Source organism: Diadema antillarum, unplaced genomic scaffold (assembly GCF_040938485.1).
Source record: "Diadema antillarum isolate AM-2024a unplaced genomic scaffold, OU_Dant_1.0 scf00000175, whole genome shotgun sequence".
In the NCBI taxonomy this organism is placed as follows: domain Eukaryota; kingdom Metazoa; phylum Echinodermata; class Echinoidea; order Diadematoida; family Diadematidae; genus Diadema; species Diadema antillarum.
Genome location: NW_027271064.1, coordinates 2,141 through 63,088, shown reverse-complemented (window position 1 = coordinate 63,088; position 60,948 = coordinate 2,141). Strand labels below are relative to the sequence as shown.

Genomic DNA, 60,948 nt, shown 5'->3' with positions numbered 1-60,948 from the left:
TTGTTTTACATATTTCAGTCGAAAAACTGTTGATTTAAATGAGGTTAAAGGTTAATAGAAATACTGAACATGTCACTTAGGCTATATATTTTTTTTTTTCTAAACTGAATACTGCAATAAGGAATTGGACTGCAAGAGGCGCGAAATGGGCCGGGAAAACCTACACGAACATATTATTATTACAAAATATACGTGGATGATGGATCAGTCAGACGGTATAGGATATTTGGTTCAGATCAAATCTTAAAATTCTTGGAAGTGGGCATTATCGTCGCAATGAAGCAAATTCAAATTGGAAAGTCTCCCACGATAAAAACATTCTTTTGATTTAGGGATGGCACTACCAACGAATCTGAAAATGTGAAAAAAACAAACATCCTGGAAATTGGAACAGGGTGGTTAAGAAATTTCACCAACTACTATATTCTTTTGTTTCGGCATTCAATTTCGATAAAGATACTTTCCAGACTATCACACATTACATTTAAATCCTTCAGTGTTTTAATGTTGAAATTATCTGTGACGGATTCAAAAAGCAAAAAAAAAAAAAAAAAAAAAAAAAAAACCTACGCCACCGCCTTTCCTGCTAAGTCTATTATTGAAAAGAAAGTTATATCCTTGAATATTTTAAAAACAAAGATAAGGGCGGCAGATTGTTTATCCAAGTCTCTGAGACACCAATAACAGAAAATCAGATTTCCTCTGATTTAAAAATATTTGCAACTTGTCAAATGTCTTATTAACACTTCTTATATCATAATTCAAAAGAAGGCTCACAGAATCCTTTTACGTTTTCTGAGTCATTTTATTGGTTTACAGGATAAACATTGTTGGTAATTTTGCAGACTAACTGATCACTGGAATCAAAATCAAATCGCAACTCAGGTGTGGCCCTGTAGAATGACTGTAAAATGACTGTAAAAACCAAGGTTGTCAGCCCATTCTGTAATCTCAGTCATAGACTATAGCGTTTACATTAACATCATCAGCCATCAGGAATTAGGTAACAACTAATGAGGGAGGAAGAGTTGACAGTAAGGAATGTATCACTTTCGGGCAGGACGGGAAAACAGATGAGACATGGTTTCCAGAATCGGGAACTACATAACAAGTACTACCTGTTGGGAGATTTCGATGTGTATCAAGTAGCATACTGACACTGCAGATGCAAGAAATGCGTAACATTACCATTAGACAAGGAGGCAATATGACAATGTTTGCCGGAAACGAAAACACCGTGAGAATAAGAATAAGAGATTTCGTTGCCGAGTACTAGTAGCCTATTTCAACAGAGAGCAAGAAATACTTAATATTGCCATTACGAAAAGAGACAATCAAGACAAGTTGGTCGAAAACGTAAACAACGAAACTACCAATTGAGAGATTTCGATACCGAGCAACATGTTTACGTCAAAAATATAAATTACCATTACGGAAGCGGATGACTCATGCATTAAATCACACGATTGCATGTGTAAACAAGAGGAAATGTATAGAATGACTCTGTGTCATGATACACAAGAATATTCTGCCAATAAACAAGGTGAGAGGCGAACGATTTCTTGATCTTGTTGGTTGCAGAAGCGAACAAAAGTACATGGGTGCAGCAAGTAGGCCTATGTTGTGTGAAAGGAAATTGCTCATAAGTTCTCCGCAAGAAATACATAGATACAAACGAAATTCCGCAGGGGAGACCCCGGAAAAAAAGACAGAACAAAAACAAAGAAAAACCTCAAATGTCGTTATGGAGACTGGCATGCCTCCGCCATAATGCATGGTTCTCCCAGATCTTGACAATGCGAAACGACAGTCTCACATAATAGCCAAAGAGTCAAAATGACGCGTTGTCACTAAATGTATTGAGTGTTTACTTTTTACTAAGAAATATTTGAAGTACATTTGTACATGACTGTATGTGCTAAACTGGAGCTGCCTAACAGATAGGAAGACAATTGATTCATGTGGCATTGCATCATGACTCGTCACTCTCAAAGGAAGATATGTCTTTATGATGGTAATTGCTTTTCGCCGTCCCTTCTTAGAAAACAAACGGCACATTAATATACAGGCACGGGGATGTGCGAATAAAGATTGTACAAAAATTGATGAAATGAAAACCAAAATTACTCGTTTTTACATAACTTTACACTAATCTAACATATAAACGAATAAAGAACTATACTCGAAAATTATACAATATTAATTTCATTTGTCGGAAGCGATCGGAAAGATGATAAAATCGGCTTTGTAGTGAGAGTACAGTTTCAAATATTTTCACGACATACAGCTTAGGTTTACATCTTTGCACATAATCTTGGACGGGATTTACTTTTGTTTCATATGCTTTATCATTAAGAGAACATTCATTCTATCTGACAAATCAAACAAGCAGAATATGGACGATATAATGTTAGAGTTTAAAATGAATCTTCAGATTGCTCAACAAGACGGCGGCATGGAACCCTGATCATCAAAGGCACAAGTGCACCTGTGGAATTCTTTTGTGCATCAATAGAAAAATGGCAGCTGTTTGAATAATTTACAGCCAGTTGGAACTCCATCTCTTAAACCTCCTTGGTTCGACACTGAGCTAACAAGGCCCACGAGAATAGTCCCATGTTGTATCTGTCGAACTCGTATGGGCTGAGTGACTCTTGGGTGTCGGTCTAGTGGGCTCTGCACACGCACCGTTCTCATCGCTTCTGCTACACTAAACTTGGCAACATTTTGAGTTTATTTGACGAAGCGGTAGAATCCAGGCGAGGTCGCGAAGCCACCGAGCGAGGGAGAGTCTGGAAAGGAGCTTACCCCCTCCCAGAGCAGGGAAAATGTGAAATTCGGGAGCAGATGGTTACTAAGAGGTCCTATTAAAGATCAATTGATGAAACTGCTAGATGATTTGGACATCGCAGTCAATTCCAACAATGTAAGACAAGAAATGAATTAACATGTGCTCGTAGGACGTAGGACAGCATGAGTTACAATGTGAATATGTCACACAAATAGCCATATTATGCAGGAATATTTGTCTAGGGGACTTAAAAGATTGTATTCAATACGGCTTCTTTTTTCTTTTTCCTTTTTTTTTTGAGGGGTGTGGGAGAGATAGGAGGGAGATTTTGCGTTTTTGGGACTGAAAGTCAAATATCTGGTCCATAATTACTATCGGAGGAAGGTTTATAAAAAATTTCAATAAAAATGTAAGTAATGCGAATATTCAAGGCCAGTTGCAAATGGCTATTGTAGTTTCTGTCACCTCTTTTTCCGCGTTTGCGTCTTCACAGTGTACAATGTGAAATGGAGATGGGGGTGTGAATTTTTTTCTCCATTTTTAGAACTGAAATGCAACGATATGGTGTACACTTTTTTATTTTGGGGGATATTAGGAACATTTTAAATCAAAACATAGAGAATAATAATATACAAGGAAATGTGAATACATGTAGCTATTATTGTATCTGTCACCTCCTTTTTTCCACATCTTTTTTTCGTAACTGCGTACTAAGTCTATGGAGATGGGGAGATGGACAGAAGGGGGAGGGTGTGGGAGGGGTACCCCACACGAGGCAGCTTTTGCATTTTTAGAAGTGAAAGCTTGTGGTGGACACATTTGGTGGAATCTTGAAAACATTTTCAGTCAAAAAATTAAGAAGAATAAATATTAAATCTCCAGTTTCCGGCATCTGCTTTACTGCATCGGTATCTACACTGTACTAAGTCTACGGAGATGGACAGGATGGGAGGAGAGGGAGGAGTTCCCCCCCCCCCCCCTCTTACCTTAAACCAAGGAACTTTTACATATCAGAAATGAGTGAAAGTCAATGATCTGTTACACACTTTTGATGGAATTTGAAGAAACGCTTATAAATAAGAAAGCAAAAAAAAAAAGACAATTGAATGGCTAAATCGTGGAATCTGGCACATTTATTCAACATGTGTGTCTTTACTGTGTAGCCTATGGGGGTGAGCGCTCACTAGCTATGAAAAATTTACAAACGACAGTAAATGACTGTTGACAGGGTTCCTTAACTCGTTCCTCCACTCGGAACGCAGCCCCAACAGGAATTGGGCCTCCGTTTCAACCTTTCACATGCCTGGGATCGGGCGATCCGAAAGATTCCGAGCCGTCTATCAGTGCGTGAAATTCTTGCACGACTTCACGCATAATAGCGAGCATTCTTCCACTGGAAGAACGCCAGAAGAAGCTGATAGTTAATCGACGAAACGTCGCACGACGTAAGTTCCCATTCCAATTTTGTAAGTTATAACAATTTCGGAGTTATACATTCATGTGATATTTAGTAGATATGAGTTGGTCGCGCTTCAGTGAGCATACTGTACAGGCAAAATGGTCACTTTTTCAAGTTCAATTCAATTCAAATTTACAAGCTGTATTTATTGTCATTTTTTTTCACAAGTTCAATATCATAACTTCAATTTAATGATATTGGAACAAATTTCAAATTTCCAGCACAACAAGGCAGGCAAAATACAACTTATGTGCCTCCTATCGTTCCACATGACCTGTGGGCAAAATGTCACGGTTGAGTGACCACGAGGTAAAAATTGCCAATACACATTGTAATGCAGTTTTGACATGGTTCCTTTTGAAAAGCTAACAATGTTTGCACACAATAATGTGTCAATTCACGGTTGAGTGAACACGTTCTAAACAAAAATTACCACGTCGAATTTGTGCAGTACATGTATATGTATTGCTTTAATTTAGTGCACTGAAAATCAACTGAATAGCATGTTATCCTATCATTGTGTTTATAGCATAGTGTATCAGTATTCCTATGGTATTTTTTTCAAAATTTTACGCCTCAATGAGCATGTGGATCTGGAAAACCACTTTTATGCTAATGGATTAGAATTCAATAGCTACTTTTGGTTAAGTATTGAAGCATTCTTCTATTCTGATCTTATTTGGATAAAATCCCACTATGTTACGCTTCAGCGAGCACAGAGATGAGCAATTATACAAATGAAATCCTTGGGACCTTGCTGTTGGACATTGATTTGGCGTTAGGATCTTGATTCTTGGTGACGTCCTGAAGTCAAGCATTAACTCGTGGTAAAAATGAGAATAATCAAACAATGAAAAGGTGCCAAATTTTGATGGCTAGTACCTGATCAGTGGGAATCAGTGGGAATGCTGGGGGATGATTGTTCCAATCCTTGTGGATTCATTTAAGAGTACATAATATATCTATTGTTGTGTGAAAATTATCTGCTTCAGAATGGTCTCATATTCAAGTAATGTGCAGTTCATTGTTTCCAGGTTAGCATGCCTGTACAGTGTCGGGCAATCGTTAACAGCCCGTTAACGATCGCCCCGTTCCGTGATGCAGGATGATGCGAGGTGATACGAGGTGATGTGGAATGATGCGGGATGATGCGGAGTGATGGGAGGTGATGCAGGGTGGCGCTGGGCGGAGTGATGGGAGGTGATGCAGGGTGATGCTGGGCGATGGGAGGTGATGTGGCATGATGGGAGGTGATTCAGGGTGATGTAGGGTGATGTAGGGTTATGTGGGGTAATGAGGGTTGATGTGGGATGATTCACGATGGGAGGTGATGCGGGGTGATGCAGGGTTATGCGAGCTGATGCGGGGTGATGCAGGGTGATGTGGCATGATGGGAGGTGATGTGGGATGATGCAGGGTGATGTGGCATGATGGGAGGTGATGCACGGCGATGTGGGGTTATGTAGGGTTATGTGGGGAAATGCGGGTTGATGCAGGATGATGAAGGGAGGTAATGCAGGATGATACAGGGTGATGTGGCATGATGCGAGGTGAGATGATGCGGGGTGATGTGACGGGAGGTAATGTAGAGTGTATGGTATGCAGGATGATGGGAGGTGATGCGACTGATGCAGCCGATGCGGGTGATGATGGAGATGCGTGATGTAGAGTTGATGATGTGTGAGGCGGCGACTGATGCATATACTGGATGATGAGAGGTGATGCGTGGTGATGAGGGATGATGCGGTGTGATGCTGGGTGAAGGGGAGATGTTCAGACACATTGCTGACACAGTAGAAGCTTGGTTATGTTCATGCCATGTGCGTTGAGTATTGTCCAAGATCCGGGTATATATTATCAGACCATATTTTCAACAACGAAGGATGTTAACATTGAACAGAAGGGAAAGTTGGCACCTTTTAATTGTCCGGAAGACTAGCCCGGTCTGTGGGGAGTAGAAAGAGAATCAAACATGTTCATTTTTTTTTCTCCCAGTTTCCATCAGCTGGTGTCGGAAACGACTCTGCGTATGTTGGTTGATCAGCATGTGCGCGCCTGTATAAATGGCTGCGACTGGCTGGAATGCTCCCCAGGGAGTGGAGACTGAGCACTGTTAGTGCTGTTTGGAAATAATGTATCCAGTGACCGGGGTAACAATAAGTCTGTGAAGCACATTGAGATACTTAACAAGTGTGAAATGCGCTATATATAAACCAGCTACATTAAGTTACCCTCGAATCGCGCACTCCTTGGTGAGAGCTATAGTGCATCGATTCGCACGAGTTGCAACATCCAGTCGCGGCCACGTCTCCTCCAGTGAGATGGGCTCTTTCACATCCTTCAGTGTCGGAGGCGGAAGGTGCCTTCCGGCTTGGCACAAAACACATTCTTTGTGAGAGAAAATACACGTATACTGCAATGCATATACATGTACTTAGAAAACCTGAATATCGGAGTACTACACAATTCCTTGGTGACGCATGGGATGGGAAAAATCACAGAGTAACACAAGAGACATAATGCTATTTTGTAAGAGTTCAAACTTCAATAGCATGGAACATGGGGAAAAATGCAAACAAGAAACATGTACGTGCATGTTTGTTTTCCTAGAGACTCGAACTGAACTCTACTGAAATAAACTAGAAATGTTGCTATGGTGACTGGTATGCCTCCACCATAATGCATGGTTCTCACAATAGGTCTACACCCACACAAGGTGTGTCAACAATTTCGCATACCTGGTACCAGTGTAATTGGCAAAGTATCAAAATGGCAAATGTTTGTCACAAATGTGTTGAGTGTTCACTTTCCTTGAACCAGGTTTATTTGGATGAATGGCTATATTGTTTAAGAAAGCAGGTTATTGGGGGATTTGAGGATTTTTACTTGACCTTTGTCCCCATTTTGTGTATGCATTGAAAAATTTTCAAGGTATGGAGTAAAAGTGTAATTTCAGCATTAAAAATGTAGCATTTTAACCTGGCCTTTGACCCTATGACATTAAACTTCCCAAGAGAATCACTGTCAGGCAGTACATGCATAAATGTGTACTAAGTTTCATAATAATGTACCTTGAGCCACTTCAGAGATATAGAGGGAGAAGTGAATTTTAGCATTTTCACTTGACCTTTGGGCTAAAAAACTTTCGTGGAGAATCTCTACTGGGTAATACATGTATAGTTTCAAGAAAATAACTTCAGGTAGGTCGTCCCCATTGCATAGATATGAGGGAAATTGTTACATTTTGAAGAGTTGACCTTGACCCTTGACGTTTGACCCATGACCCTAAAATTCCCATGATAATCACTGTCAGGCAGTACATGCATCTGTATGACGTTCCATAAAGATACTTTGAAACATTGCCAATATGGAGAAGAAATTAAGGTGGGATTTTAGCATGCATTTTCACTTGACCTTTGACCTCGGGGCCTAAAACACTCTCTAGAGAATCTTTGTTGGGTAATACATGTATCTAGTAAGTATCAAGAAAATACCTTTAGATATTGCATAAATATGGGGGAAATAGTGAAATTTCAAGCATTTGACCTTGATTTCTTACCTTGAGCATGTGCATCCAAAAGTTGATATGCACAATTTCACCCACTGATACATGCCAAGTTTCATTAGGGCACCTCAAACAGTTTTTTAGTCCATAAAATTGATTATGGACAGACAAAAGGACAGACGGAAGGATGGACAACCTGAAAACATGCCTTCAGCAACACTTCGTTGCGGAGGCATAATAAAAATAAAAGCATAACAAGGAAAAGTAGAAATTACGCAGTGCGTAACATATGTCCCCGCCGGAAGTAGCATTTTGTAACAAAATGTGCAATATAGGTAAAAAATCAAGGTCAAAGGTCAAAGAAGTCAAAGGTCAAAATTCTGTGTAGAAGTTTTGAAGCCCTCACCTAGTGCCATCACATAAAGCAAATGGAATCGAAATTGGGTTAGAAATGGCGAAGGAGTAGCATTTTGTAGCCAATGTACAATATAGGTCAAAAATCAAGGTCAAAGGTCAAAGAAGACAAAGGTCAAAATTCTGTGTAGAAGTTTTGAAGCCCTCACCTAGTGCTATCACATAAAGCAAACGGAATCGAAATCGGGTTAGAAATGGCGAAGGAGTAGCATTCTGTAGCAAAATGCACAATATAGGTCAAAAATCAAGGTCAAAGGTCAAAGAAGTCAAAGGTCAAAATTCTGTGTAGAAGTTTTGAAGCCCTCAACTAGTGCCATCATATAAAGCAAACGGAATCGAAATCGGGTTAAAAATGGCGAAGGAGTAGCATTTCGTAGCAAAATGTACAATATAGGTCAAAAATCAAGGTCAAAGGTCAAAGAAGTCAAAGGTCAAAATTCTGTGTAGAAGTTTTGAAGCCCTCACCTTGTGCCATCACATAAAGCAAACGGAATCGAAATCGGGTTAGAAATGGCGAAGGAGTAGCATTTTGTAGCAAAATGTACAATATAGGTCAAAAAATCAAGGTCAAAGGTCAAAGAAGTCAAAGGTCAAAATTCTGTGTAGAAGTTTTGAAGCCCTCACCTAGCGCCATCACATAAAGCAAACGGAATCGAAATCGGGTTAGAAATGGCGAAGGAGTAGCATTTTGTAGCAAAATGTACAATATAGGTCAAAGGTCAAGGTCAAAGGTCACGACTGAAATTCTGTGTAGAAGTTTCAAAGCTCCCATGTAGTGCTATCATATAAAGCAAACAGAATCAAAATTGGCTCATAAATGACAGAGAAGTAGCAAATTGAAGATTTTGATCACACACGGACGCACACACGGACACACGGACACACGGACACACGGACGGACGGACGGACAGACGGACGGACACACGGACACACACACGTACGGAGCCCGTTTCATAGTCCCCTGCTCGAACTCGTTCGGCGGGGACAATTATATATGCAGCTCTGCACTACTATTTAAGTTTGCTAAAATTTTGTATTTTATATAGCCCATCGACAAGTATCCTGACAAAGTCTTGTCAACAGCAACCAAAAATTTGCTCACTTACCAAAAAGTTTATCCCAACCAAGAATCACCCACTACATGACGTGAAGTATCAGTAGCCTATCCTGATCCTGACTATCAATTTAGTTTTGTGTGAAGGGGATTGCACAAGACACTTACAAAGAGCACTCATTAATCTTTGACACATTCATGAACAAACACATGAAGTGCCAAACAACACATTTTTTTTTTTTCAAACACTCATAAACATACTACATGTACAGACACAGTTCTAATACATGTATACACACACACGGTAGATCTAGAAACTGATGTAAACATGGTGCTACACCTACGGAACCCACAAGCTTAATGTCATGAATCGTCTTCGTTCTGAAGTCCTTGATTGTAAAACTGTATCCCAAACATATTTACGTACACACACACACACACACATACATACTCAAACAAAAACAAAAAAGGGACACACATACACACAAAATGATGAATATGTTTCCTCTATATCATTTGTTTATTCATGCCTTTCTTCAGGGTGAATGGACTCAAAAAGCGTGATGCATCTGTTGTAAAGTTTTGTTCTAAAGCCCTGCCAATTTCCTTTGCAAATAATGAACTTAAAGTGCAGCAAGTGAACAAGAACCAAAACCTTGGAACTCACAATTAATTATATATCTGGAGAAATTTCTACATTGTACTGTATAGCAATGTTCTTGGGTTACTGCTTTTTTAAGAAGTTCTTTGTGTTGATCTATACACAAGATTTAAGCCGTTAAACTGCCCTCATTCTTACAGTACTGCTTTTAAATTGTATTAAAATGTATGTCACATTCTCTCTTGAAAGACCTGGATTTGCCAGCAACATGTGTACTATGAAATGTAGATTACTAGTAGTCAATAGGAGAGGAGTTACTCTAAATCAAGGAACAGTTGAACTAGCATAGTACACTTTTCAAATCGAGTTGAATTGAGAGTTCTCAGAAGGGCTCAAAATTCATCTTTTACCATTTGGAATTTGCTTGCAATACATCAAAAAGGTCTACCATGAAACTTATCTGGCTGACATGATTTGCCAGGATGAGAAGTTGTTTTGGAGTATTTTGCGATAAAAAATGTAGAATTTTTATTGTAGTACACAACTTTCATTCCAGAAGAGCCCTTCCCGTTCAGCATTGTGCACAGGTACAGTGTTACGTGATGACCGACTATGCCCTCGCAATCTTATTTTCCAACAAGCTGCATGCAAGTCATTCTAACGCGGAAGATGGATGGATATTGCTGTGGTCCGATTTGTCAATTATTGATAATCGATTATGAAAAATTATGCACAAACAAAGCAACCACTATCAGGTAAGCTCTGAGATTGAGGACTACGGGTGAACCTTTTTGGCTAATATTTTGCATTTTCATTGTTACCAAACTGAAATTGTGTATTACAGCATTATTCCACACTTTTCTTATGCACAGGTACATTTTGGAGCAATAATCGACAGTTCTGCAGGCATCTGAGAACTTTTAGCTTTAGGTTTAAACATCAATGACAAAAATGTCTGTTACGATGAGAAGTAGAAGTATTAATATTAGTTTGCCGAATTTTACTAGATAATTCTTTCATAATGTGATTTTTGACTGGCACTCACTGCACCTCAACCAAACATTCTGGCAAAGTGGGAAGGTTGATAAAATGACTCTCAATACTGTGCACATCCAGATTAAGATAAACATTAGTCTATAATAAGTCTACTTTTCCACCCCCCCCCCCAAATGACACAATTTTCAGCTAATTGGAATAGTATACATTTACTCACAGTCAATACTACATGTATAATGTAGTCCTGTTTCTGTGGTAACCCATGCTATAAGTTCAGGGACAGCATTGCTTCCAGTACAAACAAACCCTTTTAAATCAAACACTCATAAAACAGGATTACAATGTCGCATGATTTTTTTCAGTACAGATTCTTTAACACAAGCTAATTTCGGAAACACCCAACCAGATTTCCTCTTTGTCCATTACAATGAAATTTAAAAAAAAAAAGGGGGGGGGGATGCTTGACTTCCAAATACACTCTTTGAGGATTCACAGCCAGGCGCATATCTAGTACAAAATACATGGCAGACACAAAGATGCATGTTGCACACATGAAGCAGTGAGGCAACAATCACTTTCCAGTGAATGAAAGTTACACATCTGTAGCATCCAGACCAGTCAAGCGTACTACCAACCAATTTATGCATGTTGTTGTAAGAAAGCTGCAACTAATTCTTTGGCTGATATTGACTGGTACTTTGATTCCCATACGTATGGTAGGAGTCAACAGGCATTCTATTATTGTAATGTAGTGGAATGTTCTTCTATCTCCCCCCCCCCCCTTCTATATTTCTACACAAAATGTTTACATTTGCACACCCACAGAAAAACTGAATATATGTACTAAATAGTCAAATGGGTTCATTATTGGCTTAGAAATACATATGTTCACTTTAACTGGATTTCATTGTGTCAAGAAAATTCTTGCATTTGTAGACTACATGTACCTCGCTTTAATGGGCCTACAAGCACATGATGATACTCGGGAGTTGGTCTTATGCTTCAATGTTATTGTCTCTACCTATCACATAGGCGTGTGGAAATTCAGAGATACCTGTACATGTATTTCCAAAGTTGGCAATATTTAAAGCTTCTCGGCACATAAAAGCTGCACATAGTACAAGATTTACTGCCAGCAAAATCAAAGTCTGTGTGTCTCACAGGTGATAACCATGTAGGAAACGCACAAGCATAAGTTTTTTACTCTTTCCCTTTGAAAGCATTTCACTCCTTGGGAAGGAATTTGTTGAGGTATTGCAGTGGTTTTTTGTGCGGCCATTTCACTTGCGGTGCCTTATACTGTTTTGGGTGATCATATTCAAAGACTGGTTCCCTCATATCTGTAAAGAACAGAAACATAAAATGGGTGATTACATTTCAGGTCAATGAAAGCATTTTGCAATTCAGGTAACAAAATAATACACAAAATGACATCACACAAAGTTAAATAAAGGAAAAAGAAATAATACTGATGGGAAAACAGCACTTATCTACAATATAAGATTAAGAAAAAAATACAAATATTGTTATGGCAATTAACATAAAAAACCTTGAATGTGCATTCACTACTTTATCTACTCTGAGTATTTCCAGTTTTTACAATTAATTTTCATTATCATTTTATTTTTTGTTTTAATTAAAAGGTTCTGTCGCCCTTGTGACAACCTGCTGGGTTTGGTGACAAACTTGTCCATGTGTTTTCAAGAAGGAGAAGAAAATGTGTTGCTCCCAATCCCTCCCACCCTCCACCTCCCCCTCTCCTCCTCCCCCCCCCCCCCCCCCCCCCCCATCCCAGCCCATCCCTGATCTGCCATGCACAAACTAGAAACTACAGTCACCAATCTACTTACTCATAGCCTTTACTCTTCTGGTTCTACATAGAAGACTTGTAAAGATTCCTTAAATTTGTGGGCTTTGCCTACCCCCCAACACACACGTGAGAATGGTGGTCATTTGCACAGATACATATTCTATCACCCTGGCAATAATGCCTGCCAAATTTGGTAAAAATCTGACCATGTAATGTCAAAAAGATGAAGATATGAAGATTTGTCCCTGGTCTCCCTATTTCCTTCCCTCCCCTCCCCCCCCCCCCCCCAACTCCTGCTCATTCCCCTGACCTGATCAAAAACAAGCTCAAAAACTACGGTCACTAATCTACATTGCACATAAAACTACCGTTAGCTTATCACTTATGGTTAGAGATATTTGTAAAGATTCCATAATTTGGGGGTTTTGTCTGACTCCTTCCCCCCCCCCCCCCAACGTAAATCCACGTGTGCTCCAGAGGACCTCCAGGTGGGGGAATGGTGCCCATTTGTACAAATGTGTATTCAATCGACAGAGATAATACCAGCCAAGTTTGGTTAAAGTTTGACCATGTATTCTTAAGGAGATGAAATGTAAAATTTAGGTCCCAATTTTGAATTTTCTCCCTAGGGAAGGTAAGGTGTCCATTTGAATGATTTTAGATCCTATCCCCCAGGGATGTCACCTGCCAAGATTGGTGAAAATCCATCATGGGGTTTTCAAAAAGAAGATGAAATGTACAATTTAGGTCCCAAGCGGTGGGGGGGGGGGGGGGGGGGGGGAGGGGCACCCATTGATCCACCATGAACAAACTAGAAACTACAGTCATGAATGTACTTAGTCATAGTATTAACTTAGCTCTATCACTTTTGGTTCTAGAAGAAGATTTTTAAAGATTCTTTAATGTGGAGGGGTTTGGGCCCCCTTGGGGACCCAAGGGAAAGTATGGTGCCCATTTGAATAATTTGAAATCCTACCCCCCTAGGAATGCCACCTGCCAAGTTTGGTGAAAATCCGTCCTGGGATTTTCTAGAATAAGATGAAAATGTACAATTTAGGTTACAAGGGGTGGGGGGGGGGGGGGAGGGGGGCACCCCTGGATTTGCCATGAATAAACTTGAAACTACAGTCATAACTGTACTAACTCATAGTATTAACTTAACTATATCACTCCTGATTCTAGAGAAAAAGATTTTTAAAGATTCCTTAGATTTGGAGGTTGAGGCTCCCCTTGGGCCCCCAGGAAGGCATAGTGCAACAAATTGAGATCATATCTTCATCGGGAAGCTAACTGCCAAGTTTGGTGAAAAATCCGTCATGGGGTTTTCAAGAACATGATGAAAATGTAAAAAGTTTATGGATGACAGACAACACATGACAGATGAAGAGTGATGAGTGATCGCAATAGCTCACTTGAGCATTCGGTTCAGGTGAGCTAAAAATTTGACATGGCCTTACAGCCACCCTACCCAGAGTCTGATGGAAGGTCTGTTGAACAGATGGATCCCATCGGCTCTGAAAGAAGCCCAGACCGGTTGGGGTGATGCGATCCTGATGCAAGCGGTAGAACTCAAGTGTGCTGAACGTCCTTTCTTGTAGATTGTGACTGTATAATGACATAAAAAAATAGATTGAATCAAGCAAAAGGTCACAGAGATCTGATGTGCATTGAATGGACTCCATCAGCTGTCCAGCAAACATATCCAATGATAATAATAATAACAATAATAACAATAATAATAATAATAATAATAATAATAATAATAATAATAATAATAATAATAATAATAATCTTATTCAAGATAGCCTCTTTAGTGTTGCCACTGTTCTACCAGAGGGCCCTGCCATTATTATTACCCTAGCATTATACACCTGGGTGGAGAGGGACATTGTGGGTAAAAGTTTCTTGTCCAAGGACCTATACGCACTGGGAGGGAATCAAATTCAGGTTCTCTATTTGGGAGTCGGAGTCTTATCCACTATGCCACAGCGCCCCCCCCCCCCCCCACCCATTGGCATTTTATGAAATGCAATCATTTAAACTTTACCATCTTCACACTTCAGTGTTTCCATTCTTTCCTCTTTATCTCCATCTTAGCTTTGCCACGTGAAACACATGGACACAAAGTGTAACAAGAATGATGCTTGTTTCTGCACAAGAGTCACGCTCAGAATCTAAGAATATTTGCTAGTCTTGAAATGTACAGTACCCTACTTGTTCAGATTACAGTGCAGAACTAGGGCTTTTAACAAATTATGTAATTTGCCAATGTGTATGACACAACATCACTTATAACTACATGAGTTGACTAAAATCTATCTGACACACTAAACTCCCTGAAAAGGTTCCAGAAACTGTTGAAAGTTAGCATGATACACAAACACACAAGTTACATTACTTTGATTTGCTTAGTACATATCCTAAAGTATAACTACTTTTTTCTATCTACTTTTCAAATAGTTTTTGTTCTTGTTTGCATGTGTGTGTGTGTGTCTGTCTGTCTGTTAAGCCCCGAGAGTATTTTCAGAAGGCATACTTCCTGCTAAAAAGTCACTCCATACCCCATCCCAAACCACAGCATCCCAAGCATGGTGACAATGTGGCAAAAATTACTTTTAGATCACACTCTGGGAGTATTGTATGTCTCGGACAAGGTTAAGACTCGATCTTTCCCTTCATTTTGTCCTGAAACTGTCTGTGGCAAATGTGCCACATACAATGTATGTACAAGTCTGGTGGACAGCTCTTACTGAGATAGAAGCATCAGTTAGTGTGAGTCCCTTACCATGGCAACCGTCTCCTCTCACTGCTGTAATCTATCCTGCCTTCCTGCTTGAAGAGGATGAAGACATAGCGGTGATAGCCCGTTCCCCTGGCTGGGAAGGGAGGAAGGTAGTCCACCAGTGTGTCCCCCTCTGCTATCTCATTGCCAGGTATGTTACCTCTGATCATATAGAAGGGGGAAGGAATGTGATTGGACTGTTCCATTACACAAGTTAGCATGGAAAATCATTTAAGTATGTGAACTGCACATCTCTTTTCAGGCAAGTTACCTTTTGATTAAGGAAAAAAAATAGAAATGTCGCCGTGGTGACTGGTATGCCTCCACCATAAGGCATTTTTTCCTGATAAGTTTACAGTAAGTCTTGAAAATGTGTGATGACAATTTCACATAACTGGCAAAATATCAAAATGACATGTTTGTCACAAATGTGTCGAGTATTCACTTTCCTTGAACTAGGTTGAATTGGATTAATAGCTATATCATCTAAAAGAGCAGGTATTTGAGGATTTCAGGATTTAAAAACCTTCCCAGAGAATCTCTATTGGGTAATACATGTATACACTATGCAGGGGTGGATCCAGGAATTCCATAAAGAGGGGGCGCGTTTACAAAATTAAAGGGGGGCGCACGCACCCCTGCCCCCATTTTTTTCTTTCTATTTCTTTTGCTTCAACAAAAAATAAAGGGGGAGGGGGGGTGTGCGCCGGTTGCGGTCCTCCCTGGATCCGCCCCTGCTATGGTTCAAGAAAAATCCTTCAAGCATTGAGAGATGTGAGGGAAATATTGAAATTTTGAGAAGTTGACTGGACCATTGACCTTTGACCCCATGGCCCCCTAAATTCCCAAGATAATCACTGCTAGTCAGTACATGCATATGTACAAGTTTCATGACTGAACCTTGAACCATTACCAAGATATGGAGAAAAAAGTGAAATCTTAACATTTTCACCTGACCTTTGACCTCATGGACTGAAACTCTCTAGAGAAAATACACTAAGTTTCAAGAAAATACCTTTGGGCATTGCATAGATATTGGGGAAATAGGGACATTTTGAGAATTTGACCTTGACCTTTGACCTTGAGCAGGTGCACCCAAAAGTTGATAGGCACAACTTTGCCCACTCTCTCTCTCTCTCTCTCTCTCTCTCTCTCTATATATATATATATATATGCAAAGTTTCATTGGGATACCTCAAATGGTCTTTTAGTAACGCTGTCCACAAAATTGATTACGGACGGACGGAAAGACGGACAACCCCAAAACATAATGCCTCCAGCTCCACTTCATGGCAGAGGCATTAAAAAAAAAGATACAAAAAAAAAATAGTGTTTGGAACCTATGCCAAAGTCCAGTTAACACAATGAAATCTGCAGCATGTGACCTGCATATCACATCACACATGATGTACAGTAAACCTCGCCTAAGTCGACATCGCATAAGTTGACAATTCGCTTAAGTCGACGCGATAAAAAAGTCCTGAGTTTTGCCTTTGTTATTCCTTGAAAATTTCGTCTTAGTCGACATTTGTAGGTCGACAACTCACGTAAGTCGACATGATTTTTAGTGCCAACTGAGCTGAAAAACGTGTTAATTCCCTTGTCTAAGTCAACATAATTTTTCGCTCAAATTTTTATCGCCATTCTTTGAAAAAGAATTGTTTTCCCACTCTGATTCGCAGCATTTCTACTCGCTAATTCGCTAGTGTATACAGCGCGATAATACCGTTCGTGCCATGCATCCGTTGTTCTGTACGCCTGAATGCAAAGGGCATACCTTCATTTACACTCGAGTACTACAAGTAATACCCAAGGTAGTTCACTTTCTTCCTTTTCTCCCTCTCTCTGTCACAGTGTTTGTGTCTGTGTGTATCGTTTGGTGCAGGTCAGCGTGATGCAACTTACGGTACAAACGTGGAGCTAAAGCTCCACTGTCTAATGAGGGTGCAACGGGAAATTATTCTCGAACAATTTCTTTTTCTTGCTTTTTGTCTCGTTTAAAATTACATGCATTGTACCTTGGGATGTACACTGGCCTTCTAAGCTAAGTCAAAAAGAAATTTTGTGTGATGACAGTCAGTAATGTATACAATTTTGTCAAATATGCTTATATCACACCTCCTCTCTGCACGCTCATCATTTGTTAACGCATCTTGCAGGATATATTTGTTACGGGTAATTTTGTCTATCCGAAAATGCACTGAGGTTCGATCGTTATTCTTAAAACACAAATTCGTACATCTAGGTCCTAGTGCCCGTTTATTTAAACGCAACTAAAAAAAAAAAAAAATCAAACGCAGATGCATCACATCATCACACGCAACTTTGAATTTAAACGCAAGTGCATTGCTGAAAAGACTTGCGTTTGATAATCAGAAACTAGAAAATACGAAACTGAAACTCAATTGCGTTCAAACGCGACTCTAAAAGTCCAATAAATCACACGCAACGCTGAAAGACTTGCGTTTGATAATCATACAAAACTACATGAAACTAAAACTCAACAGCATTTAAACGCAACTCTAAAAATCAAACGAAAGTTCATCAAATCACACGCAATTTGCATTGAAACGCAAGTGCGGTACCGAAAAGACTTGCGTTTGATAATCATATGAAACTAGAAAATTGTACGAAACTGAAACTCATTTGCGTTTAAACACAACTCTAAAAAAATCAAATGTAAGTCCATTAAATCACACCCAACGCTGAAAGACTCGCGTTTGATAATCATACGAAACTACACGAAACTAAAACTCAACAGCATTTAAACGCAACTCTAAAAATCAAACGCAACTTCTTCGAATCAGACGCAACTTTGCATTTAAACGCAAGTGCGGTACTGAAAAGACTTGCGTTTGATAATCATTATGAAACTAGAAAATTGTACGAAACTGAAACTCAATTGCATTCCAACGCAACTCTAAAATTCAAATGCAAGTCCATTAAATCACACGCAACGCTGAAAGACTAGCGTTTGATAATCATACGAAAATAGAACATTGTAGGAAACTATAAAACTCAACAGCGTTTAAACGCAACTCTAAAAATCAAATGCAAGATCATCAAATCACACACAATTTTGCATTTAAATGCAAGTGCGGTACCGAAAAGACTTGCTTTTGGTAATCATATGAAACTAGAAATGTCGCTATGGCGACTGACGCCTCCACCATAATGCATGATTCTCCCAACAGGTGTACATTAGTATAATGTCTTCACAATGTGAGATAACAGTTTCACATAAATGGCAAAGTATTGAAATGACAGGTTTGTCAGAAATATCTTGAATGTTCACTTTCCTTGAACTACATTGGCTATAATTGTCTATTAAAGAGTGCAGGTACACATATTTGGGGAATTGAGGATTTTTACTTGACTTCTGACTAACCCTTTATGCATTGAGTAATTTTCAAGGTATACAGAAAGAGTGTAATTACAGTATAAAATAGTGGGTTTTTTTTGCATCTAAACCTGGCCTTGACCCTTAACCTTTGACCTTTGACCTTCTGGCTGGAAATTTCCAAGAGAATCTCCATTAGGTTATACATGTATATTAAGTTTTTAAAATAATAATGCAAGCATTGCATGTATTAGTATACGAGGGAAATAGTAAAATTTTGATGAGTTGACCTTGACCTTTGATCCCCTGACTATTGACCCATGACCCCTAAATTCCCTAGATAATCCCTGCCAGTCAGTACATTTGTATGTTCCAAGTCCCATGAAGATACACTGAACCATTTGTGAGAAAAGTGAAATTGTAACATTTTCACCTAATCTTTGACCTTTTGACCTTTGACCTTATGACATGAAACTCTCTCTTGAGAATCTCTATGCAGTAGTATATGTCTACACTAAGTTTCAAGAAAATACCTCTGGGCATTGCATGGATATGGGGAAACAGCAACATTTCTAGCATTTGACCTTGACCTTTTGACCTTTTGCCAGTGTCACTAAAATCTACTCAACTAACTGCCCTATCATATATCATCCTTGGACCAAGTTTGGTGAAAGCTGCTTCGTCCAGTTTTGAGTTATCACGTAAAAAGATAAATTTTAGGATTTGACCTTGATCTTTGACCTTTGACCTCTGTCCGATTTCACTCAAAAATTAATCAAGTAATTGTCCCACCATACATCATCCTTGGACAAAGTTTGGTGAAATTTGCTCGTTCCAGTCTTGAGTTATCTCGTAAACAGATACAATTTCATGATTTGACCTTGACCTTTGACCTTTGGTCGATTTCACCCAAAATCTAATCAAGTCATTGCCCCATCATACTTTATACTTGGACCAAGTTTGGTAAAATTCCAGTCAATATTACTCAAGTTAATGCGTAAACGAATGCGGACGGACGTACGGACGGACGGACAACCCAAAAACATAATGCCTCCGGCACCACTTCGTGGCGGAGGCATAACTAGAAAATTGTACGAAACTGAAACTCATTTGCATTTAAACGCAACTTAAAAATCAAATGCTAGTTTATCAAAACACAAGCAACGCTGTATTTAAACGCATGAGCGTTGCAGAAAAGACTTGCATTTTTTGGTACAAAACTAGAAACTGCATCTAAACGTTAAACGCACCTCTTCTACAAATCAACGCAGGTGCGTTGTTGAAAAGACTTGCATTTTTTTTTTTTTGGACGCAAAATTAAAATATCAAACGGAACTATCGCCATGACCGAACTTCGTGGCAGGGGAAAGACATCGCAACATTTACACGTTTCAAACTACCGAAACGCATGTAGTTTCACGAAATTGCAACGAAAAAATGGTAACAAATAATATTGTTACAGTTCGCTATGCTGAAGGTTTGAATCTCAGTCAAAAGTTTAATTAGTCTGACAGTCGAAAGAGGTTTGTTTTAACGAAGGTAAGTTGGGTAAGAAGATAAGGTCTGCGCCATATAGAGCGGTACTGTTGTGAATTGGAGCCCGAGAACAATTATTTTTCAGAGTACAGCAATAGAAATTTAAGCAGAACAAATATTGCAACTTAGGGAAGGAAAATCATACATATTTCAACTCAGTCGGCACGAAAAATCATGCCAGAATCATACGAAATCACACGCATGTCTTTTCGGCAATGCACTTGAATTTAAACTGCAAAGTTGCATGCAATTTGGGGAATTTGTGTTTGATTTTTCAAATAAAGTTTAAAACGTAAAGTTTCTAGAAACGGGCAAAGGTTTCCGATCCCGCCCTCTCAAAATCTCTCTGCAGATTGGGCAACTGTGAGGTGTCGTTATAATACCTCAGTACCCGGGTGAGATTTATGCATGAATTAAAATAGGATTGTTGCTAAGACACAGTAGGCATGTTTCGACAGCAAAAGGAGTGAAATTTGGATTGCGATCCGCATCACGTTCCAAATCTTACTCTGTACAGGGGAAATTAATTTTCATTTATAAGTCGACAAAATGTCCACTTCAGCGCAAGTCGACTTTCGCGTAAGTCAACGCCTTTTGCTCAGTCCCGATTATGTCGACTTAGGCGAGGTTGACCATATTTACATGTATGCTGCAGGTAAATTCTTGGACAAACACCTGGATTTAAATGACTGTGACAGTCTAGGTTTCCTGAGCTAAGCCATACATTGTCGTCTCTATTAAAAGAAGAAAAAAACCTAAAAATGTCATTATGGCGACTGGCATGCCTCCGCCATATCGCATAGTTCTCCCAATAGGTTTACAGTATGTCTTGATGATGTGAGAAGACAGTTTCACATTTAAGCCAGTTTGGAGTTAGCTTACAAATGTACATATGTGCACATGGGTACAAATCACCTTTTCTCAGTTGGTTAGGCACTTCACTTGGTTTCAAAGTGACATGATGCATAGGTTTGCCTGACGTAACAGTTGATGGAATTCATCAATCATGTTCAACCACAGATCCACAATATTTTGTACGATTTTCATTAACCCATTATAAGGACAGGTTGATTTTGCTACAACACGCATTTCCCATAGACCCCTGCCCGAGTATACTCGGGACTCGTCCTCAACAAGTTAAAAACGCGTAGACCCGGAAGTTGCGGGGGTGCTGTTGGATGATAGTGCCGATCACGTTAGCTTTGATTTGAAGATTGCTGAAGTTGAACTGTCATCAAGAGTAAAGCGCCTAGGTGTTGCTAGGTAACGTTGCCTTCGTTGTCTTCTGCGCATCATGCAGTCTGTAGTGATGCCAGGGTGCATGCTTTATAGTATGATGTCACAGAAGAAGTTTGATAAAGCTGTCATGATCAGCCGTATCATGAGCCGAACTGTGATCGGACCACTGACTACAGTGGATCAGACTTCTTCGGACTCATGGAAGTGGTCTAAGCGTAAGCGCTAAAGAGGAGTCGATAGCATAGGTCTCTGTAGGAAACTTGCGCCGTCTGCCCGCGTACACATTCGACTAAACCACTATAGGTGTATGTGTCTTTAAGAAATGCTGCTACCATGGCAACCAATTGTTCAACAATGATGAAAGATTAAGTTTACACATTTACATATTATTCCAGTTACATGTGCCAAATTTCAAGTCAAATACTAAAAAACTGACAGAGTTTGCTCAATTCAAAATATTTATGCATGCTTTATATTGAAAAAATGCTTTCACCATGGCAACACATTATTCAGCATTGTTGAAAGTTGTATTATGCACAGCTGAAATTTACATCGGTCATATATGCCAAAACCTCATGTCAAATGCTCAAAAACTGAGGGAGTTATCTAAATCCACTGGTAATTTTCATAATGACAGATTGTGCCAAATTCCCAATATCTTTGTATGATTTACCTTAAAAATTGCTGTTACCATGGCATCATATCATTTGACAATGACAAAAGATGAAGTATGCACATACAAACAACATAGCAGTCACATGTGCCAAATTTCAGGTCACAGTTAGAATAAGCCAAATATTTTGTATGATTTGTATAAAGACTGCTGTTGCCATGGCAACTGATATCTTAACACTGATGAAAGAAAGTGTCTTGCACAACTACACATTACATTGATGGCATGTGCAAAATTTCAGCTGAATTGCTTTAAAACTGAGAGTATTTTGATCCACAACATTTTGTGTGATTTTTATGAAAATCTGCCATTGCCATGGCAATGCATCACAGGATACAAACAAATAGAGTATCTTGCAGATCTACCTATTAAAGATAGCAATCAAACATGTCAAATTTGGGGTCAATTACTCAAAAACCTAGGGAGTTAGGTCAATCCACATATTTTTGAAGGATTTGTATAAGAACTGCTCTTGCCATGCCACCAACAGATTTCTCAACACTCGAGAAGATGGTGTCTTGCACAACTACACATTACATTGATGGTGTGTGCCAAATTTCAGTTGTTCGATTAGTTTACAAAAAAAGAAAATTGCTGTTAACATGGCAACTCATTACAGGATACTGACAAAAAGGGCATTTTGCATATGATCGCAGTCCCACATGCTATGATAGCAGTCCCACATGACAAATTTTAGGTCAATTGCTCAAACAAGAGACCCGGGGGTCTTGCGCTCACCTGAGTATTGCAAGTTCACCTTCCATGCAGTAACTAATCTAAATTACACAAGCATTACACGAACTGGAGCACAGTGCTCGAAGGGGGGGGGGGGGGGGGAGGAAGACAGACAAAAAACCCAAATTAAGGAATCTTTTTCAGATCTTCTTTTCTGAAATTGCAAGTGATAAGCTTCGATAGTGCCATGTGTAATTTAGACTAGTCACTGCATGGAAGGTGAACTTGCAATACTCGGGTGAACGCAAGTTTAGTGAAAATTTGATCATGCATTCTCAAGAAGAAGAAGAAATGTAAAATAAAGGTCGTAATTTGAACCGCTCCAAATTGGGGGGGGGGGGGGGCACCCTTAGATCTGCCATGAACAAACTTGAAACTACGGTCATCAATGTGCTTACTCATAGTATCAACCACTTCTGCTTCTAGAGAAGATTTTTACGAATTCCTTTATTTTGTGGATGGCACCTGCCACATTTGGTGGAAATCCATCATGGGGTTTTCATGAAGAAGATGAAAATATACAATTTAGTATTAACTTAACTCTATCACTTCTGGTTCTAGGGAAGATATTTGAATAATCTTTAATTTTGGGGGTTTGGGTCCCCTGGGCCCCAAGGGGCCCCCCAGGGGAAGCATGGTGCCCATTTGAATAAACATCATAGAATTTTAAGGAGAATGATGCATCAAGCTTTACAGTATTTTACACATTTTAAAGGGATCGTACAGTTTTGGTTGAGACCTAATTTCAGGTTTCTGACATTTTTTTTTTTTGAGATAATGAGAAACCTCTTATGAAATATGAAAGAGCATGTGATTCTATGATGAATTCAACGTTTATTTGATGAAAATTGGTTTTGAAATGGCTGAGATATCCAAAACAGAAAATTTAAATGAGAACTTACCTGTTTGAAATTTAAATTGTATTTTATGAGGAAGGCGAAGGAAGAGACTACGATGCATAAAGAGTAATAATAGGAGAGCCCGCACGCGCGTCCAGCAATATCAGTAGCTCCGAAAAATGTGAATACCAATACCAGCAGTCATCCTACTGCTATTGAGAACTACCTGAGATTAAGAAGAAGGGTGGGAGAGGAGGGACTGTAGTCTCTTCCTTCGCCTTCCTCATAAAATACAATTTAAATTTCAAACAGGTAAGTTCTCATTTAAATTTCCTATTTTATTTCGGAAGTCTCGAAAGAGACTACGATGCATAAAGAGTAATAATAGGGGACTTTGAAGCTGGTAGTCACATTTTTTGGCCACACAGAACTGTGCCAATGACCATAATTACCACAAGGGGTACAATGTATGGCTTTACCTTTTATGATAATACTGCATGGCTGAAACCCCTATTCTCATTCCTGAGGGGTTTCGCGTAATATGTTTGAAATGTCTTCTCGTTACTCCAGCCTGCCTGTGCCAAAATCTCATGTACAGGCAGATCTTTCCTCTGGGCAGCAGACGCTGAGGCTGCTCTCGTGGAGTGTGCCGAGAACAAGCTGGTGTCAATCCCAGCTTCTGTCATAACTGTCTTAATCCATCGTGACAAAGTTTGGGTAGAAACCCTGTGATACGGTTTACAAAAACTTATTAACAGATACTTTTGGTCCTTCCTAATGATCTGAGTCCTTCTCAGATACTCTCGAAGGTATCGTACAATGCAAACTCGTCTGTCTGGAGGGTACGCTCTTAGGCTAACGACTTGGCCTGTATTACCAGGTCTGTGGTGCTTTAACAAGTCATCAATGACGAAATTGACAGAGTTGTCTTTGAATGTCATCTTGTCTATTCTCAAAGCATTCAATGTCTGCACCCGCTGTGCTGAGAGAAGCGCTAATAACATTGTCACTTTCAACGTTAGCTCTTTCAAACCCAATTCACCTGCAGGTGATTTCCTCCTCAGATAGTTGAGGACAGTTCTAACGTCCCACACCTCCGTGTAGCGTGGTCTTGGGGGTCGTAAGTGAAAGACTCCCTTCACAAATCTAGTTATTAGAGGATGAGTGCTTATGGAAAACGAACTGTCTGTGAGTGTCAGAAATGAAGCCAGTGCACTTCTAGCAGAGTTTATAGTACCATAGCTGGCTCCCTTATGGAACAAGTCTGAAAGAAATTCTAGTGCCCATTCCGATGAGGTCTGGAGATAGTTAATGTTGTTGGCAGTGCAGAAAACTTTCCATTTGCTGATGAAGCTATGATATTGCTGTCGTGTAGATTTCCTCCAAGAAGCTACGATGACCTTGACGGTCCCTGCACTCAATCCCTGCGACCTGAAGGGTTGGCTGAAAGCCTGCAACAGAGCAAATCCAAATGTTTGTGTAAGGGGTGGGGCATAAAAGACACAGGTTGAACAAGAAGTTGTGCATGTCTACATAGGACAAGTGGTTTTTCAGTCAGCATGTCCTGAAGTGCTGGGAACCATGATTGTGTAGGCCAGTTTGGTACTATTAACAACCCTGTGGCTTTATCTGCCCTTATCTTTTGCAGACATTTAGGGATAAGGCAGAAGGGAGGGAAAGTATAGAACCATAATGGACCCCAATCCACTGTAAATGCATCTACATTCTCTGCCGAAGGATCAGGCTGCCAAGTGATATACCTGGGTAGCTGTGCATTAAGTCTGGAAGCGAAAAGATCGATTTCAGGGAGGCCGAAATGTTCTACCACTTCAGTAAATTGGGTTTTGTTAAGCATCCACTCTGTTCGATCATTAAACTTCCTTGACATGAAGTCTGCTGTGGTATTGAGCCGTCCTGGCAAGTAGGCGGCTGTGATCCAAATCTGTCTTTCAATACACCATTCCCAAATATCATGAGCCAAATTGTTGCATTCCTGGGATCTGAAGCCCCCCATATTGTTGATATATGAGACTGCAGTTGTATTATCCATTCTAATGAGAACATGAACATTTCTCAGGTTAGAGCAAAAGGACTTCAATACCAATCCTGCTGCAAGGGTTTCTAGATAATTTATCTCATTGTTAATAGCCTTTTCTCTTTCTACTTCATTCCATCGTTCCCCTATGTTTGTGCACATGTCTGTTGCTCCCCAACCAGACCCACTCGCATCAGTGCGCAATTCTATTGTATGCCTGGGTCTGTCGATAGGATTAGAGGTGTACTGTATGTGATCAATCCACCACTTAAGTTCCTGTTTGGCTCTACTAGACAAGCTCATTTTCCTATCAAAATGACCTTTATTGGCCTTCAATGCCAAAATCTTCTCTTTTTCCAAGATTTTGTAGTAGAGGGGCCCATATTGGGCTGCAGGAAAGGTAGCAATCAGTTTCCCTATTACTCTAGCCACTTCTCGGATAGAGGATTCTGTGGCATGCAACAGACTTGTGCACTCAGCAGTGATATCTTCCTTCTTAGATTCAGGAAGAGTAACTGTCATGTTCACAGAGTTAAGGACAAATCCCAAAAAGGTGATTTCTTTAGTGGGTTTTAACACTGATTTAGTCTGATGGACAAGAAACCCCAAGTCTTCGAGGAGATCAGTCGTAGCATCGACTGCTCTTTGAGTGCTAGCCTCACTCTTCCCAATAATGATAGTATCATCAAGGTATCCCACTACCATGTGACGTGCTCTTCTCAGATGAGCAAAAACCGGTTTGAGAAGCTTTGTGAACAAACGCGGTGCTGTACTAAGCCCGTTTGGCAGTGCGCAATATTGCCAAAGTTTGCCCTGCCACACAAATCGCAGGTATTTCCTATCCTGCGGATCAACTGGTACTGAATAGTAAGCATCCTGAAGGTCGACTGAGGCTAGCAAGCAATCTGGTGTAATAAATTGCGTTGCTGTATGGATGGAATCCATTTTGAAATGCTGATAGACTAGGCTTTTGTTCAACTCTGAGAGGTCAAGAATGACCCGAAGGCTGCCATTCTTCTTAGGGCGGGTAAAAATGTTCGAGATGAACTCCCCCACTTCATGTGAACAAGGTTCAATAACATTCTTGGCTGCCAGTGAATCAATTTCAGCTTGGATATTGGCCAAATCTTCATTCTTTACTTTGAACTGAACCAAAGGATTAACCCTTTCAGGTGGAAAACATTCAGGCTTGAATTCAAGTTTATAGCCATTCACAGCTTGTAGTACTGTGGGATCTGAAGTTAACTTCTCCCAATTACATGCATGAAGCCTCAGTCGACCTCCAACTGGATGGTCATGTACACATGAAGTGGTAGGTCTAGATTCTATAGATCTAGTAAATTGAGGAGTAGATCTAGAATACCGTTCTTCTAGATAAGGTAGAAATGCATCATGGTCAGTTACTGACATGTCAAATGAGCAATATGTTGAATCTATATCTCCTACCTCTTCAGAGGCGGGCTGTTGGGTTACTTGTTGTGGGGAGTCTTGCTTCTGGCCAGTGGATGAGCTCTGCTCTGTGGCCGTTGCTGTGGGGGAGGTCGCGACTTCCCCTGGTAGCGCTGGTCTAAAAAAGGACGATTTGCCGTTCCATGCACGAAGCGTGAGGCTGCAGCGCTACGCGAGCCCGTCCAGCCCGCATCGCGAGCCTGCCGGCGAGCTCCGCTGTTGAAGGGCCGTCTGTACGGATGGAAAGAGCCGCTCGGACGAGAAGTATGTTTCTGCTGGGTCCTCATGACCCCAGCAGAGGCCTTATGTTGTTCTTTTAGATCTTTCATCTGTCTTGTGAGATCATCACCAAACAACAGCTGCGTGACTGGTGTATAAGGCTTACAGAGATGCACGTATTCCGAGTTGATGTCCGGCTTAATCAGCTCCTTCCGCACGCAATTCAGTTCAAAGTGCGCATTACTCAATAGAGCAAGTGCGTCTTGCTGAGACTCGGAGATATCTCGCGCGTCGAGAGAGCGAAGAAGAGCCCCAATATCGCGAGTCAGACATTTCTGCACTCGCTGTAGTTTCAAATCACGATTACGCGTGACGGACTGCAAGTGTTCCCAAATGGGAGCGTTCACTTTAGGTGTATCGAGGTGGGGGCAGTTGCTCGGTGGGGGGTATTTTTCAACCGTTTCCTCGATGGCTTTATCTTCTAGTTTGTTGCCAATAAAGTAGTTCACCGATTTTGCGATTTCCTCGTCAACTGCCTCCCCAATCCCGAGGGGGATAGCATACTTGGCTGCCAACTGTGGAAGCTGTGCAGCAGGGGGAACCTCTTCCACCCCTTCGTCAAAATCGAACGGTCCATCACGCTCTGCGTCTTCAGACGTAGACGTATCAAAATCGTCCCCAACAAAATGGCGGACGTTAGTAGGCAAGCGGGAAAATTCCTCCGCTGTAGATTTCGATGTAGACGCGCCTGTATGTACCACAGCGGCACGGCTAGTGGTTTTATCATGCGATTGGGGAAGGTGTTTCACCACTTCGGCGAGGAGATTTTCAAGTTTGTCTAGACGAGAACTAACGTCCCCGGAGGTAGACGCCCGATCCTCGGAAGGGGCTTTCGATACCGTATGAGGAGCTTTTTTGGGAATTTTCTTCATCGTCTTCTTCCCTGAATCTTGAGCCTTTCCGATGCTCACATTCTTATGTACGTGCGCCGTACCGGCATCGCCGGAGGGAGGCGCTGGTGGTGGTAACTCTGACTTCGTGGCACAGACCTCCTGTCCACGTGTAGCACGTAAAGCGAAGGATGGATCGTGCTGCTCTTTCGAGCTCATATTTATCGAACCAACGTAACGTTTAGGCTCGAAAGATGCGTCAAAACACTTCTCAGTAGGTTCCGGATGACCGGCGAAGCAAAATTTTCTCGCGAGAAGGAAAATTCCGGCGATGAATTTATGGAAAAATTTCAAACCGCGGAGCTATGCAGGAGAACCTCCTGTCGGCTGGAACGAACGCGAACGTATTGCTGGACGCGCGTGCGGGCTCTCCTATTATTACTCTTTATGCATCGTAGTCTCTTTCGAGACTTCCGAAATAAAATAGAGCGATTCTAATAAAGTGTGGGACCCACACTTTATTACGATTGCTTTGTTTTACCTTGTTTTTGGATGTTTCAGTCATTTCAAACCCGATTTTCATCAAATAAACGTTCAATTCCTCTTAAAATGGTATGCTCTGTATTATTTTATAAGTGTTTTCTTGGTATCTTGCAAAAACTTAAAAGCCCAATTCTGCATCTCCACCAATACTGTACTATCCCTTTAAGAATTGAAATTCAACAATCTGGTGCACACTTTGGTTGGATTACTGTCAAACCAGAAATGTTTGCGTGCATTTTAATTTTGCAAATTTCACGAGAACCAAGACTTGCAAAATTAAAATGCACACGAAAGTTCTTGTCTACACTATATGTATTGAGTGCCTGTGGCAATTTGTGAAAATTTCAGGCTGCGAAAAAGGCTGTCTGCTCCAATTCGCAAAAATTTCTTGCTACACAGCTTTTGCATTATTTTCAATAAAAAAAAATGAGAAAATTAATTCTTCAGGGGAAAAAGGACAGGCTAAATCATGGTACAATTGTTTCTGTTTCCGCATGCATCTTCACTGTGCACTAAAGATATGGAGGTGGATAGCACTCACTAGCAATGACAGAATAAATGGCAGCGAATGGAGTGGTGACACTCAGATATCACAGTAATGCCGCATGTATTCTCACTCTAGGATGAGACATGTAATTAGCAAAGACACACATATGGAAATAATTTTTGTGTGATTTTCTCATTTGCTGATCAAATTGTTTGTAAATTTTATACCAGGTATCTCTGTCTCAAGAACTTGGGGGTTTGACTTTTTTTTTTTTTTTTGTTTTGGGGGGGGGGGGGGGGGGGGGGACCGGAATGCCCATATACTCACATGAACCAGTGCACATATTCAGCTTCATTATCGACAAGATGTCCATCTGTGGAAAAAAGACAAAATTCTTTCTAGTCAGTCAAAACCAAGACAGCATTCGTTGTGTCTGAATGACTGTGTTATTGTATGAGCTGAACATTTCTCCTACAGATAATTTTGCGAATTGCTACTTGTAAGATATTTTAGTGTATTTTTTATTTTGTGGTTGCAAGGGTCTAGTAATCATTACTTCATCTTTCAGGAAATAAATAAAAATGAATAACAAGCGACAATACTGGTACTGATTGTTTTTACTTGGCTATTCCTTATCTAAACATCTAAGTGTGTTTTGCATTTGAAGTAAATACACTAGTGTGTTGTTATATGCCCAAGATATCACTACGTCATGGCCCATGCAGCATGCTAAACCTACAGTAGTTACTAGTTGTGCATGATCCAGACCTGGGCATGGCTTGATTTTCTTTTTCTTTTTCTTTTTTCTTTTTCTTTTTATATGATATTTTGGCACATTTTCATTATGGCAGTCCAAAGGCTATTCTCAAAATTCATGAAATATAACCATTGTAAAATTTTCAGCTGTACAGTACAGTACATCAAATCAAGGAGGGTGCACTCTTTACCATAATTCTCTTTATCTATTGTATGAGAACATGACCAGATTAACTACAACTATCATTAGAGGTGATTAATAACCCCGCTCCAGCAGCCCAGCCTCCTATGAAAAAGAATTTGTCTAAGGATTTGTGGGGTACAAACACAATCGGCATTTTACACAAATGCACCTATAGGTCTTCATACAGACCAAATTTGACCTTAATAGCTTAATACTTCAGTTTGATACAAAAATGTGTGGTTACCATGGCAATGCTACTTTCTGATACTAACAGAATGGTGTCTTGCATATCTAAACCTATAGATCATACATACTAAATTTGATCTTATCTGCTTGAATGCTGTGGAAATAATACAATTCATAAAGTTTTAGTAAAGTTGTGGTAACCATGGCAATACTTTGGCTGGCAAACACAAAAATCATGTCTCCACTTCTAAACCTCAATGCCATAATGTCCCTTAAATTTGATTTCAACTGCTTCACAATTGTGGAAGTAGTTCACTCCACAAAATTTCCAAGAAAAAAATGTAGTTACCATGGCAATGCCTTGTTGGGTACAAACACAAACGGCGTCTTGCAAAACCACACCTTAGATCCATTATACGTACCAAATTTGAAACAAATTGCTTAAATACTGTGGAAGTAATTCGCTCCACAAGGTTTTGGTGAAATTGTGGGTATCACATCAACGCTTTCTCTGACAAACATAAGAAAAAAAAAAACGTTTTCCACATCTATACCTAAATGCCATAATGTCCACCATATTTGATTTCAGATGTTTCAATTGTAACCTAAGTAATTCACTCCACAAGTTTTTCAAGAAAATATGCAGTTACCATGGCAACACCTTATCAGGTACAAACACTATGGCCCGAATTCGAGAAGGTGGTACAAATGAAATCATGGTTTAAACCATGGAGCGCCAAGTGTCGCACGGAATATTTCGTTACGAAATTGGTCATTTCGTCTACAAAATGACCGTTTCGTTAACGAAATTATCATTTTGTGGACGAAATGTTCATTTAGTTACAAAATGTTGTCATTTCGTTACAAAATAATCATTTCATCGACAAAAAGACTGATTTCGTAACGAAATATTCCATGCAACACTTGGCGCTCCATGGTTTTTGTCCATGGTTTAAGCCATGGTTTCATTTGTACCACCTTCGTGAATTCGGGCCAAAGAGTGTCTTGCATATCTACACCTAAAGATCATTATACATACCAAATCTGAAATAAATTGCTTAAATACTGTGGAAGTAGTTCGCTCCACACAGTTTTGAGAAAATTGTGGTTACATTGGCACTGCTTCCTCCGACAAACACAAAAAACATGTCTTGCACATCTACACCTCAATGTCATCAAGCACCCTGAAAGTTCAATCTACACAGCTTCAAAACTGTAGAAGGAGTTCATGATGCAAGATTTGCAATGGACCGCCTGACCGCCCGACCACGCACTGATTTCTATATACCTGTTATACACTTTGTGTATACGGAGGTATAAAAATAGTTTGCAATGTCTCTAATTTTATTACCATGATATTTGTTATTTTCAGAATGACATTTGGCATTGTCACTTAAAAAACAATAATTTGTGATCAATAACAAAAGACAATACTGCCTATGCTCATGCTACGCTATTCATCTGCTCATGCGCAAAGTGGAATTACAAACTGGCCTATTCTCAGGTGTAGTCTATTTGATATCCAGAAACAACAGTTACACTTGACTGATTACAAAATCAGCCAATAAGGGGCGAGTAGAAAGAAACAAAGTGGATGGTTTGCTTGACATACCCAAGTTGATCATATAACTATGCTGGTGAAGAGAGTGAATTTGCTAAGACACAAATAAACAAACATTAAGCTTTTATTCTGCATTGTGAAACCAGGGAAAGCTGTGAGACCTTGGCTTTATGATCTAAGGGTCATACCTCATATTACATTACAGTCTACAGTATATCTGACCTGGATTTGTCATCAAAAGAGTCCATAGGCTACTGTCTTTGTCTTCAAATTTGACTGTTGGAGGCTCTGCTGACTGTGTGACAGAAAACAAAATACAATGTAGCAAAAATCATAATTTGATATTAGTCTTGCTCGTTTTAAAGTAGTCATCACACAAAAAATAGGTTGATATTCATAAATAGAGTAAATTATACATTTTTGGAAAGCTTAAGTCTGTAGGAATATGAATAATTAAGTTTCAGAACGTGAAAACATCTCTAGAACGACGGAGAGATGGTGTTTTGAGACCCTTTTCTGACCGCCAGAACCCGATATGATGGCAAAATTTCGGGGACCGAAAATTATGACGTCATGCAAGGAACACATCAGCCCTACGCTGATGCGCTGTTGCTACGCAGTGCCGTGGTTCAAAGCGTGAATTCCGCATGATCTGCGTAGGAGGCAAAGTCTCTTCTTCACAGAATCAGGTACAAGTTGGTTATAATTTTTGCAATTTTTTTTTTCTTATTGAATCCATCTTGCTTAGAATTACTAGTAAGTATACAGATGTCATCTTTTTAGACTTCTACTTGCACTTTTGGACTTCAGTCTCACCTCTCTAACGGCTCGTAGGCCTATATAGGCGCTCTCCTTGAACTAGAACCAGAAGCTAACTCTGCAGAACCCTAGCTACTCGTAATCACGTAGGCCTACATGATCTAGATCTAAAGCCAACGGTTAGACGTGCAAGCATGGTCAATATTTCATTTAGGTTTTACTTTGTGTCGTAATATACAAACTTAGTCAGGTACATAATCATATTATGAACTCTTTTGTGTGCATGCCACTTACGGTACTGGTAGCTATTTAGCTTGAGTGAAATCAAGCCAGCTGGTGAGCGCTGCCGGTAAAGAAATTGCTAGAAATTAGAACCGTCGGGCACCGGGCATTAGAAATTGTTGGGAGCTCTATCAATCAGCCGCACAAGCACGCTTAGAGCGCATTTACACCAGACACGGTAACGGCAACGGTCTGGTTTATTGCTATGGTGCGCCAAAGTAGGCCTAGATAATGTCTAATACTGGTAAAACTAGAATTATCACTGAAGGTGATTAAAGGGGCATAGTCCCGGTAGTGCAGAGGGCGCTGTTGATGACACTGCCGATCACCGTTAGCATTGATACGAAGATTACCGAAGTTGAGCTGTCATCAAGAGTAAAGTGCGTAGGTGTTGCTAAGTAACGTTGCCTTCGTTGTCTTCTCTGCGCATCGTGCAGTCTGTAGTAATGCCAGGGTGCGTGCATAATGTGCTTGTTATTATGACATCACAAAAGAAGTTTGCTAAAGCTGTCATCCCCCTCAGCCGAATCATGAGCCGAACTGTGATCGGACCACCAACTACAGTGGATCGGACTTCTTCGGACTCGGGGAAGTGGGCCAAAGCGTAAGCGCTAAAGAGGAGTCGATAGCGTAGGTCTCTATAGGAAACTTGCTCCGTGCGCCCACGTACGCATTTGACTAAAACACCGGGACCATGCACCTTTAATACCCCCGCCCCTAGTGTTGCTTTCTAGTATGTGATGTCATGAGGGCAATGACGTTATACCAAGTTTGTGCATACACCGAATTAGAAACAGAATAATTTTAGTTTACTGTACAATTACAGAGTTGACACTGAGTATAAAACTTACAGCAAATGGAAACAAGCTTTCCCCCAGCATCACTACACTTAAAGACCATCATACACACCAAATTTGACCTTCATAGCTTGAACGTTTTTTTTTTTATATGGGCAATTCCGCGGTTAGTAACGTTACATTTGAACAAATTTAGATATTTGTTTTTACTACTAAATTTCCATTTATTCATTTCAAGCCAAAAATATGTCAAAAACATGTTCATCATTCCCAGGTTTATGATACAGAAAAGAATGAATACAATCCAAGAAATAATAGCATTGCTATGGCAACTTAAAGGGCTGGTTAGTAACGTTACGAAAAAAGGACATGACAAAAAAATCAATGTCTTGTAACAAAAAGTGTGCAAAAATTCAAGTTACTTCAAACAAAGTGTTGCATTAATTTCAATTATTGCATCATGACAAATGTTCACACAATGTTTTTTAGCAGTTCGATGAATAATTTCTTAGCTAGACCCCCAAAAGCATGGTTAGTAACGTTACGGTTAGTAACGTTACATTTGTCCGGAGTAATTCCGCAGGTCATTTCACCCTTTTGTAATTGACAAAATGTCACATGACTTCTGGAGTATTGAAATATATTTATCTTTTACCCTTTAGCAAAACTTTGAGGAAAAAATTTCAAAGGAACCCACTGTAATTTGTATTTAAGTGAATTTCAGCATCCCCAGTCCCACATGTACATTTTAAATGATGGTTTTAGATCTCGCAAAATCAATCAATATGAAAGATAAAATCTACTGAATTTGAAAGACCTTAATGATTGGTGAACATCCATGGCATTAGTTGATACCTAGATTAAAGAGTAAGATAAAGAGGCACATTTCTTTTATCCATGTCATGTCCACCTAACTGCGGAATTGCCCATATACAAAAATGAGTGGTTACCATGCCAACACATTTTCCTTAAACTAACACATTGGTGTCTTGCAAAACTACACTTCTAGATCATGATACATACTAAATTTGACTTTAATTGCTTGAATGATGGAAAATTTATTCGATCTACAAGGTTTTGGTAAAATTGTGGTTACCATGGCAACGCTTTGTGTGACAAACACAAAAATCATGTGTTCCACATCTATACCTCAGGGCCATAATGCCTACCAAATTTGGTTTCAATTGCTTGAAAACTGTGGAAGAATTTCACTCCACAGGATTAAAAAAAAACAAACATGCAGTTACCATGGCAACGCATTGGCCGATACAAATACAAAGGACATTTTGCAAAACTACACTTAAAGAGCATCATACACACCAAATTTCGCCTTCATAGATTAAATGGTTCAATTTGATAAAAAAATGAGTGGTTACCATGGCAACACATTTTTCTTATATGGGCAAGTCCAAGATAAGGTCCCCTCAGAAGGCAAAATTTCATCTGTGCTCAATATCGACATGTTTGGTATCATTTTGAAGCTTATGAGTTGAAGTTTTGATTTTTATGGAGGAAAAAATGATATTATGTAAATTTATGCAAATTTCAAGGGCTTCATTTGCATATATGTGAAACACAGCGTTACGTATGGGACATTTATAAAAATTCATATTAATTCAAAGGAAAGCAAATGATATTTGATTAATATGTGGACATAAGAAGTTCATCACATAGTTTAACTTGGTATGAAAATCTATGGATTATGCAAATGATTATGCAAATTAGCTCGTGTCCTATCATGAAATGTCCCATACGTAACAAAATGAGGTCATTTTTTTAGGTTTGTTCTGAAATTGCTAAGGTTATTTTAATGCCCTTCTGGAAAGTTCTAATTTATTGTTTAGAGAAATTAAATACCACAGAAAAAAGAAAAAAAAGTAAAAGAAATATTTTTTATTAGGCATTGAAATAATGTTACGTATGGGACAAATGCGTTACGTATGAGACATCCTCATACATATTGCATGTGAATGCATGTAGCCAGCTGGGAAGGTCTCTCAGTACACAAATGGTCAATCATCCTGAAGAAAGCACCCCAACATTGAAGCTACTTTTTGAGTTATAGACACTTGAAACAATACATGAACTTGACTGAACAATTTTCAGAAAGGGGGAGGGGAAAATGGCAAAATACACAATGAAAAATCAGCATTAAAGGGATGGTATAGTTTTTTGTAGAAATGGGGATTCAGTTTTCAACATCTAAAGAGATGGTTGGAAACCAATTATATGAGTTACTTAAGAGCATAAAATCCTAAGACTAGAGGAATTCAAAGTTTATGTGATGGATATCCAATTTGAAATGGTTGTGATATTTATAGAAAAAAAAATAAATGATTTTTTTTTTAATTGAAAGTGATACACAAATTGCCCTTATTCAGTTTTCAGTAGTAGCCACAACAAAATGCATGGGTATACTTACTGAGGTGTGACTCGAATCAATGACCTGACTGCTAGACAGACATCATATATCTACTCGATCACTGGGGTTCCATGCAGCAGGTATTGCTTATTTATTAAACTTAATATTTCTTGTGTCAAGTTGTTTTTTATTGAAACTAAATGGCAAACTGCCCTTCATCAATGGAAGTAAACACTTTAAACTACCAGGTATTCAATTTTTCATGAGTAACTATCCTGATAAAAATAGGGCATACATACGCAGGTTGGTCATAAAAAATATAGAATATGATTGAATGTGATTATGGTGGTAAATATCTGGGGAATATTGTTCCCTTGTCAATCTGGATCAGTATTTGAGTAATTTCAACTGATTCCACCTCAATAATTATGCAAAAATTTGTTTATGGGTATTTTGCAAAATTATTTTGCAAAATACCCATAAACATGCTTCTCCACACACTAAACGAATGGGGGACAAAGGGCATGCATACCCAGGTTGGTCATAAAAATATGAAACTATGATTGAATATGATTATGATGGTGAATATTTGGGGAATATTGTTTCCTTGACAATCTGGATCAGTATTTGAGTAGTTTCAACTGATTCTACTTCAATAATTATGCAAAATACCCATAAACATGGTTCTTCACACACTAAATGAATGGGGGACAAACTGTCCCATACGTAACTGTCCCATACGTAACACGTCATGTCTGTCTTTAATTAGAACCTGTAATTAGAGCTTTTTGCCTAATGACATGAAACTTACCTGTGATAATCTTGAGTGTTGTGACTTTCATCACAGTGAGTTACAAGTTGTAGAATGATATACTTTCAGAGAGTTTTGAGGTTGAAAAAAATGTTCAAAAAAACAAAATTTTTCTGGTCCCATACGTAACGGCACATATTTTCTCTTCTAGAATATAATTGTCAAGGTCATTTTTCTCAATTTTTTACATGATTATACTTCTTCTAGATATCAATCACCATGATGAAGTTCAATATGATCAAAGGCCATTAACACTATTTTTCAGGTCATAAAAGTCTCTGAATGTCCCATACGTAACGTGCGCGTTATCTTGGACTTGCCCATATTAACACATTGGTGTCTTGCATAACTACATCTCCCGATCATCATACATACTAAATTTGATCTTAATTGCTTAAATGATGTGGAAGCTATTCAATCCACAAGGTTTTGGTAAAATTATGGTTACCATGGCAACGCTTTGTGCGATAAACACAAAAATTATGTGTTCCACATCTATGCCTCAAGGCCATAATGCCTACCAAATTTGATTTCAATTGCTTCAAAACTGTGGAAATTGTTCACTCCACAAGATTTCGAAGAAAACATGCGGTTACCATGGCAACACTTTGCCAAGTACAAAAACAAAGAGTGTCTTGCATAACTACACCTATAGATCATCATAGATACCAATTTTGAAATTGATTGCTTAAATACTATGGAAGTTATTCAATCCACAAGGTTTTGGTAAAATTATGGTTATCATGGCAAAGCATTGTCCGACAAACACAAAAAAAAATGTCTTGCACATCTATACCTCAATATCATCATTTACCCTGAGTTTCATTTAAATTGCTTCAAAACTGTAGGAGGAGTTCGCGACTAAGAATTTGCAACAGACCAACCGCCCGCCCGACCAATGACCGGTCACGGTGATTCCTATATGTGACCCTGCACCACAAAACAAACAGAAAGTCGCCAGACATGAAATTTTAGTTACGAGCATATTCTGAAAGAGCAGATTCTAAGCTTTAAAATGATACATAACTCAAATCAAATGGACTCTCCTAACCTATCTAAATATTGGAAAGATAGCACATACTCAGGAAAAGTGTGAACTGAGAAAAGAGGCTCTGAAGTACACAGTCAGACCGCAACGTGGCTGTTAATGAGCTCAAATCAAAAATTTATCGTACGCACAGGTTTTTGCGCATGTCCTTCTCGGCACCCGAGATTCTGCGAGATATTCAGAGACGAAATGCATGGTCGACGAGATTCACTTAGGGACGACATTAAGATCTACTCTCTGTGACTAATTGACATGATTTGTGAATATTTTATATAAATCATATCTTTTAATGCTTAAATCACGTAAAATGAACTTATGATACCATCATTCTTATCACTACATCCTACTGACATTTTTAAAACGATCCTAAGACAGATTATGACAAGGCTTTCTATTTATTGATCACCCGACCCGTTCCAAGATTGAATCACCTCATTACTGATATCCAACGTTCTAGAGATTCTTGTTATAATAGCACAGTAAGAACTGAATTGGTCCCTCGCTTAGAAAACTATAAAAATTGAAAGTCTCGTCGAGTAAAAATCGTGGTGTGGCAATTTGAGATACATGCATGCTCATGGGCTCCCAGGGTATCATTAGTTAGATTACTCGGTGATGTATACAGTGGATTGATATGGAATAATTATTGTAATACACAATAGAGAGCCCCAAAGAACTATGTGTGCAAAGTAAGTGATCTAGATCTTTTATTATTGATTAATAATAAGCTATTCATCAATGCAACAGTTACTGTATCTAGTTGAGTAAACAAAATCCAAGCCAAAGTTGAGCTGTAGATCAGAGTGGAGTGTTGTTCTTGTTGTTTACGTGGAGATCTCAGTTGCAGTTGCCTGAACCCGAGCGCGTATACATACATTGTGTGCGCGCACACACACACATAGGGTCCTACACTTTCATCTACACACAGAGTATTACTGTATGTACAGTACACGTTTACTGTCCTTCCGCGCCGTTCAACTCTCCACTCAGAGGGAATTAACCAATCAGAAACGCGTATTCGCGGCAAACTGAAATCTCGTCAAAAATTAATTGTACAACGCAATGATTTATTCGATCACCTGACCCGTTCTAAGAATCAGTCCACATGAAGTCATTACATTTTCATAGTATGATATTTCCTCTTTCATTTCATACCTCTTCCATTTTGGTCCACGTTTATTTCATTGTTCTGTACCCCATAAGAAAAATGAAAAATATGCAAATTTTATGTTTTATAATTTCCTTGTTCAGTATATTTTATATGTCACAACCTTTCAAGTGGTCGGATGTCATCAAAGTACAACTTTTCAGCTTTTTATGGATGTATAAATCATGTAGATTGGTAATGTCGTTTAGATTTACAGGGACTCTAAAAATGTGGTCTTCCAGCTCATTACGTATTCATGTCCGCGAGGTCCATGCATACGCGTACCATAAATGCGAAGGTTTTTCAGGGTGTTGCGGTCTGACTGTACAGTGTCTATTCAAGCGCTTAATCTTCACCAAACCGTGCTGGCTGTGCGGTGAATTGGACAAAATACAGGATGTAAACCGCTGGAGTAAAAACAATGAAGGGATTATCAGATTATACTGAAATTGAGCATGCCTTATTAACACATTCTGTCCATAATTAATGTCAATTTTCAAAGCAGTAGCATCATCCTTTCAAAAGTTATTAGAGTTGAAAGTAAAGAAAGTGTACAAGGATTTTAAGAAACGAAAAGTGGACTCTAAGGACATACCTAATCACACTATTCTATCAAAAAATGTCCGAGATAAACTGCTAAAAACCACACTTTCCTGCCCATTTTATGATCCCGAGTTTTAGTATAATGTAGAAGAAGACTTGCTCTTTCAGAAAATATGAAAAAGTCAAGATCGGCTAGGTTGACCCATTTTACCTATTTTCAGTCCTCACACAAAATCAGTGTGTGTGACTTTTTGTTTGTTTTGTGATGCACGGTCACATATACCCCTTCACACAATGTGTGGCGGGGGTATGACAAATTGAGATCTTAATCCCCTGGAATGCTACCTGCCAAGTTTGGTGAATATTCATCAAGGGGTTTTCAAGAAGAATATGAACATGTACAACTTAAGTCCCCATTTGGACTCATCCCACCCCACTGGGTTCGGGGGGGGGGGGGGGGGGGGGGGGGGGACCCTGATTCTGCTATGAACAAACTTGAAACAATAGTCATCAATATACTGATTCATTGTATTAACTTAGCTCAATCACTTCTGGTTCTAGAGAAAATCTTTCAAGCTTCCTTACTGAGGGTGGGTTGGGCCCCCTGGGGGACCCCAGGTGGGGCATGGTGCCCATTTGATGGAATTGAGATTCTATCCCCCTAGGGATGCTACCTGCCAAGCTTGGTGAAAACTCATCATGAGATTTTCAAGAAAAAGATGAAAATTTACAATTTGGCCCCAATATAGGCCCCCTGCCCCCCCCCCCCCCACACACACACACAGGTGGAGCATGGTGTCCATATGATGGGATTGAGATTCTATCCCCCTAGGGATGCTACATGCCAAGTTTGGTGAAAATTCATTATGGGATTTTCAAGAAAAAGATGAAACTTTACAATTTGGCCCCAATCTAGGCCTCCTGGGGCCCCCCAGTTGGAGCATGGTGCCCATATGATGGGATTGAAATTTTATCCCCCTAGGGATGCTACCTGCCAAGTTTGGTAAAAATTCATCATGGCATTTTCAAGAAAAAGATGAAAATGTACAATTTGGGCCCCATGAGGACCCCTCCCATCCCCCTCCCCTGGGTCCCAAAGGGGGCACCCCTGATTCCGCCATGAACAAACTTGAAACTTAAGTCATCAATGTCCCAACTCATAGTATTAACTTAGCTCTATCACTTCTGGTTCTAGAGAAGATTTTTAAAAGATTCCTTAATTTTGGGGGGTTTGGGCCCTTCTGGGGGCCCCCAGGTGGGGCATGGTGCCCATTTGAACAAATTGAGATCCTATCCCCCTAGCTGCCTGCCAAGTTTGGTGAAAATCTGTCATGGGGTTCTCAAGAGGAAGATAAAAATGTAAAAAAGTTTACTCACGACGCGCGACGCACGCCGGACGCCGGACGAAGAGCGATCGCAATAGCTCACTTGAGCCATTGGCTCACGTGAGCTAAAAAGTGAAACAAGGCAAGTGCCATAATAGTGGGGTGGCTTAGTGACAAATATACTGATAATCGTGACACGCCGGACAAAAGTGTCATTTTTTCCTCAGACATTTGTATATATATGAGGATCAAAATTAGGGGGTGCTCCAAGAAATCCGCTAACAGAAAAGATGAGAAAATGCCCTTAATTTGTACATAACAATAGTGTCTGAATTCAAAGACTATACACAGGGCATTCGCCAGGTTTCTGTACAATGCAATGCAATGTACATGGTTGCTAGTCTTAAAATTCAGACCCATAATACGACATATTGTGTGCATGTTTACAGTAATACACCATTTTTACTGGTTTTCCTATGGTAACAGGTGGTTAGTCTGTGTTGCAGACCTGAGGGAGGTGTGTTGGAATAGTCCAGTTTTCTTAAGCACCTTTTCATTAAATAATTTCCTATAATTTCTGGTAAAGGATTTTTTTAGTACTGTCTACCTCCTGTAGAGAAATGGCAAAGAGTGACATGTGACTCTGGCTCAGATACTTTAAATCTTGGGCAATGACTGAGCCAGGTGTAGGACTATGTCACAGTTCATTTTTTCTCCCAGAACTACTAGTTTACCAGTAGAAGAGCTGCATATTCCATTGAGAACTTAAGGTTTTGGGTATTGACCTACATATTTCCTAACAAATTTAACCCGTTTCCTCCAAGATTGTGTGAATTCCATAGGTTTAGCGCAGGGATTACCTGGTTCCCGTAAGCAATTTTTATAGTCCGCACCTCCCCTCTTTATATGTTTCTTATTTCTTGTGGGGGTTATTCAAATGTTTAAAAAGGTTAAAAGTCTATTTTCATAGATGAAGTTGAATTTAGACAATTTGAATATTTTTAAAAATATATTGATATTTGTAATTTCACTCATAAAGACTTAAAGCGGTTTGAATATTTTTGGTCTGATAGCTATGTATAGACATGTTATTAAAAAGTAAAAGCAATGTTTGATTGGTTCACATTATCCAAAGAGGGTGGGATGTAGTTGGCTGGTGAACAAAGTCTATGGGGAAGTTTAAAAAGTTGATAGAAATAAAACAAAATCGGCATAGAGCAGAATCTAAATCACAATATGATATGACAAAATTCCCGACCCCAAAGGCGGTTGATTCTATGATGCTTTATGTCAAAATACATTCCACCCAAAATACATGTGATTGATAGGAGGAAAAAGTATAGTACATTAAAAACAATATAGTTCAACTAACCCCATTAGTCGAGCAGCATAATGAAATGATTGTTAAGTTTTATCGCCTTGTCAATTGAAGATGATGTTACATAATGACAATTATCAAAGTCAGCTAGATCTACGAGTATATCAAGAAACCAAAAAGAAGGGGTGGGGTGGGGTGGGGAGAGAAGAATGAAGTAAGTTATTAGTATTTGTAGTTTTGGTTTTCAGTATATTCATTTTAATTTCCTTAATTTCCGTTAGGTCATCATGGATTGGAGCATTTGTGTACTAGTAATCTGCCAGGAACAAACACAAGAAAAACTTAAAGGTCCTATATTATACACTTTTGGGAGAGTGACTTGAAAAAAAAAATGTTCAGGATATCACATTTTATGCATAATATGTGTAGGTCTGGGGGCATTTCATGAAGCATTTTGTCCGACAAGTTGTCGGACAAATTTGCTCTCTGCCAATCAGATGCAAGGATTTCTGTAGTTTGTAACAGTTTGTCAGAAAAATATCTGACCAAACTGCTTCATGAAATGCCCCCCTGGGGGGCATTTCATGAAGCATTTTTGTCCGACAACTTGTCGGACAAAAATGCTCTCAGCCAATCAGATGCAAGGATTTCAGTAGCTTTTAACATTTTGTCAGACGAAATATCTGACAAAACGCTTCATGAAATGCCCCCCAGTTGTATCACAAGACATCCTACCATATACAGTTTTTGCAATCAAAGCAAACATATAAAGAGATATCAGTATTTTTCTCATTAAAGCATAAATGCGGACGGTTTAGTCTGGAAACATGTTATCATAGAAATATTGTTCACATTTTGTGTTATTAACAATACTTAACATTGATTATACAGATTCATTTTTTACAGAGGTTCTTTGTATCCGTAACTTACACTTAAGAATAATTTTCAAGCACTAATTTTGGGTTTTTGCCTTTAATTATCCACAAAAAGGAGGACTCAGTGCATAAAAGGTGTATGCTTTATTTTTGGAAAATGTTGAGGAGATCAGGAAAATAATATATATTGATGTAGATTTTGGACCTGAAGGAGCAGTTGAAGCATTTTTAAGAAACAATGCCTTGTGGCATCGTTCTTATCATCAAAAATTAATAATGGCAAACTCAAATGAAAATTGGAGGGGGGAAGAAAAGATGAACATAATGACATGAGACAGCTTGGTAAAGATTAAACGCTAAAATAGACAATGCAGCCTCTTTTCTCAGTTCATACTTATCCAGAGTGTGTGCTTTCTTTCCAGTACCGGTATTATTATTTAGATAGGTTAGGGGAATCCCTTTGAATTGTGTGATACATCATTTTAAAGCTTACAGTCTGCTCTTTCAGAATCTGTCCTTAAAGGACAAGTCCACTTTCATGCGCACGTGGATTCAGTGAATACAACAATATTAGTAGGACACATCACAGAAAGCTTGGAAAAAATCGTACAATCCGTTCAAAAGTTATGATTTTTTAAGGTATCTGCACAGTCGCGGCTGGATGAAAAGACTACCACAGTGTATGATGTCACATGCACACATTCTAAGGAAAATGAAATGAGAATTTCACAAAACCATACTTTTTGAATAAAGTTCACATAGTTTCTTTGACTTGCTACTTACGTATGTCAAGGGTAAAATTATTCCCCCTGCCTTCTGAAAGAGAAGTCGAGTATCCTTTTGTAAGCGAAAATAATTTATGTTGAATTTTCTTTATTCATTCTTTATATCGTTGTACACATGTGACATTACAAGGTATAGTAGTCTTCTCATCCAGCCTCGACTGCATGAGCAGAAACTTCAAAAATTCATAACTTTAGAACGGATTGTCCAATTTTCCTCAAACTCTCACTGATGTGTTCTACTATTGTTGCTGCATTCACTCAACCCACATGCTATAAAGGTGACAAATCTTTGTCTGGCGACTTTTTTGTTGATCAATTATACCAACCCTGATGGAAATCTCTTCAAATTCATAAGTTCTGAAGTCTCCTTTAAGTTTAACCAAAATCTATATATGTAGTTGCCATGGCAACATACCACTTAACACTAATGAAAAGTATTTCAAACCTCTATACATCCCGTTGATCAGTTGTACCTATTCAAATGGAATCTCTTCCAAACTGGAAAATAGCCTCCTGTAACTAACTTCAATCAAAAACCCTCGTTTTGGGTTGCCATGGCAACGCACAAATCAACAATTATATTTGACCCCTGGTTTATACTCTTGGTACCTTCTATATAACGTTCATATCAAATTTTGTGAAAATTGAATCTTCCTACCTGGAGAAATAAACAAAAACATGATTTTTAGAAAAAGTTCATTGACCTTTGACCTTTGACCTTTGGAAAATTCACCCCAAATTCAATCAAAATATTTTACTTGTTCTCAATATTCTTCCTGCCAAGTTTTATCCAGATTGGATATTCCTGACCTGAGAAATAGCCAAAAAACCTATTTCACAAATAAAGGTCATTGACCTTTGACCTCTGACCTCCTTCCCAGCATCAATTTTCTTGGAGCACCCTATTTTTTGAGAAGGTACATCATGAAGTACCTTTGGTGAAAAAATCATGCTTTTGTCCGCCGTGTCACGATAATTTCACTAAGCCACCCCACTATAATGTGTCTCGCCCATTTGCGGGATATAACAGATAACAAGAGACCCGCGGGTCTAGCGCTCACCTGAGTATCGCAAGCTCACCTTTCACGCAGTCACTAATCTAAATCATTCACAGCTCTACCAAAATTTGACCAAAATTTGAAAATGTACAATAAGGGCCCAAGTTTTTTAAGATTCCTTAATTTGGGGAGATTGGGGCCCTGGGGCCCTCTGGGTGGGGCATCGTGCCCATTTTCATAAATTGAGATCCTGAGCCCCTAGGGATGCTACCTGCCAAGTCTGACGAAAATACATCATGAGGTTTTCAGGAAGAAGATGAAAATGTACAATTCAGGCCCCCATTTGGACCTTCCCAACCAACCCACCCCCCCCCCCCCCCCTGCCCCCAAGAGGGGCACCCCTGGATCTCCTATGAACAAACTTGAAACTACAGTCATTAATGTACTCACTCATAGTATTATCTTAGCTCTATAACTTCTGATTCTAGAGAAGATTTTTAAAGATTCCTTCATTTTGAAGGTTTGGGCCCCCCTTGGGGCCCCCTGGGTGGGGCATGGTGCCCATTTGAACAAATTGAGATCCTAACCCCCTAGGGATGCTACCTGCCAAGTTTGGTGAAAATGGGTCATGGGGTTCTCAAGAAGAAGATAAAAATTTACAATTTAGGCCCTATTAGGACCCCACCTCACCCCCTCCCCTGGGTCCCAAGGGAGGCACCCCTGATTCTGCCATGAACAAACTTGAAACTGCAGTCATCAATGTACAAACTCATAGTATTAACTTAGCTCTATCACTTCTGGTTCTAGAGAAGAAAATTTTGACAGATTCCTTAATTTTGGGGCGTTTGGGCCCCCTGGGGGCCCCCTGGGTGGGGCATGGTGCCCATTTTAACAAATTGAGTTCCTAACCCCCTAGGGATGCTACCTGCCAAGTTTGGTGAAAATGGGTCATGGGATTCTCAAGAAGAAGATGAAAATGTACAATTTAGGCCCCTTTAGAACCCCTCCCCACCGCCCTCCCCTGGGTCCCAAGGGGGCACCCCTGATTCTGCCATGAACAAACTTGAAACTACAATCATCAATGTACTAACCCATAGTACTAACTTAGCTCTATCACTTCTGGTTCTAGAGAAGAAGATTTTGACAAATTCCTTAATTTTGGGGGGTTTGGGCCCCCCTGGGGGCCCCCTGGGGGCCCCCTGGGTGGGGCATGGTGCCCATTTTAACAAATTGAGTTCCTAACCTCCTAGGGATGCTACCTGCCAAGTTTGATGAAAATCAGTCTTGGGGTTTTCAAGAAGAAGATGAAAATGTAAAAAGTTTACGCACGACGGACGACGGACAACGCACGACGCACGACGGACGCCGGACGAAGGGCGATCGCAATAGCTCACTTGAGCCTTTGGCTCAGGTGAGCTAAAAACTAGAAATGTCGCTACGGCGACTGGTGTATGCCTCCGCCATAATGCATGGTTCTCCTAATAGGTCTATAGTACAATGTCTGGACAATGTGTGATGACAGTTTCACACAATTGGCAAAATATTAAAATGACAGGTTTGCCACAAATGTGCTGAATGTTCACTTTCCTAGAACTAGGTTCAATTGGATGAATGATTAAAACGTCAGAGTACAGGTATTTGGGGGAACTGATGATTTTTACTTGACTTTTGACCCTTTTATATGTTTATGCATTAAGTAATTTTCAAGGTATTGAGAAAAAGTATAATTTCAGTATCAAATGGTAAAATAGTATTATCTAAACCTGGCCTTTGACCTTTGACCTCACAGTTCCAAAGAGAATCACTGTTAGGTAGAACATGCATAAATATGTAAGTTTCATGATAATACCTTGAGTTACTTTTGAGATATGGAGGAAGAAGTGCAATTTAGTACTTTCACTTGACCTTTGACCTTTTGGCAAGAAACTTCCCACAGAATATATATTGAGTTATACATGCATACATCAAGTTAAAAAATATCCTTCAGGCACTGCATAAATATAAGGAAAGTAGTGATATTTTGAGGAGTTGACCTTGACCTTTGACCCCTGACCTTTGACCCATGACCCCCAACTTCCCTAGATAATCACTGCCCATCGGTACATGCATATATACTAAGTTCCATGAAGATACCTTGAACCATTTGCGAGATATGGAGAAAAACATGAAATTTCCACTTTTTCACAAAATAACCTGTGACCTTTGACCTTTGACCCAGTGACCCTAAAATCCAAACAAAGTATCATCCCCCCAGGATATACCCTCATACCAAGTTTGATGCAAAACCACCTCACGGTTCTTGAGATATCGACAAAAACAAAACGGGACGGACGTACGGACAGACGGACGTACGGACGATCCGAAAACATAATGCCTCCGGCCACTTCGTTGGCGGCGGCATAAAAAGATAACAGATAAAAAGGGATATAAAAGAGTAAAAATTTATGGCAAAAAAGAAACGTGCCATAAAAATATTGTATTTTTAATTGGTATATGTTGTATTCTTTATTTGTTATATATTTGTTTTTGTTTACCATTTTCTTCTTTGTTGAAATGTTTGAATATGTATGTATGTAAATATATATCTCTTCATTTTTGAAGCGCCATGAGCACTGAAAAGTGGACCTGTGTGCTATACAAGTAGCCACTATTATTATTATTATTATCAAAAACTTAACATTGAGCCCTTAAAGTTTGTTGACCCCTGCGTGTGACCTTGTGGTGACCATCCACTCCCCAAGGGACATCTACCATCCAAGTTTGGTAACAAATGGACCTATGGATCAAAAGTTATGACCCATAATAGAAACGCGCCATAAAAACTTAACATTGGGCTCTAAAAGTTCGTTGACCCATGCTTGTGACCATTGACCTTGTGGTGACCATCCACTCCCCAAGGGACATCTACCATCCAAGTTTGGTCACAAATGGAGTTATGGATCAAAAGTTACGACCCGTATAATAGAAACGCGCCATAAAAACTTAACATTGGGCCCTAAAGTTCATTGACCCCTGCCTGTGGGCTTTGACCTTGAAGTGACCTTCATATCTGGTAAAATGTGAAACTGTGTATGACCCCTCTTCCCTCGAAGTTTGATTGCAATTGAAGCTCAGAGTAAAGAGTTATTGAAGTTTTTGTAGCGTTACGGACAGACGACGGACGGACGGACGGACAACGGACGGACAGACGCCGCAGGCGATCCCTTAGTCTCCCCTCACCTCCGGTGGGCTCGACAAAAACTGGGTACCTACAGGTCTGATAGGGACAGGTCAGACCAGTAGAGAAAATGGGTGAGTGTGCAGCCCTGCTGTGGATATTATTTATCAAAATGAATGGTGGCAATTCATTACTGCTCACATCCACAATGTGAAGAAACTCATTTGATGATGCTGTTATTTTCTCAGACATTATCCCCATGAAATAATACACCTCAAATACAATGTGTACATACCTCTGAAGGAGTGATGACATTTCCCCGGTACACAGATGAAAATTCCGACGGACCAAGCTGATAGGCAATCTTTACGGGGACAAAGGGCACAAAGTCTGCCCCATCAAACATATCTTTGAAGATGTTGTAGTGATGGGCGACAGCCCTGATGTGGTAAGGGCCACTTGTCTTCTCCCAAACCTCTGTCACCTTGTCTAGGGGTATCCTCACTAATAATAATAAAAAATTATTGTACTGAAGGTTTCCACACAAAAATACTACCGTGTACATGTACTTCCATGTTCATCCATCAAAATCTAGTTCGTGAGGATGGCGTTATCTGCATGAGTTATTTTTATTAAATATTTTCTATTTTTTATAATCAAGGTCCTAACATAAATAACAGTGCAAAATTTGACAAACAATTGAAAATAGTCAAATTAACAAAATCATGATCTAATAACAACTACAGGCATAATGATGTACTGTAAAACATGATATATTCGCGGCATGAAATTTTCGCGAATTGTAGCTGACAGCCTTTTTCGTGGCATGAAATTTTCGCGAAGTGCCACAGGAGTTCAATGCATAGTGTAAACAAGAACTTTCGCGTGCATTTTAATTTCGTGAATCTTGGCGCTCGCGAAATTCGCGAAATTAAAGTGCATGCGAAAATTCCTCGTTTTACAGTATGTGATATTGGATTATCAATCAAGATTTAGATGTCACTGTCACAAATACATGCTACCTATGCATGTGGTGCAGGATCAGTGCAGTACACTGCTAATGGAGATATTTCAAAGGTACACAAGCACATTTCAGAGATGTTGGGTTATTGTCTTTATTCAGTGTCCATTACCTCAAATAGATCTTTGAAAAAGTTCTGTTAAATGAGAGAACTTTGCCCCAAATCGTTTCAAACAAGCAGTATATACTAGCATTTATGCCAAAATGAAAATTTTGTTGTGAATGTAAGTCACACTGGGATGACATCTATACATGTACAATATATATGAAGGTCATATAATCAATGCTCAATGAAAATTTGTTTTGCAACTGAATGGCTTTAAATTGTATCAGAAAAGATAGAAGCAGCCCTTAAATTCTATTGAACACTGTGTTTTTAACCATTTTTAGCCTTAGTGGTGAATGTACGTTACATGGACTGTATGTTACATGGACATGGACTTTGCTTTTTTCAGCATCAGCCACAAATAGACTTCATCAGCCACTGCATTCCGACTTGCGTGGCAATTTTACTATTTAAAATCTGTCTTTCTTTGGTTTACTATTTCTAAACTGGTTCTTTAACATTTATTTTCAGTTCTCATTTGGACTACAGCAATGTATATGGTTGGGTAGAAAAATTGGGCTCAGACCACATCTTCAACAAAATTACCATTTTTTTGGCATGACTCGTGTGACAGGCAACAACTGTTTTTTGACATATATTACTTCAATCAGATCGGTTTTCATATAAATCTGTATATCAGATGTTATACCTGTTAATGTCCACTATGTGGAATATAAATGAATTTCAATTTCAATTTGAATATATAGGCCACAAGCTAGACGATAAGTAAAATGGGCCCACGAGCTAAATACTAGTGGGCTTTACATGCCTAGTGTTGGTTAGGGTTAGGGTGGATAGTATACCTCGTGAGCCTACAGGGTATTTCATTCATGTCCAACTCGTGGGCCTTGTGGTCTGTTTGATTCGTGAGTCTAGCTCTTGGGGCGCACCCAAATTTACATGGGCATTCACTTTATTTTTATAATGAAGGAAATGATTACTATGGTGTGGTTTAAAAAACACCTTTAATCGGACCAACAGAGGTGCAATACAATCATAATACTTCACACCCCAAACAGGCTATCATACAATACACATTCATCACACTTGCAGTAACTGCTCAAGTATTGAGTAAAACCCTTTACAAAATGTCACTCAATGCTTACAAGTCCTGTGGCGAGCCTGAGCCTCTAAATCCTCTTTCTTTCTCTGTTCCTGAATAACAGCAGCTCTCTCTCTGAGTACTCTCCGTCTGCGTATGCTAGGGGGTGGGAAGCCAATGTCCACTCCAACTGATGCTAAAAGGCAAAGAAAAAGAAAATGGAACAGAAAAAGACAAAACAACAAAATATATCATTTCTTGGTCAGATACATAATAGCTTTAATAGATCACAAAAGAGAACAGTTGGCATTAAAATCAAATAAATTTAGCCAGAGCAACACTGGAATTTTTTGTGTGTGGCAGAAATTTTATTTTACTACTAAATAAATTACTGTTATATGAAACCATGAAGTCACCACTAGTTCATGCGCCTGGCACTATGGCCCGAATTCACGAAGGTGCGTGGGAATCCACCTCCCTGGTACAAATGAAACCATGGTTTAAACCATGGACAAAAACCATGGAGCGCCAAGTGTCGCACCGAATATTTCGTTACGAAATTGGTCATTTTGTCGACAAAACGACCGTTTAGTGAACGAAATTATCATTTCGTGGACGAAATGTTCATTTTAGTTACAAAATAATCATATCATCGACGAAATGACTGATTTCGTAGCGAAATATTCCGTGCAACACTTGGCGCTCCATGGTTTTTGTCCATGGTTTAAACCATGGTTTCATTTGTACCACCTTCGTGAATTCGGGCCTATTTGTCCCTCTCGCATTTTATCATTTCATTTTATGACTTGTTTACATCAAGTGAAAAGTAAAAAATATGTCCTTCAGCCAAAGTGAAAAATCTGTGTGTGGGCAGGAAGAACTTTAGGTACAAATGTGTTTGAATTCAGTAACGGTACTACAGACTAATGTACGTTCTAGACACACACACTCACATGTAGAGTGTGTTCCATTCCATGGCCGGCGCCACGTTTTCAAAAGTGGGGGCCCACTTCTGGGTTTCATCAGCTAACAAGCAAAAAAGAAAAAGGGATTCAGCGCAACTTGTGGTGCCAGTTCAGGGTTTCATAAGCTAACAAGCAAAAAACAAAACAAAAAACAAAACAAAACAAAACAAAAGCCTTCAGCCCAACTTATGATGCCACTTCAAGGTTTCTTCAGCTGACAAGCAAAAAAAAAAAAAAAAGGTTTTCAGCACAAAAACAAAGGCCTTACTGCACTTACACTTCAAGGTTTCATTCTATCTCTAGTGCCACTTCCGGGGTAAAAAAAAAGTGAGGGGGGGGGGGGGGGGGGGGGGGGGGGACAAAGTGGTGACACCCTATGTATGGTGCAAAAAAACAAACTTAGATACAATTTTTTTTTTTTCTGTATGATAGTTGGTCACTCACATTCAATAATGTATCCATGACATTACATGAAATAATTCTCTTTTCATAAGAAAATTATAACGCTCCAATATAAATTCCATCTTGTCGCGCCACAGGACAGAATTTACATAATGGTACGTGCGACGGGATGGAATTTTTATACCATGAGTGTTGGTGTTGCATAGCAATATGCATTAGGCACTAGGGCTTCTTCAAGTAAATGTTCGACAGTAAGGTTGAAATCATTGCATCGCTAAACAGTCGTTCAGGTTTGAGTTTGCGTATGCATTTAATATTTCATGGTTTTGTTGGAGGGAAAATGTGAGGAAAAAATGTGGCTTTTAAATCATTTGCTTGCCAGATTCGGGCAAACATTTTTCCCTCTTATTCCAAAACGCTTCCCGACTTTGATTTTCACTTGCCGCGGGAAAGCGCTCACTGTACTTGCGGTACGTGTATCCGGTGCTGGTTGCGTGCAAAAATGCGTGCAAAAATGCGTGCAGTTTCCATAGCCAAGTGACGGACCATGACGCACCCTTCGGTCCAGAATAATGCGTGTTATTTTCCATAGCCAAGTGACGTACCATGACGCACACCTCGGTCAAAATTTGACTGACAATGATGGGATTTTGACGAACACCTGGGTCAAAAATTTGACGGACACACCTGGGAAAATGACGCACACCCGGGTCACAAATTTGACGGACCAAACGCGGAAATGACGCACCCATGTCCGGGGGTAGTGGGGTGAGTCATTACATTGACAAGTGCATAATCCTTAAATTAAGCTACTGTAAAACATGATATATTCGCGGCACGAAATTTTCGCGAATTGGAGCCGACGGCCTTTTTCGTGGCAAGAAATTTTCGCGAATTGCCTCTTGCGTTCAATGCATATAGTGTAGATAAGAAATTTCGCGTGCATTTTAATTTTGCGAATCTTGGCGCTCGCGAAATTCGCGAAATTAAAATGCATGCGAACATTTCTCGTTTTACAGTATGCTCCCGATGCAGGAGAAAATTGGGTGCCATGCGTGAGATCACGAGACGGACCGTGGAGACTGCGTCTGGCTTCACTGAATCCCCTCCTATCAGAGGAGAGCCGTAAAAGTAAAAAAATGATAGAAGACTCCTCCGCACAGATGGATTTTTCTGTCTGCCTAGCCATGCTCACAAGGAGGGATCCCTTGGCCCTTTTAGGCCTTATGACCAGGAGCTCTCCCCCTCCCCCCCCCCCTTCAGAAGGTTTCCTGGACTGATACTAGAATTGAAAGCTAACGTTAGATGTTGAATGTAGGTAGACACTGTGAATGCCAAGTTAAAAAAAAAACAACAACAAAGACTAAAGAGTCAAAGTCACAGATAGGGATTCTCTGTAGGCCTAATCCGTTAGAATAGTACAGTACAGTAGGCCTACGTCTACATTTTACTGTAAAACTGAAAAGTGTAACACTAACACTAACACTTAACAGGTGCAGGTGTAACGTGTTCAACGCCTACTAACGCCGGCGCGGGGCAGTGTAACCAGTAAAAACACTCTACTAACACTACAGCCCGGTACGTGTCGGGGTCGCTTCTGCGGTTAGCAGGGATGCTAAGTTCATAAATTTTTTAAGAGTGAGATTTTCATGACTCGGCATCTCGGCGAGCGAATGTGCGCGCGAGCGAGGGTATGAGAGGGGTTTTTCCCCCCGTAGCCTCCCACGGTAACGTTAGGGCACTTTTTCAATTTTTAGCTTTCAATGGTGCGATCAGGTGCATACTTAAGTGACTATATTATTTACTTATTTTGAAAGACAAAAGGAAAATATACTTTCAATGGCAACTATCACTTTTCTTTTGAGCTATGCTCATATATTATAGGCCCAAGTTGCCGATTTCGCGCGGTGCGTGAAAAAAATGGGTGCCATGCGTGAGATGGCCCCTAAATGCTTGAGTCTCACGCATTCTGCGTGAGACTAGGTAGCTCTGGGTTAGACGCCTACGAGGCACCGACAGAAAGATCCATCTGTCCGGAGGACTCATTTGCCACGATTAACGCTGTCCATACGGAGGGGATCAGTGAAGCCAGACGCAGTCTCCGCGGAACATTCCCCGACGGACAGATACAGACCGATCTTTCGGTCAAGACGCCTACTTGACCGAAAGATCGGTCTGTATCTGTCGGGGAATGTTCCGCGGAGACTACGTCTGGCTTCACGGATCCCCTCCGTATACGGAGGACAGCGTCAATGGCAAAATATTAAAGAGTCCTCCGGACAGACGGATCTTTCTGTCTAGACGCCTACCTACTCTAGTAACGTTAATAATGGACCAAACCTAGCTAAATGGGAAAGACTTCCATATGTACCCCCCACTAGTATTAAACACCGACATTGCACATTGTTGTATGAGCTAACCCTAACTCTAACCCTAACCTAGCCCCGGAGACCGCGCCGCCAGGCGCGGTCCTGGCGGCTTCCCCGCAGTTTCGCTTATGTTATAGTTCAAGTATTCTGTGCGCTTGTGCAAGTGATTGTGAATTCTGTGAACATCGGTGAGCTGCTTATAAGACATCATTTTGTGCATCACAAGCAATGAAATGCATCAAACAGTCGCCGATGATAGTCATTTAGGTTTCATCGACCCATGTAAGTATTCCTAGTAGTTTCTGTTGAAAAATTAAGGAAATATAGCGCCGCAGGCGGCTGCGCCGTGCTCCCATAAAAGATCTTCATGTTGAACAAACGGGTGCCTTTGCGGCGCTATATTTCCTTAATTTTTCAACAGAAACTACTAGGAATACTTACATGGGTCGATGAAACCTAAATGACTATCATCGGCGACTGTTTGATGCATTTCATTGCTTGTGATGCACAAAATGATGTCTTATAAGCAGCTCACCGATGTTCACAGAATTCACAATCACTTGCACAAGCGCACAGAATACTTGAACTAACATAAGCGAAACTGCGGGGAAGCCGCCAGGACCGCGCCTGGCGGCGCGGTCTCCGGGGCTAACCCTAACCCTAACCGTCCCTAGTCCTAAACTGAGTAAACTCATGAACTGTAATCCTAATCCCAAAGCCACCTAAACTTATTCATGTTACTTATACATGTACATGACACATAGCGGGGGGTACATATGGAAGTCTTGCCGCTAAATGCTTTACTTGAAGCTTTGTCACATCAAGTTTTACCATCCGATCTTTCTTAATTCTTAGGTGTCTATTTAGGACCTAATTTCAATTTTACCACTGCTTACCGTTTCCTGAGTGCCCGCCTGAGCGGCATGTTGTTACACCGGAAAGTACCGACGTTGAACTGAATCTGTCTGGAACGTTCGGAAGAAATAATCGCCGATAACATACCCTACAAGGTGTTGTTACGAGTTTCCTAATATGAGCCATTATCTAGATAGAGAAAGACGAGTAAAATGAAAATTAGTGCCCCAGCACACAGCGCGACCGAACCGTTTCATGTGCTATCAGTCGAGCCAGCGAGCAGTTCTCCATGGGCCATGATCTAACCGCACCATCACCAGCGAGCGACTCCAACACGCACAGCGCGGTCCTCATCATGCGCATTACGCACGTCACCTGAGACGCGCTGTCTTGACACTTGATAAACAACAGCAGCGGCTTCAGGGAGCGCGTCTCAGGTGATGGGCGTCTTTGCCTTAGACGCGCTGTCTTTGAAGATGTTGTTGTTCATCAAGCGTCTTTGATTGTGAGATCATGTTGTTGCCAAATTTTTATCTCCACAAAATAATCCTTATTACTTTAAAATCCCGGGGCCGTATTGACCGATTCTGTGACGCGCTATGTGTATTTTTGGCATGGGCGCAGCCTTAGTGGGTGTATCATCCGACCCCCCCCCCTCCGCACTCCCCCACCCCTCTCCCTACATTAGCACGCGCGCAGAATGAAAAACTGCTTTAGCCAATGGGCGTCTCGTACTGAGTGCGCGAATGCTTGCTAGTGCGCGAACCTTTGTTACAAGTGCGTGATAAACATGTTGCCCGGGGGTGGGGGAGAGCAGGGGGGGGGGGGGGGGGGGGGGTCGGCTGATACACCCACTATGGCTGCGCCCTGTGCCGTAAAATGTCTGCTGCCCTCAACGAACCCGAATCGGTCAATATGGGTACCAGGCCTCACGCTCCTTTTCCGGGCTCCCATATAAACCTGTGTTAAATGCAGCATATTCCATGAATCATGAAAAATCAATCGAATCATGGAATTTTTTTAAATTGAAGCAGATGAAGGGAAATTTTCTCTGCTTTCAAGCAAACAACAAATTTTGGGATGTTGTCCAGCTCTAAAAAAAGTTAAGAGCCTCCATACGAGACTAGTCATCCAGTCACTCTCAAAAATGATAAAAATAGCAAATTACCTCATACATCAATAAAAAATTATTAAAAATACAAAAACCCTGATTCATTCAACTTCTTCATAACCTGCAGAAGCTCCTGTCCTCAAGCAATGTCAAACACTACCAAAAGTGGCAATTTTCCACTTGACTGATTTTTAATGATTTTTTTGGTAAAAAATAACATTACCTCATCTTTGTACTGCCTTCCCGGTAGGCAATGCGCGAGTTGAATTAGGAGCGTGAGGCCTATAGAGCAGTCAAGTGCTTCCAAACACCTTTTGAACGCTTTCATCTTGTAGAGATATTAATTCCGACTACAACGATATAAAACTTTCTACATTTCATGCTTGTTTTCAGCAGAGTGGACCCCATCAAGCTACAATGCACCATGTACTGAAATCCAATCAATGCACCCTTGCTGGCATTATACCTTGGGTTCGGTGAAATTGGATGTAGGGCCCAAATAGACAATAATTCAATGACATTCATTCAGTCCAATTTGAAGGTTTAAATGCTGGATACCCTGAAAACCTCCCAAAATATCAAAATAATTATTCATATTATATCAAGGTAAATATTTAAGTTCAGTGAGCAAGAAAGGCAAGTTCAATTTCACTGTTCCATGGAGCATTTGAGCCCACCACCAGGCCATAAATATACTATGATGTACTTTTAAAATACATATCACTGTAAAACTCGATATAAGGGAGGGATTAGAGTTCACAGAGGTTAGAATATGAAGGATAGAATAAGATAGGATGGGAAATGCGGGGGGGGGGGGGTTCCAGGACATGCCTACAGAATGGCCCTACATAAGGGCAACAACAGAGAGCATGAGTACAGGTTTATACATTTTATGTTTTGTGGGGTTAGTTAGATGCTTGACTGCTTGGATCTGGAGTCAGAATGCAAGTGTTCTTTATTCACTGTTCTCCAGTATTATTATTCCAACACATTTACATGGTCACAGCCTTATTGACTCGGCCTGTAAAAAGCCAGCATACCACTGGATCATCACCCGCACTCTTGTCCATCTTAATTTCTAACTGTTTGGAATAATGTTTGCTCCACTCTTCCGCATTCATATCCAAATCTTCTTGCTTGTCGCCATAAAACACCCCCCCCCCTCAAAAAACAACAAAGAAAGAAAGAAAGAAAGAAAGAAAGAAAGAAAGAAAGAAACAAACAAAGAAACAAACAAACAAACAAACACTGTTGTATAAAAACGTTCATGAACAAACCTGCTGGCTCCCTCAGATCCAGGACCAGAATATTGTGTGTGACAGCCTGCAACACAGATATATTATTCATTAAATGTCAGTAAATGACTATGATACTTTGAAAACTGATAGTCCTGCTACATTTTTCTGAGAGAATCATGCTGAGTTCGTTGTTAGAATGAAATGCAATGGAGTGAATGTGTAGACCAGGAGTGGTGAATAAATGGCACAAGGCTGGTGCGTGAACATGAATTCGTACAGCAAGGAAACTTCCAACACAAAAAACCACGGTCTGCATGGGACCAAGCACGTCCATCACAGTTTTTACACACATAGCTCTCCATTTTCACAGTAAAAGTGAAAATAATACAGTTACACTGTCACTGGGTGCTAGTTTTGAGGTGTACAAGTAAACTTAAGGATATAGGCCCACAGTTAGGATGAGGGGAAGCTAGGCAGGGTGAGGGCTAGGGCGTAAGTTACTCGGTCTAACTTTAGACTAGAGTTCTACACTAGCTTAGACTGGGTTAAATTTGAGCCTTGTTCATATTACTAGGCAGCTAGGGTTAAATTTGGGGTTAGAATCTGATTTTGGGCTGAAATCTTACTTTGGGTTGGCATTTAGGGCTATGGTTTGGATTATAGGGTTAGGGTTAGGGTTAGGTTAGGGTTAGGGTTTGGGTTAGGGCTAGTTAGGGCTAGTTAGGGTTAGTTAGGGTTAGGGTTAGTTAGGGTTAGGTTAGGGTTTTAGGGTTAGTACAGGGTTAGGGTTTTAGGGTTAGTACAGGGTTAGGGTTAATAGGTTTTAGGGTTAGGGTTTTAACAGCTAGGGTTAAATTTGGGGTTAGAATCTGATTTGGGGCTGAAATCTAACTTTGGGTCGGCAATGGATTCAACTTTAGGGCTATGGTTAGAGTTGGGTTAGGGTTTGGTTAGGGTTAGGGTTAGGGTAAGGGTTTTAAAAGCTAATGTTAGGGTTAAATTTGGGGTTAGAATCTGATTTGGGGCTGAAATCTAACTTTGGGTCGGCAATGGATTCAACTTTAGTTCTATGGTAAGAGTTGAGGGCAAGGGCTACCTTAGAAATAGGACTACACTTGTTTACTAGTGGCCTGACTTACCCCTTAAAGAATATTTCCGAAGTTAAGTTAGCAGGTACCATGGCAGTAACCCCGGGAACCTTCCCGTACACTCTGCATGCCGTTTGCTGGCGAGAACATCGCATTCTAGCAGACGACTCTCATGCCCACTGCCTACCAGGCCCAAAACCACTATTTCGGCACAATTGGACAATCGCAAAACGCGAAAATTAAAGTTTTTAGAATAGGTTTCATTTTTATACCAATCCATGACACAAATATTCAAGTTTGTAGTTGAAAAATATGAACACACAATCTTGCTTTATTTTTGTGGTGTGATAATTTCTTTCATAGGGCGTAGATTTCATCATGTAACGTATACGTTACCAATGTCATTCTATTTCAAATGCTCTAAGATTGGTGACTACAGTCTATGATTGAGATAATTATGCGTCAGATGTGAAGTATACCATCGGCTGCCATGTTTGTAAATGCTGCCTGCAGATGGGAAGGATGGCAAATGACCTGTATGCTATACTGAACACAGCATGTCCTATTGTGTTAAATCTTATTTCATGTAATGTTCATTTGTTTTCTCGATAATTTGATGTCAGACTTTCTTCAGAAAATATTTTCAACATTTATCAGTCCCAAATTGCAAGCCAATTCTTGAGTATCATCGATGAAACATGTGAATCTATGTGCGCAAAAATATATTCGTCAGATTCCACGTAACGTATGTTTCACGTTAATGTAACGTAAGTTACAAAGATAATACTACTACATGTGCAACTGATTTTGGTACTTTTTCTTTTTGGCTTTGGTATATATTCTCACATTCATTTCTCGTCAACTCTAAGTGAACGTATATTATATCAAGATGTCGCAATATCATGGTGATACAATTCTCAAAAATTACAATTGAAATAGTTGTAAAACTGCAAGACTTTATAATATGTCCGCGTATAAACTCTGGAGTAGAACATTAATCCGTTACTGTTGTTATTTTGAAGACAATTGGCTTCATACTTATGAATTTATGGCATTGAAATGATAAGAGTTCGGAACATGCTTTCACGTGCCTTCACGGACGAAAATATTGTCATGATGTACGTGTAATATAAAACGAGTGGTGGGTAACGTAGGTTTCACTTCAATTTTATCATAATGGAAGTTTTCGTATGCTTGACGTCTTGTAACGTGTTATCTTCATATTGATGTCTTGTAACTTGTTATCTTCAGCTGTCACTTCATGCTGTTGAAAGATATGTTTCGAATCCATAACTTTACAGACTCCATAACTTTGCTGTCGCAACAGTTATTCTATGCAGGAACAGTTTGAAAATAGCAGTTGCAATACAATAGTATTCACAAAATTTTTAACACCTGTATGAAACAAGAAACGGTAGAAACGAGATGGTTACTCTATTAAAGTGCTTCATAATGAACAATAACGCCGTATTGCTTGTATTTGAAATTTCTGAACTCGGTAAACAAGAGATAGGGACAGAAGGAACCAAGAAATGTTCTTTGTTAATTAAATAAATGACCACTTTACTAAGTTGACTATGGCAAATGAGGTCGATGAAATAACGTCGAATTACATAGTTGCATTAGCACAATACTGGGTATCAGATGAATGAAATTGTCACTAGTGAAATGATGTACTCGATTGTCCTTCTTATGTATGCATAAGACAGTATAATCCACAAGGATAACAAGAATAACAAGTCTTGCATTAATAATTCTTGCCGTATCTGGAAATTGTCTCCTGCATGGAAAAATGTTTTTGAATCTTTCAAAAGAAAAGTGAAAGGACAAGTTGCTATACATGCACAACAAAGGTACTACAGGCAGGCCCGTAAGTTATAGGATTTTCATGGGGTGGGGGATGGGGTCAGAATTAGAAAAAGTCGACTTCTTCCAGTTTTAATCACCTGACAGGGAGAAAAATAAAAGCTCCCGTGCCATTTTTTCTTTTGTTTCATTTCTTTTACCGGGTTTCATCGACTGACAATCAAGAAAAAAAAAAGAAAGAAAAGAAAATTGAAGAAATATAAAGAAAGGCTTCAGCTTAATTCTATGCTGCCAGTACAAGCCCAATTTCATGTTTTTTTTATTTGTTTATTTCAAACTGGGGAGGAGGATTCTGCGATTCATTTTTTCTGTTTATTTCCTTTTGTTTATATTTTGACTGCTGGCAAAGGGGCGGGGGACCTCGAACCCCCTCCCCTATACTTACCCTGGTAGGGTAAATAAAAAAAAAAATGCGTGACTTTGCTTCTTTTTTTGTCAACTACGCGACGGGTACATGTTTTTTTTTTCTTGAATCTTTGCTTAGAGATATGATTTTTCGCCAATCTGATTGCAGCTTATACGTTCCCTATATATGGGGTTTTAATCTCAGCACTGCTCTTCCCCATTGCAACTGCATTAACTTCAACGAGAAGG

The 60,948-nt window shown here is 39.8% G+C and overlaps 1 protein-coding gene across 2 annotated transcripts; it reads right to left on the bottom strand.

Moving 5' to 3' along the window:
- Nucleotides 1–11,913: 11,913 nt before the first annotated feature.
- Nucleotides 11,914–55,317, bottom strand: LOC139722877 (large ribosomal subunit protein mL38-like). 2 transcript variants are annotated; one of them, XM_071634158.1, is made up of 8 exons: nt 55,093–55,317; nt 50,525–50,656; nt 48,587–48,795; nt 32,307–32,379; nt 29,725–29,770; nt 15,416–15,574; nt 14,099–14,235; nt 11,914–12,160 (listed from the first exon to the last, which is right to left on the bottom strand). In XM_071634158.1, the coding sequence occupies exons 1-8, from the start codon at nt 55,235–55,237 to the stop codon at nt 12,045–12,047; spliced, it is 1,017 nt and encodes a 338-aa protein (XP_071490259.1). In that variant the 5' UTR covers nt 55,238–55,317; the 3' UTR covers nt 11,914–12,044. The 2 variants fall into 2 exon arrangements, with proteins under 2 accessions (XP_071490259.1, XP_071490260.1); XM_071634159.1 differs by lacking the exon at nt 55,093–55,317 and adding an exon at nt 54,638–54,796.
- Nucleotides 55,318–60,948: the final 5,631 nt, after the last annotated feature.

Bases quoted from the DNA above. Each gene is read 5' to 3' on its own strand.
- LOC139722877 (XM_071634158.1), bottom strand. From the start codon at position 55,237: ATGGCTCATATTAGGAAACTCGTAACAACACCTTGTAGGGTATGTTAT. The intron at 50,657-55,092 runs GTAAGCAGTGGT...TTTGCCTTTTAG, and splicing joins AGGCGGGCACTCAGGAAACG to CATCAGTTGGAGTGGACATT. The intron at 48,796-50,524 runs GTAAGCATTGAG...TATTATTATTAG, and splicing joins TCAGGCTCGCCACAGGACTT to TGAGGATACCCCTAGACAAG.